General features: G+C 43.8%; 1 protein-coding gene across 1 annotated transcript; it reads left to right on the top strand.

Moving 5' to 3' along the window:
* The first annotated feature begins 40,218 nt into the window (after positions 1 to 40,218).
* Positions 40,219 to 51,818, top strand: LOC149290460 (uncharacterized). Its single transcript, XM_089489337.1, has 3 exons — positions 40,219 to 40,285; positions 43,136 to 43,783; positions 51,802 to 51,818. Exons 1-3 carry the CDS (start codon positions 40,237 to 40,239, stop codon positions 51,816 to 51,818), a joined length of 714 nt encoding a protein of 237 aa, XP_089345463.1. The 5' UTR covers positions 40,219 to 40,236.
* The last annotated feature ends 20,271 nt before the right edge of the window (positions 51,819 to 72,089 follow it).

Raw genomic sequence — 72,089 nt, 5'->3', positions numbered from 1 at the left:
ACATTTCACCCTGTTAGCACACCATGCACATCTTGTATAGCCGCTCCACAGTCAATATCTCTCTCCCCCCCAATTCGCCATCTGAATCATATTCTCCTTGCCCATGCTCATCTTCCTCCAAGTGTCCCACCACAGATCTGTCCAAACACATATGAAATGAAAGTACACAAGGAAAAAGGTACCCTCCAGTTGGCATCGTCTGTCCTCGGATGTGTGAGGGTTGTTCCCAGGGCAGACTGAAGGGACCCTTTAAATGGCACCCACAGCCTCACCCTCCATTCACCACTGCATCCCTGCCACTGGGAGCCAGGGATGTTAAGGGAGAAGGCTGTCTCCTGGCTGGTGTCCTCTGGCCTCGGGGGAATCTACAGTCCTGGCAATGCCCCTCTCACTGCTGCCTTGCCTCTGCTGCCTTCCTTGGCCCCTGGAGGAATTGGGGGAGAGAAAGGGTTGCTTTTGGCTTGGCTCAGCTCTCTGCCTGGCTGGCTGGAGGTGAAGGGAAAGGAAGGAAGGAAGGAAATTGCCAAGGGAAGAGAAGCATAATGGGACTATTGAAGCGAGGTGGGGGTATCTTGGACCAGACTGATGTACCCACCCCCCAGCACCCATTGTAAGAGCTATCACAGCTCACTGTGATGCTTTAAATCAGGGGTCCTCAAACTCCAGCATTCCAGGTGTTTTGGACTTCATCTCCCAGAAGCCTCAGCCAATCACCATCCACATGCAAATTCCCTTCCTACCTCAGTACTCTACAGCCAATCTGAATAGACTTCCAGAGCCCCACAAAGGCTCCTCCTTCCTCTTTGTCCCTCAGCCAATCACCATCCACATGCAAATTTCCTTCCTACCTCATAATGCCCTCCCTGACAGCTTGGGAAATGATTTGAGATTCTGGGAATTGGGGATCGGGGGCAATACGTTGCGGTGGTTCTGGTCCTATCTCTCAGGCAGATTCCAGATGGAGATACTTGAGGACAGTTGCTCCTCTAAAAGGGGGCTTAAATCTGGCGTTCCTCGGGGCGTCATCCTGTCACTAATGCTGTTTTTTCTTAAACCTTAAAAACCAACTTCAAAAATTCAAGGTCACATGGGATGTAAAAGGGCAACATTACATAAAAACAGGGATGGACTCAGAAGACAGAGATACCTTCTTTGCACCAGTTCAGTCATCGAAAGGGAATCCTATTACAAAGGAAGGCCCATTTCTGCTCCAATGTGGTTGAGATCAGATATAAGTGGGGACCATCGTTCTTTAAAAGGCAGAGGAAGATTCCCCCCCGCAACCTTCTAGATTGATCAGTGAGCTTTTCCATAAACCAAAAATCCCAAAATCAAGACCACCAATCAGTCATATTGACCTTTCCAGTTTTCCCAGCCCTGGCAATGTCAATCCTGGCCAATGCCAACAAAAGTGCCACAATGTCTTTATTGTGTAATGTCTTGTTTTCACTAATAAACACTGAAAGCAATAAAAGTTCTGGAGAAGGGACAATCTTTTGATCATTGATTTCTGAAACTAAGTTAACTACTGAATGCCAAAATGCATATACATTTGGACAACCATACCACATGCGCAGGAAGGTACCTCTAGTATTACATCCTCTTAGTAAGGCGTGCAAGTTGTATGGTGTGAGGTACCATCTATGCACAACTTTAAGAATGCTTTCTTTCAGTGCTGTTTAACATCTACATGAAACTGCTGCGAGAGATCATCCAGGCGCATGGGGTGAGATGCTATCAGTATCCTCATGACACCAAGATATATATATCTCAGCATCAACTAAGGAAGGCATCTCCCCTCTGAATGAATGTCTTGGGACAGTAATGGGCTGGATGAGGAAAAACAGACTGAAACTGAATCCAGGTAAAACGGAGGTGCTGATTGTTGGAGGTCTTAATCCAGGTATGGAGGTTTGCCAACTGGTCCTGGAAGCGGTTGCATTTCCCCTAAAGGACTATGTTTGCAGTTTGGGGGTGCTCCTGAATCTGTCACTCCAGATGTCAGCTCAGATAGATGCAATAGCAAGGAGTGACTGTTATCAGCTTTGGTTGATACGCCAACTGCGCCTCTTCCTGGAACCTGAGGACATGAAAACTATGATGCATGCACTGGTAACCTCATGCCTTGACTTCCGCAATGAGCTCTACATAGGGCTACCCTTGCACTTAGTCCGGAAACTTCAACAAATCCAAAATATGGCAGCCAGAGTGGTCACTGGAATATCTAGAGGTGTCCATATCACACCTATAATGCCTGCTCATTAATTTCCTGGGACAGTACAAGGTCTTGGTTATAACCTTTAAAGCCCTCCATGCCTTGGGTCCAGCTTACTTATGGGATCGCCTTCTCCCATACAATCTGCCCCACACTTTGAGGTCCTCTAGTAAAAACTTACTGCAGCCATCAATAACAAGGCTCTCTGCAGTTACACAAAGGACCTTCTCCCAAGTTATGGAACAGCCTCCAGAAGAGATCTGACATATCACCAGTCTTTAAGGCTTTAAAAAGTTCATTAAGACATATCTCTTTCCAGATTAGCATTCCAGCAATCTCTTGTTAATTTAATTGTTCAGCAACTGCTCTATCTGCTTCTGCCCTATTTTTAATAATTGTTTAAGAACTAATTATATTTTATTATGGATGGGAGGAACTGGGAGAGTTTGGGACACAGCAATGACAAGTTGTTATTGTGTTTCACCAGTGCTTTTACTGTTAGCTGCTTTGATCGGTTTTTAGAAGCCTTTAGAAGCCTTTGAGGCACCCTTGTCACGTGTGAGGGTTGCCTGGTAGGGGGAGTGACCACACAGCCAGCAACCCTCGCATGTGACGAGGGCGTCGCAGCTGCAGTGCACCCACCATACACAGCGCATAACGATGAAACTGCAGATGTGCCACCTCCAAATGGGGCGGCACAACTGCAATGTACCTGCACCATCGCTGGTGCTTTGGGGTGGCAGAAGTGCGCCGCAAAAAGGAGACACTTCCGTGCGCTCCTTTTTTGCTCTGCAACAGCGCTGCTCAATTTGGTTGTTGCGGCGCTTCTGCAGAGGAAAGAGTGGCGCCGGGGATGCGCCTCTTTCTGGCGGCCTGTACCACGCCTTAGTATGTTTCACAAGTTTTGTTGCTTGTAAATATTTGTATTTGTCAAGTCTCTTAATTGTATCTGTGTTATTGTTGTTGGTCCTATATGGTTTTTTTTCCTTTTAGCACCAAAGTTAAAAAAAAAAAATGTAGTATCCTGGAATCTAGAAAGCATATCCAGGAGAAGGTGTTTTGGCCACACTGTAAACAATAACATCCAAAATGCACAAAACAGTGGTGCCTTTCTCCTGTTTGATTTTTAACACTTTTGAGCATAGAATTGTAGAGTTGGAAGAGACCGCAAGGGCCATCCAGTCCAACCCCATTCTGCCATGCAGGAACTTTCAATCAAAGCATCCCTGACAGATGGCCATCCAGCCTCTGCTTAAAGACCTCCAAGGAGGAAGACTCACCAAAATCTCTGAGGGAGTTTGTTCCACTGTCGAACAGCCCTTACTGTCAGGAAGTTCCTCCTGATGTTGAGGTGGAATCTCTTTTCCTGTAGCTTGTTTCCATTGCTCCGGGTCCTAGTCTCTGGAGCAGCAGAAAACAAGCTTGCTCCCTCCTCAATATAATAATAATAATAATAATAATAATAATAATAATAGGTTTTATTTATATACCGCCCAATCACTGGGAATCCGAGCGGTTTACAATAGAGGGGATAACAGACAGTTCCCTGCCCACAGGCTTACAATCTAAAAGACACGACACAAAAGGAGAAGGGAATGGTGAGGGGGGAGGGAATCAGGTCCAGCATTCTTCTCTCCCTCTGAGGCCTGGACCAAGGCAGATGGACCGGAGGGAGGGCTCTTCTTCTTCAGGCTAGCCCCTGATGGAACTGGGCCAGCCTTCTCTCTCCCTCAGAGGCTGAAAGATGACAGTTAGGGAGGGAGGAGCCTCTTTCTTCAGGCCAGCCCCTGATGGAACTGGGCCAGCCTTCTCTCTCCCTCAGAGGCCGAAAGATGACAGTTAGGGAGGGAGGAGCCTCTTTCTTCAGGCCAGCCCCTGATGGTACTGGGCCAGCCTTCTCTCTCCCTCAGAGGCCGAAAGATGACAGTTAGGGAGGGAGGAGCCTCTTTCTTCAAGCTAGCCCCTGATGGTACTGGGCCAGCCTTCTCTCTCCCTCAGAGGCCGAAAAATGACAGTTAGGGAGGGAGGAGCCTCTTTCTTCAGGCTAGCCCCTGATAGAACTGGGCCAGCCTTCTCTCTCCCTCAGAGGCTGAAAGATGACAGTTAGGGAGGGAGGAGCCTCTTTCTTCAGGCTAGCCCCTGATGGAACTGGGCCAGCCTTCTCTCTCCCTCAGAGGCCGAAAGATGACAGTTAGGGAGGGAGGGGCCTCTTTCTTCAGGCTAGCCCCTGATGGTACTGGGCCAGCCTTCTCTCTCCCTCAGAGGCCGAAAGATGACAGTTGAGGAGGGAGAAGCCTCTTTCTTCAGGCTAGCCCCTGATGGTACTGGGCCAGCCTTCTCTCTCCCTCAGAGGCCGAAAGATGACAGTTGGGGAGGGAGGAGCCTCTTTTTTCAGGCTAGCCCCTGATGGTACTGGGCCAGCCTTCTCTCTCCCCCAGAGGCCGAAAGATGACAGTTGGGGAGGGAGGAGCCTCTTTCTTCAGGCTAGCCCCTGATGGTACTGGGCCAGCCTTCTCTCTCCCCCAGAGGCCGAAAGATGACAGTTGGGGAGGGAGGAGCCTCTTTCTTCAGGCTAGCCCCTGATGGTACTGGGCCAGCCTTCTCTCTCCCTCAGAGGCCGAAAGATGACAGTTGGGGAGGGAGGAGCCTCTTTCTTCAGGCTAGCCCCTGATGGTACTGGGCCAGCCTTCTCTCTCCCTCAGAGGCCGAAAGATGACAGTTGGGGAGGGAGGAGCCTCTTTCTTCAGGCTAGCCCCTGATGGAACTGGGCCAGCCTTCTCTTTCCCTCAGAGGCCGAAAGATGACAGTTGGGGAGGGAGGAGCCTCTTTCTTCAGGCTAGCCCCTGATGGTACTGGGCCAGCCTTCTCTCTCCCTCAGAGGCCGAAAGATGACAGTTGGGGAGGGAGGAGCCTCTTTCTTCAGGCTAGCCCCTGATGGTACTGGGCCAGCTTTCTCTCTCCCTCAGAGGCCGAAAGATGACAGTTGGGGAGGGAGGAGCCTCTTTCTTCAGGCTAGCCCCTGATGGTACTGGGCCAGCCTTCTCTCTCCCTCAGAGGCCGAAAGATGACAGTTGGGGAGGGAGGAGCCTCTTTCTTCAGGCTAGCCCCTGATGGTACTGGGCCAGCCTTCTCTCTCCCTCAGAGGCCGAAAGATGACAGTTGGGGAGGGAGGAGCCTCTTTCTTCAGGCTAGCCCCTGATGGAACTGGGCCAGCCTTCTCTTTCCCTCAGAGGCCGAAAGATGACAGTTGGGGAGGGAGGAGCCTCTTTCTTCAGGCTAGCCCCTGATGGTACTGGGCCAGCCTTCTCTCTCCCTCAGAGGCCGAAAGATGACAGTTGGGGAGGGAGGAGCCTCTTTCTTCAGGCTAGCCCCTGATGGTACTGGGCCAGCCTTCTCTCTCCCTCAGAGGCCGAAAGATGACAGTTGGGGAGGGAGAAGCCTCTTTCTTCAGGCTAGCCCCTGATGGTACTGGGCCAGCCTTCTCTCTCCCTCAGAGGCCAAACGATGACAGTTGGGGAGGGAGGAGCCTCTGTCTTCAGGCTAGCCCCTGATGGAACTGGGCCAGCCTTCTCTCTCCCTCAGAGGCCGAAAGATGACAGTTGGGGAGGGAGGAGCCTCTGTCTTCAGGCTAGCCCCTGATGGTACTGGGCCAGCTTTCTCTCTCCCTCAGAGGCCGAAAGATGACAGTTGGGGAGGGAGAAGCCTCTTTCTTCAGGCTAGCCCCTGATGGTACTGGGCCAGCCTTCTCTCTCCCTCAGAGGCCGAAAGATGACAGTTGGGGAGGGAGGAGCCTCTTTCTTCAGGCTAGCCCCTGATGGAACTGGGCCAGCCTTCTCTCTCCCTCAGAGGCCGAAAGATGACAGTTGGGGAGGGAGGAGCCTCTTTCTTCAGGCTAGCCCCTGATGGTACTGGGCCAGCCTTCTCTCTCCCTCAGAGGCCAAACGATGACAGTTGGGGAGGGAGGAGCCTCTGTCTTCAGGCTAGCCCCTGATGGTACTGGGCCAGCCTTCTCTCTCCCTCAGAGGCCAAACGATGACAGTTGGGGAGGGAGGAGCCTCTATCTTCAGGACATCCTGAATATGACAATATGACATCCCTTCAAGTATTTAAACAAGGCTATCATATCACCTCTTAATCTTCTCCTCTCCAGATTAAACATCCCCAGCTCCCTAAGGCGTTCCTCATAGGGCATGGTTTCCAGACCCTTGACCATTTTAGTTGCCCTCCTGATAAAAATCTGATAAAGAAGACCCTCTATTTTTTCATGATGATGAGGAGGAGGACGATGATGGACCTCTCTATCTACAGATTTCTTTACCAATGGATTGAACCATCCAAAGCTTCAAAACATAGAAACACAATGTAAATTCCAAGAGCAACTCTTGTTTTTGTCATTTTATATAATAGACATTGCTTTTGTTGTTGTTATTATTGTGTATCTCCAAGTTGTTTTGAATTTATGGTGACCCTAAGGCAGACCTATCACAGGGTTTCCTTGGCAAATGTCTTCAGAATAGTTTTCCCATTGCCTTTCCCTGAGGCTGAGAGAGTGTGACTTGCCCAAAGTCCCCCAATGGGCTTCCATGGCAGAGCTGGGATTCCAAATCTGATCTCCAGAGTCATAGTTCAGCTGTGCTCAAACCACTATGCCACACTGGCTCCTATATTATGAACACCATTTCACTGGGCCATTTCATTTCATGGACTTGGCCCAGCTTTCTCATCCACGGAGGTCATTTTGCAAGCCCCCCCCTCCTCCTCCATTTCCAGGCCCAGCTCCTTCTGCATGTCCTCCAACTCTCCCAGTTTGGCAGGGACCCTCCCCCTGATTCATCCGCTGCCCTCCAATCTTCTCAGCTGCTTTTAAAATGTCCTGGTTTCTTCTTCTGCCTCCTCCTGCTGTCATTTCTCCCCTTCTCTTCAGCTCACTGCCATTGCTGCAAACTGAGTCCAAAGGGCAAAAGGAGTCTGCCCTCCATGAAGACAGCCAAGGAGAAAGGAGAAGAGGGGCCCTTCCCAGAGGCTCAGGCAAAAGCAAAAGGCTGTAACCTCTCCTAGTTTGCCTCTCCTTCCTCAGAAAGAACCTTGCAATCTTGATCATATTCTGAGGTTCCATGGTTTCTCATGGCCCCACAGCGACTCCCAAGAAAGGAGAGGACTAGACACACGAAGAGACACACTTCCTTCCTTTTGGCCCAAGGAGCCAGGCCTCCTTCTCTCTCTGGAGCCTCAGGGAGAGAAAGAGATACCTCTGTTCAACTGGGGCCTCAGAGAAGGTTCTGGAACATTCTCCATAGTCACAAACAGCACAAAATGGCCCCCAGAACACAAAATGGCCACTGGAACACAAAATGGCTGCCTCTGTCTGAGCTCTTGGCAGTTGGAGGCCTTCAGAGGAGAGAGAGAGAGACTGAGGGGAAGAGTGGAAGGGGGTCCTGGAGGGAGGGGGCCTTGGGAGATATTGTCAGAACCTGTTATTGAGATCAGTTATAATGCTGTATATATTCAGTTCCTATATAATCACTTCATGTATGTTTTGAGATATCTGATCTATATTGTTCTGTTAGCTAAGATGTTGGGGGGGGGGGTGGAGAGTATATGGGAAGAATATTAAAGTGGTGTTAGTTTCTAAGTGGGGCCCTATTAACTGCTTTGGAGTGTTGTTTTAGACAACTATTCTTAGCTGGCAATGTTGCAAATGTCTTGAGTGAGGCTGGGTTGTGATGGGGACCTGGCTAAGTGTGTCTGGGGTGGGGAACTAGCAGGGGGGAGAAAGGAGGGGGCGTTTTTGTATGTACAACATTGTGTAAATTTACAGCGCTTTATACATAAAGGTTAATCATCATAATAATTTTAAAAGTGTACATTTTTCTCTGAAGCCTCAGACTCTGCAAAAAAGTGTTACAGATCACTACTGCAATGCTCTTACAATAGACTTTCTACTTTTGGTATACGTTTGGTTGTGGGCCATTGATCAGAGGATTCCAACCCTCACAGATATAGAGCCTTCCTGAGATATTTGGTGTTCGCTTCCTAACAAAGGGGTTTTGGGCCTCATAAGGATTTGGGTCAAAAGAGGAGGGGTCTCTAATAGGAGGGCCACTGAGACGACGGTTGTCCCCCAAAGTACACCAAAAGTATCTCCTTTGGGAGGTTTTAAAATCAAGTGAATGCACATGAACTGAAAAGATATAACCTTACAACTGATCTTAATAACAGGTTCTGACACCTAGTGAGACATCAGAGAGTAGTAGTAGCCTTTTCTCTTGCCAATGGGACTTAAAGTGTATTTCCTGGACTGTATTTCCCAGCATCCACAGGGCCAGAAAGAGGAGGGTCCTGCACTGCATAGGGCTGCCATCTCATGGGTCTTAGGCTCTGGGAATGTGTGCCTTTGGCCAGTGTCCGTGTGGCTGGGGCTCCAGGGTCCCTCAGTCCCTCCTGCCTTGTTCCATATTAACTGCAGGAGGAGCCTGTGAGGGTGGGGCAGGGGGCGGGGCCTTCCAGCTCCTCTGCCCCATTGGCCAGAATGAAGAAGGGGAGGAGCTTCTGCCTCTCTATTTAGCTCTGCGCCCGGAAGAGTGAGTGAGGAGCAGAGAGTGAGAAAGGGACAAGGAGGGAAGGAGTGGAGTGGAGTGGAGTGGAGTGGAGTGGAGTGGAGTGGAGTGGAGAGGAGAGGAGAGGGACAAGGCCTGGAAGCGGTAGGCTTCACTGCTGTGCTGAGGCCTCCAACTACCAAGCGCTAAGGTGGAGGTGGCCATTTTGTGCTGCTTGTGACTGTGGGGAGTAATGTTCCAGAACCTTCTCTGAGGCCTCAGTTGAACAGAGGCTTCTCTTTCTCTCCTGAGGCTCCAGAGTCAGAAGGAGGCCAGACTCATTGGGCCAAAAGGAAGGAAGTGTGTCTGTTTGTGTGCCTTTGTGTCTCTTTTCTGAGAGGGTTTTCTTATTACACAGCTCTGCTCCTTCTGGGGATCATGGGTTTTAAAAGGGATCAGAAATGGGGAGGATAGTTTTAATACAAGCCTTATTCTGATTCTTCACAAACGTTGGGCTTTGGCTTCTAAGAGGAGGCTAGTCCCCCAAAAAGGCCAAAAATGGCTCCTTTGGGAGGCTTTAAAAGTCTCCCCAGTTTCCTTATTGAGAGATTTTCAGGGAAGAAGGAAGGAGACATACCAGAATAACTCATATTACCAAGAATGAAACAAGACATGGGCACTTCTACCCTTTTACAACCGACTCAGGCTGTTTCTGCACTGAAGAAATAATCCAGTTTGAAACCGCTTTAACTCTCCTGCTCCACTTTGTGGAATCCTGGGATTTGTAGTTTGTTGTGGCACCAGAGCTCTCTGGCAGAGAATGTAAAATCCCAGGATTCCATAGCATTGAGCGGTTAAACCGGTGTCAAAGTGCCTTATTTCTATAGTGTGGATGCGGCCTTCTTGGGAAAGGGGCTGATGATGGGGAAAAGCACTGGGGACCTCTGCAGGTTTCAGCAGATGATTTATTTATTTATGATGCACTCATTTCACATCTAACTACGGGGACATAACCAGGACCCTCTCCAATTCCCCTTCCCCTGATCCCCCACCACTCTAATAAGGCATGGAGTATCTGTTGTGTAGGGGAGCTGCAGTGAATCTATCCTAGGTCTGGGAAGGGGATGCCCACCTCTGCATTGGCCCAAATGAGGCATATGTCATCTGCGTGTGTCACCAGCAGGATGCTGTTCTCTGCGTCTTTGAGTGCTGCAGGGTTTCTTGCCAAGCCAATCCTAACCCTTGTCCTTTTTCTCAGGAACTCCATCTCGGCCTCTTTGGACACGGCTTTGGGCCTCTCTTGCTGTAAGTGACCAAGTGCAGGGCCACCAGGACCCCTTGACCACCTGATGGCCGACACAGAGGCCAAGCGGAGGGAGTTGGGCTCCAACAGAAAGAGGCTGCCGAAGTACAACAGCTCTTTGGTGAGTCACTATCCTATTAGCTTCATCTGTGTCACTTCTGGGCCAATTTATGAAAGGAAGCAATTAATATACTGTCCGAGTTTGGCAGAGACAGTCCTGGTTAATCCTCTGTCACCCCACTTATTCAGGGGCTTTTAAACATGTCCCAGTTGGTCTATCCTCCTCCCACTTTCCCCTTTCTCAGCTCACTTCAGTTCCTGAGTGCAATTGAGTTTACAGCCTATCAGCTCAAAAGTGGGGAGAGGAGAGGAAAGAGGGAGACTGGATATGGCCCTTCCCAGGAGGCTGAAGCAAAAGCAAACTACTGAGCATTTCCTAGCTTGTGTGATCTTCCTCATAAACAACTTTGGCCATCTTCACTGCCTTCTGGGTTGCTTGTCCATATGTGTCTTGTTTTTCCCATCAATGAAATGTTGGGGACCATGGGAGAATGTCTCTGGATATAAATTGGGGTTGGGCCCAGTGACCCTTAAGCCCAGAGTGCTCCCCAGAACTGCTTTATAAAAATGACATTTGCCTCCGAAACCTGGCAAGAAATGTCTAAATGCACTATAATTCTTTGGTGGCTAAATGTACTGTATGTGTTGGGATAGTCAGTATCCTAATCCGTCATCAATATCCCAGCCATGGCCTAAATTATATTGTTTATTATATTGTATATTATATTGAAAAGATTTGAGTCAAACTGGATCTCAAAGGCAGTAGCTTTTTTCTTGCTGGCAGAATTTAAAGTTTATTTCCTGGACTGAATTCTAAAGTATTCAAATAATATTTGGAGGCACCATGTGTTTTCCTCCCCTTTTGCTTAGTCACTCTCTGGATGAGGGCTATTTTCTGTTTCAGGTGACCTTTGCTGATGTGGCAGTATATTTCACTGAGGATGAATGGAAACTGTTGTCGAAGAAGCAGAGACTTATGTACAATCATATAATGATGGAGAATTATGAGAACGTGGCCTCTGTGGGTAAGGAACCGGAATCCACTAGCATTATAGAATCATAGAGTTTGAACAGACCACAAGGGCCATCCAGTTCAACCCCCTTCTGCCATGCAGGAATACCCATTCAAAGCACCATCCAGCCTCGGTTTAAAGACCTCCAAAGAAGAGAACTCCACCAAACTCTACGGGAGTATATTCCACTGTCGAAGAGCTCTTACTGTCCCAAAGTTCCTCCTAATGTTTAGGTGGAACCTCTTTCTCTGTCGTTTGCATCCATTGTGGTGTCTCTTTTTCTCTGTAGCAGCAAAAAGCAAGCTTGCTCCATCCTCAATGCCACCCTTTCCAATATTTAAACATGGATATCATATCCGCTGTTAATTTTCTTTTCTCCAGGGTAAACATACCCAGTTCTCTAAGCCGCTCCTCATAGGGCTTGATGGTTTCCAGATCCTTCACCATTTTGGTTGCCCTCCTCTGGGCATGTTCCAACCTGTCAACATCCTTTTTGAATTTCGGAGGCCAGAACTGGACACAGGATTATTCCAAGTAAGGCCTGACCAGAGCTGAATAGAGCGGCACTGTTACTTCCCTTGATCTAGAAACTATACTCGTATTGATGCAGCCTAGAATCACATTGGCCTTTTTAGCTGCCGCATCACACTGTTGGTCCAAGTTCAACTTGTGGTCTACTAGGAGTCCTAGATCCCTTTGAAGCGCAGTTTAATTGTGATAGCAACATCCTGTAGAATATTTGAATTAGTAGTTTAGTGAGGCACTATTGCTCTCCACTTTATAAGGATTCTAAATACTGTATTGTAAACTGCCAATTGTCAGAAGCAGGTTCTGTGGTTCATCCAGAATGGTATTAGGGTTTAGGGGGGATTGTTAGTAGTTTAAATGCTAGTAGTTTTAAGTAGTTGGTAAGTATAATGGGGCCTAGAATGGCTTGGGGAAAGGAAGCAGTTGTGGAGGCTCTTAGCTGACTGGTTTGTGAGTTTTGGGTGGAAGACATGCCCCCAGGTGGAGAGTCGTATGTGAACGGTGAAAGAAAAAGGCAAGCGGTACCTTGGCAGCCAGGCTGGTTAGGGGCTGAAGGGGAGGAAAAGTTAGGAGTGTGAAGGTAGTTAATGACGGAGGGAAAAGGTTTAGACACTTCAGAGACAGCTTAGACTTATTAATGGACCTTTCTGCCTGAGTTTCTCAATAAACCTTTTGGTGGAAGCAAAGGACTTTTTAATTCTGAAACTAAGTTCCGCCCCCAGATATCTCACCAATGCTAGGATTTTGTAGGAAGACAGCATGGAGATTACCAGTAATGCATTTCTCATTGAAATGGTAGCACATCTCTGAGTATGTTTCCTTTTTTGGCCCTCTTCCAGCCTTTTGAGGTTCTGCTTCACTTCCCCAAAGGGATGCAATGGGATACTGAGGCACAAAACTTTATTCCTATTTTAAGGCAATACAATGTGTGGTTGCCCCTGAGATCCCCAGGGGGGCAATGTGACACCCCCAATCCCCAACAGTAGCCCATCCCTGTCTTAGAGATGTCTCAATACTGCTCCCTGGTGCTTGATCCTCACCAAAACAGAAGTCCAGGACCCAGCCCCCTTGCTTTGCCTTTCCCAATGAGTAATTTGCATATGGATTATCCTGCCTTTCTCAACAAATGAGCCTCAAAGTGTCCCTTTTATGCATCACACTCTGTTGGTGTGTGTCTGTGATAGAGAGAAAGAGCGAATGTGAAAAACAGAAAGGCAGGAAAGAGATGGTGAAGGTGAAATACTGAAGCAGTGCAGATGGGCAAGAAGGAAGGTTGGAGAGCGGAGGGAGAAAGGGAAGGGGATCAGGCTTAAGAGGGAGATGAAATGCACAGATATAAGATGGGGGACACCTGGCTGAATGAAACTACGTGTGAAAGGGATCTAGGAGTCCAAGTAAACCACAAGTTGAACATGCGTCAACAGTGTGATGTGGCAGCTAACAAGGCCAATGCGATTTTAGGTTGCATCAATAGAAGTATAGTGTCAGGATCAAGGGAAGTAATAGTGCCATGGTATTCTGCTTTGGTCAGGCCTCACCTGGAATATTGTGTCCAGTTCTGGGCACCACAATTCAAAAAGGATGTGGAGAAACTGGAGCATGTCCAAAGGAGGGCGACTAAAATGGTGCAGGATTTGGAAACTATGAGGAACGACTTGGGTAACTAGGGATGTTTAGCTTGGAGAAGAGAAGGTTAAGAGGTTATATAATAGCCCTGTTTAAATATTTGAAGGAATGTCAAGCTTGTTTTCTGCTGCTCCAGAGACTAGAACACTGAACAACGGATGCAAACTGCAGTAAAAGAGATTCCACTTCAACATTAGAAGGAACTTCCTGACAGTAAGGTCTGTTCGACAATGGAACAAACTCCCTCTGAGATTTTGGTGGAGTCTCCTTTCTTAGAGATCTTCAAACAGAGGCTGGATGGCCATCTGTCAGGGATGCTTTGATTCCTACATGGCAGAATGTGGTTGGACTGGATAGCCCTTGTAGTCTCTTCCATCTCTATGATTCTAGGCCTATGGGGGCCAGGAGGGGGAGGCAGGAGCAAAGCCAGGATCGCCTAGCTCTGTGCTGAGAGAAAGGGACCTCTGGGAAGGACCAGGAGAGGGGCCATGAGGATTGGGAGGCAGCCACCAACCTCACAGATTATACTGATAATAATAATAAGTTTTATTTGTATTTACCCGCCTCTCTCAATGGAGCGAGGCGGTATTACAACCGTAAAATAGCCACAAAACAACAATAGCATCCAATTTACACACAGTAAAACAACAAAACGCTTAAAACTCAATTTGGGACAAATAAAAACATCATTTAAAATGCACAGTTGTGATCAGAAGTGGGATTTTTCCTTAAGTTCTTTAAAGAGGTCAGCTGGGTAAGCCTGCTGGAAGGGATCCATCTTAAGTCCTTTCTTGAAAGCATCCAAGGTGGTGTTAAGATGGATCTCCTCCGGCAAGTTGCTCCATAACTTGGGGGCCATGGCTGTGTATGCTCTGTGAGAAGTTGTTCTTAGCCTGACCTTTGGGTAATCTAATAGATTCTTCCCAGATGTTCTGAGAGTGAGGGGCGGATGGTGTAGGGAGAGGCCTTCCCTCAAGTAGCTCAGGCCCAAGCCATGTAGGGCTTTAAAGGTAATAAGCAACGCTTGGTATTGCGCCCGGAAGCTAATTGGCAGCCAATGTAGGGATACTGGTGTTATATGGTCTGACCTAGATGTTCTGGTGACCAATCTGGCTGCCATGTTTTCAACTCACTGAAGCTTCCAAACTTGGTACAAAGGTAGCCCCATGTAGAACACTGAGTTTAGGAAATGAACTTGAAATCAGGCCCTTGTTTTCATACATATTAAGGGTTCCATTTAGCAATTATGAGCAATGTCTATGAAGAGAGGAAAGGGTATCACAAAAATTCCTCTTTCTCTAATGTTTCTTTTCCAACCTGAGCTTTCTTAGCTCTGTGGTTGATTCCAGAGGCCCTTTGTCACTCGAAATGCTGGAGTCTGGGGAGGAGACCCACAAGTGCTATGCTTTTAGGGGAATTTCATATGTAGCTCAAAGGAGAGATTGAGGCAACAGTGACCTCGGGATTCATCCCAACTATACCAGGCCCAGAAGCACACAGAACTCCAGAGGCGTTTCAAATAGGCTTTTGTGTTTTATTTAGGGGGAAAGCAAAATACATGCATGCACACACACATATACACATATAGGTGTTCACGCACCACATGCAAGAACTAGGTAACAAAGGTGGGAGTGGTGAATAGTGTAAGGCTTTGCTAATGGTAATACATTACCTAGATGGATCTTGATTCCAATTGCTGTGGGTCCAGAATGGGGAGAGAAGTCAGTAACTGCTATAGCAAGTGAGGCTGGTGAGTGTAGTGAGGTGTTTAGCAATGTAAACCAACGGAGTGTAAGTCTGCAACTGGACTGATGCTGAAGAATAGCCAGTTGGGGCTGATATTTATACTGAAATTGTTGCTTGGGGGCAGAAACTGAGCATTCAAAAAGGTTTAAATTGCTTTAGGATGTTTCCTGGGTGGGGATAGAATTGTCTGAAACTGAATTAAATTAAATGGGTGCTTGGTGGAAATACTTCAGCCAAAAAGGATTATCACACCGGCTCTCAGGTCCTTCTTGGCTCTGAATTCTGGTCCCATTCAAAGCCAATGTATAGCACAGTCTGAAGCCGACACTCCCAGAGTTCAATAATAACATAGCAGAGTACAGTAGCAAATCTCCAGAAATAGGCATTGGCAATGCATTAACCACTTTCCACACTTAAAAATAACTCACAGCCACAGTTGATTTCCTCCAAGTCCTTGGAGGTTCTTTAGCTTGACTTGCAATAGAAAACAAATATGTACCAGCTCTCCTCTCTGACTTCCATCAACTTCACAATCTCTTGTACACACAACTCCAACCCACATCAATCCACATGTGAGCTGTATACTGTATTGGTTGTGAGTCATGTCCTGGTGCTTCACAGCATGAAGCATCCTCTGCAGTTAGCTTGCATCATGCCATGTGCTCTGACTCAAGACTCTATGGCAGTCTCACAGGAAATGATGCCACTTTTCAATCAAAGTATTTTTACATATATTTATTGGAATATTTTTCAACTGTCTGACTATCTGCTTCTACTGATTTTCTCATGACAGTTCCCCTTCAATTTCTTCTTTGGTAGCTCTGAGTAAGGATACAGTCATTATATGGATTTGGGGCATCCAGAACAGGGTCATGCTCAGTTCACTCACACCAACATTATTAATTTAATCTCAAATAGGGAGGGATGAACGTGGGGCTAAATCTTGGGGCAACACTTTCCTCTCTTAACACTGAGATTCAGTCTTGTCTGTCATTGTCCTCCTTTACAGAAGAATTTGTCAGCCACGAGAGAGTCCACACAGGAGAGAAGCCATACAAATGCCAGCATTGTGGGAAAGGTTTTTCCTGGAAGTCTGACCTAGTGAAACATCAGAGAGTCCACACAGGAGAGAAGTCACATAAATGCCAGCATTGTGGGAAATATTTTGCTTACAAGTCAATCCTTGTCATGCATCGAAGAGTCCACACCAGAGAGAAGCCATACAAATGCCAGCATTGTGGGAAAGGTTTTTCCTGGAAGTCTGACCTAGTGAAACATCAGAGAGTCCACACAGGAGAGAAGCCATACAAATGCCAGCATTGTGGGAAATGTTTTTCTTCCGAGTCATACCTATTGGCACATCAGAGAGTCCACACAGGAGAGAACCCAAACAAATGCCAGGATTGTGGGAAATGTTTTTCTTCCAAGTCATACCTATTGGCACATCAGAGAGTCCACACAGGAGAGAACCCAAACAAATGCCAGGATTGTGGGAAATGTTTTTCTTCCAAGTCAAACCTAGTGACACATCAGAGAGTCCACACAGGAGAGAGGCCACACAAATGCCAGCATTGTGGGAAATGTTTTTCTTCGAAGTCATACCTATTGGCACATCAGACAGTCCACACAGGAGAGAACCCAAACAAATGCCATCATTGTGAGAAATGTTTTTCTTCCAAGTCATCTCTATTGGCACATCAGAGAGTCCACACAGGAGAGAACCCAAAAAAATGCCAGCATTGTGGGAAATGTCTTTCTTCCAAGTCATATCTATTGGCACATCAGAGAGTCCACACAGGAGAGAACCCAAACATATGCCAGCATTGTGGGAAATGTTTTTCTTCAAAGTCAAACCTATTGGCACATCAGAGAGTCCACACAGGAGAGAAGCCATACAAATGCCAGCGTTGTGGGAAATGTTTTTCTTCCAAGTCATACCTATTGGCACATCAGAGAATCCACACAGGAGAGAAGCCATACAAATGCCAGCGTTGTGGGAAATGTTTTTCTTCCAAGTCATACCTATTGGCACATCAGAGAATCCACACAGGAGAGAAGCCATACAAATGCCAGCATTGTGGGAAATGTTTTTCTTCCAAGTCATACCTATTGGCACATCAGAGAGTCCACACAGGAGAGAAGCCATACAAATGCCAGCGTTGTTGGAAATGTTTTTCTTCCAAGTCATACCTATTGGCACATCAGAGAATCCACACAGGAGAGAAGCCATACAAATGCCAGCATTGTGGGAAATGTTTTTCTTCCAAGTCATACCTATTGGCACATCAGAGAGTCCACACAGGAGAGAAGCCATACAAATGCCAGCGTTGTGGGAAATGTTTTTCTCAGAAGTCAAACCTAGTGAGACATCAGAGAGTCCACACAGGAGAGAAGCCACACAAATTCCAGAAATGAACTAACATTATATTTAACAAGAAGCAAAACAAAGAATATATTTTAAATCTTGTGGTGATAAGAAAAAGCCCTTGTGATTTCGTGTGTTAGGTTTGTGTGTCCATATGCCTGTTTATGTTTTTCAATTATATTTTGTTATTTTGAGGTTTTAATTGCCTTTATTATAGCTTATTGCTTTCGTTTATAAATTTGAGTGGGGATCATGGTGGTGGAATAGGTTAGTTAAACAGAGGGGTGGGATTGGCTGCAGCTGGTTAGAACAGTTATGGGAATGATAGCATTTGGAATTTGTTCGATGTTGGCTGAAGAAAGTTGGGGACAGGTATTAACAGAAAGGGCTAGTTTGTGGGAATGGCAAAGGGGGCCTTGTTATCTGTGGGACATAGACTGTGGGAATTGGAGGTGGGGGCCAGGTTTGGACGAGTGTGATGTTTTAGATTTTGGGGTTTTAATGTTTGCTTTGCAGAGGGCAGCTCTGACTTAAACACTGAATTTCTGATTATGTGTTTGAAATAAAGTTTTTGTTGTTTCAACACACTGGACTCATTGGTGTACAGAAATTCTGCATTTGCACAAAATGTACCCTTTCTTCTCTCCTCAGCCCTCAGCTCCATTCCCAGCCATAAAAACAGAGGCAAACACACATATATACTCAGAGAGACAGAGCTTTATGTACAAAGCAGAGCCTTCCCAGCCTTTCCCTCCTGAGTCCAGCTCCGCAGCTTGGGCTCCATTTCGGAAGGAAGGAAAAAAGGCTGTAGTCCTTCCCTTCTTCCAAAGGCCGACAATGGAATAAACAGCAGCAGCAGCAAAGGCCTTACAATCCCTGCGCATGCTGAGAAGGGGTCTTTGGGGCATCTGAAAGGAATGAAAGTGCCAAGGGAAGAGAAGCATAAAGGGACTGCTGATGTCGGGGGGGGGGGGGGATTTGGGACCTGTTTGAGGCACCTTCCCCCCGGAACCCATTATTAGAGCCTTCCATAACTAAATATGATGCTTTAAATGACTATTTCACAGATAATGTCTCTCAGATAAGAGCCAAATTGGACGTCAGCATTATTGCGGAGGCTATAAGTGAGGTGTCCATGAGTAAGATCATACTGTATCAGTTTGAATCTGAGTACTGAGGAAGTGGACAAGCTCCTTGTAAGTGTGAAGAGGAGAACTTGCCCTCCCGACCCTTGCCCTTTTTATATCACCTGAGATATATCATAGATACATCTCTTAGTTAGGGCTATTTTCCATCATGCTTAAAAGAAGCAGTGTTACGGCCGTTTATGAAAAAGCCCTCCCTAGATCCCTTGGACATGAACAATTACAGACCGGTCTCCTGTCTTCAATTTCTAACCAACATAATTTTGAGGATAGTTGCTCTTCATGTCCAAGCGGTCTTGGATGAGACAGATTATCTGGACCCATTTCAAACTGGCTTCATGATGGGATACGGAGTCGAAACTGTTATGGTTGCCTTAGTAAATGATCTTTGCTTCAAGGGGGGATGTAACTTACCAAACTTTAAGCTGTATTATTATGCAGCTTGTCTCAAATGACTAGAAGAATGATTCAAATTAGAAAACAAGACTTTATTGAATATAGAAAAAGCTAACCTGAATCTTGGTATACATGCATATATGTGGTATACAAAACCAAAAGATGATAATACTTTTAACCATCATGTTATAAGAAGATCATTGCTTAAAGTATGGTATAAAATGAGACATCTATTTTGGGTGTAATTGCAAGAAGCCTATTATAATAGAACAAAGGACAAAGATACTCCATGGCTAAGATATGGAGATTTAATAAAGAAAACACCAGAAGGAAAATACAATATGAAATCTATGGAAGAACTTAATGAAAGAGGAAACATGAAGGACTGGTTTTTATACAACCAATTAAACAGTCGTTTTAAGGCAGACAATAAAGCTCCTGGGTTAACGATGGATAACAATGAAATAGATAAAATTATGATGGACAAAAAAGGTAAACACATATCCAAATATTATAAGTTATTAAAAGAAAGAGATCTAGAAGATGAAATTATTAAACACAGCATGGTAAGATGGGCAGGTGATATAAATAAAACTATAACTATAGAGGAATGGGGAAAATCATGGAAAGGAACAAATAAATTCACTATGTGCCAAAACTATAAATGAAATTATATCAAAATGTTATACAGGTGGTATCTAACCCCCCAGAAACCCACCAGAGATACAAAACTGGCAATACTAAGTGATGGAAATGCGGGGAACCCGAGGGAAGCTTCTTTCATATCGGTGGACATGCATTAAAGCTAAAGGATTCTGGCAAAGGATTCATGGAAGCATCCAAAACATTCTGGATATAAATATTCCCTTTGAACCCAATTTATTTTTACTAAACATGACACACAACATAAAATCAGTAAAATACAATAGAATTGTTTTATATATGGTCTCATGTGCAAGGATCTTATTTGCTCAAGTTTGGAAATCTACAATTAATCCTTCTATGGAAGATTGGTTGATTAAGAAATATGAAGCTAGAAATATGGATGTAGTATCTGCTTTACTAAGAGGGAAATCAAAAGAAGATTTAGAAATGGAATGGAGTTGTCTTAAAACATTTGAAGAAAAGGGTAATAAAATCCCGTTAAATTAATAGTTAATATTTGGTCGATATTTGGTAATTTAAATACTATCATGGGAATATCTCAGTGTAATAAGAAATTTGAAAATAAGAAAAGTAAGGCCCACATCATTGTTGTTGGAAACGCCACACACGGAGTTGTTTAGCCACATTCTTTGCTGCTCCTGGCCTTGCTGCAGTTGAGTGATTGACAGTTCAAGGGTGGCGACACGCTCCAACGCTGCAATGGTAAAAGGAAGTGTTTAGACTTTGCTTGTTGTTTCTTGCTTCCTTCACCCTTAAATATAAGGCCATTCAGACTACATTTTACCCTGGTTCCCAAACCGGTTTAAAAGTTGGAAGTTCACACTCACACCAATTTTAACACAACTCTGTCAGGGGCTTGCACAAGAGATCCAGGGCAAATCCCCCTTAGTGCGTTTTTTCTGAAAGCGGACTATGGACCCTTTCCTTTTGAAAACAACCAGCTCTTCCCTGTTGCTGACAAATATGAACTCAGCCCCGGTCATGATTGGGTCAAGTTCAGGGGGTAGATTACCCTGATTGAGGTAAAGGGTAGTAGGAACTTGTTTCTGGGGAGATTCGTTATGGGGCACCCGGATCTGCCCAGTTCTATCCAGGGCAAATGAGCGAGTGGGAATGGGGCCTTTGTGACCTTCCTGGTGCTGGGCCTCCAGGTGAGCGATGCATTGGGCAAGGAGTCCCTCTCCTCATCGCCTGCAGCCTCTAGTTCCGATGGAGGCAGGGCGTCTTCTCCAGCATCACCTGGAACAACGGACCAGAACAATGGACAACAACAGATGGATGTGTGCATGTGTGTTTGTGCATATTCATATATGTATATATGTGGAGGCATCTCTATCTAAGACCACTCAGACTTATACCTTTATGAACATATATATATATATATATATATATATATTAATAATAAATTTTATTTCTACCCTGCCCTTCCATGGAAATGATCAGGGCGGCTTACAAAATTTATAAAAATATTACAATACAGGATTAAAAATTCAGTATAACAATTAAAACCATTACTACAAAAAACAGGAACAGGAAACAGTAAAATAGGAAAATACACATATCAGGGGCAGAAGAAAAATGCAAAAAAGTTCCATCGATCCAGGGTCAGAAGGGAAAGAAGGGGCAGGAAGAATAGACAAACAAATTAAGGTGGGAAGGCCACCCGGAGTAGATATGTTTTCAGCTGTTTTTTAAAAACAGCTAATGAGGCGGCGGAACAAAGCTCTGCAGGGAGCTTATTCCAAAGTAAAGGGGCAGCAGTAGTAAAAGCCCTCTGTGAGGTCCGGGTAAGGTTAGACCTAGGGAGCTCCAACAATTTAGTCCCGGATGTTCTGAGTGTGCGGGGTGGATTATATGGGGAGAGGCGGTCCTCCAAGTACCCTGGGCCCAAGCCATTTAGGGCTTTATAGGTCAAAACCAACACCTTGTATTGAGCTCGGAAGCGAATAGGCAGCAAGTGAAGGTCTTTTAAAATAGGTGTTATATGGTCCGACCTGGAGCTACCAGCGACCAATCTGGCTGCCATGTTCTGCACCAATTGCAGCTTCCGAGTTTGGTACAAGGGTTGCCCCATGTAGAGCGCATTGCAGAAATCCAATCGAGAGGTTACCAAAGCATGTACAACAGACTCTATGTCCTTTCGGTCCAGGTAGGGACGCAGCTGGCGTATCAGCCGAAGCTGATAACAGGCACTCCTGTCTGTCACATCCACCTGAGAAGTCAGCTGGAGCGACGAATCAAGGAGTACTCCCAAGCTGCGCACCGAGTCCTTCAGGGGGAGCATGACCCCGTTCAGGGCCGGGTGACAGATCTCACCACCAGAAACCGGGGAACTTATCACCAGTACTTCCGTTTTCCCTGGATTCACCCTGAGTTTGTTCTCCCTCATCCGGCCCATTACCGACGCCAAGCAGGCATCTAGAGGAGAGATGCCATCCTTAGTTACTGCATCAGTCGGAGACATAGAGAAAATTATCTGGGTGTCATCAGCGTACTGATAACACCGCGCCCCATGTCTCCGGATGATCTCTCCCAGCGGCTTCATGTAAATGTTGAATAGCATAGGGGACAAAATCGCTCCCTGAGGGACACCGGATGTCAGGGCCCTCCTATCGGAGCGACAGTCCCCCAGCTCCACCATCTGGGATCTGCCCGAGAGGTAGGAACGGAACCACTGCAAAGCGGTGCCCCAATTCCCAACTCCCTCAGGCGTCCCAGAAGGATACCATGGTCGATGGTATCGAAGGCCGCTGAGATGTCCAAGAGCACTAACAGGGACACGCTCCCCCTGTCCATGCCCATATAATGTTTCAAGTCTATAGATCTTGCATACAACATCCATAGATACACCTATACATATCCATAGATACCTGTCTGAACGTGAGCATGTGTATGCGCACGTATTTAAACACACACACACACACACACATATATATATATATATATATATATACACGCACAGAGAGAGAGAGAGAGAGAGAGAGAGATGCAAGCACATGTACACATATATGTTGGATTACATATATATATATATATATATATACACACACACACACGTATATATACACACACACACACATTTATATATACTCTTCTACTTGCGTACAATTTAAACTTAAGCAAACGCATGGAGAAATATGCGGGTACATAAGCATGCACATGGACGCACCTGCACATGTATACACCGCCCACGTTCTGTTCAACATCAGTGTGTATATATAATTATAATTGCATATATGTTTACTTCCAGTCATAACAGCATAACTGCCCTGCGATTACTGTAACTGGAATGTTTATACTTTGTGATGTTTTTATGATATGTAAAGTCGAAGGCTTTCATGGCCGGCATACACAGCTTTTTGTGGGGTTTTCTGGGCTCTGTGGCCATGTTCTGGCAGAGTTTCTTTCTGACGTTTCGCCAGCATCTGTGGCTGGCATCTTCAGAGAATGCATTGCCTCGAAAAATGCTTTGCCTGGAAAAAGGACCAGAGAGACGCTCTCACAGCCGCAGGAGTTTACTGCAAACCATGTTTAATGGAATATGTTTTTCAGCAGTCCTTTGACTCTCTGCTTCCACTGATTCCCTCATCAAAGTTCCCTCAGTCTCTTCTTTGCTAGATCCTATGAGTAAGAATACAAACATTATATAGATTTGGGGGCATCCAGAACAGGGTCATGCTCAGGGCACTCACACCAACTTTATTAATCTAATCTGAAATAGGGAGGGGTGAACGTGGGGTAACATCTTCTTCTCTTAATGCTGAGATTGTCTTGTCTGTCATTTTCCTTGTTTACAGAAGAACTTGTCAGTCATGGGAGAGTCCACACAAGAAAGATGTCACATAAATGTCAGCATTGTGGGGGAAAATTTGCTTACAAGTCAGTCCTTCTCAAGCATCAGAGAGTCCACACAGGAGAGAAGCCAAACAAATGCCAGTAATGAATTAACATTATTTTTGTCAGAGGAGGAGGAAGAAGATGAAGAAGAGGAGGAAAAGGAGGAAGAAGGAAGAGGAAGAAGGGGAGGAAGAAGGGGAGGAGGAGAAGAAGAGATGGAGAAGAAGAGGAGGAGAAAGAAGATGAAGAAGAGGAGGAAAGGGAGGAAGAAGGAAGAGGAAGAAGGGGAGGAAAAAGGGGAGGAAGAGGAGGAGGAGAAGAAGAGATGGAGAAGAAGAGGAGGAGGAAGAAGATGAAGAAGAGGAGGAAAAGGAGGAAGAAGGAAGAGGAAGAAGGGGAGGAAGAAGAGGAGGAGGAGAGGAGGAAGAAGAAGAGGAGGAAAAAGATGAAGAAGAAGGGGAGGAAGAGGAGGAGAAAGAAGAAGAAGAGGAGGAGGAAGAAGGGGAGGAAGAAAAGGAGGCAGAAGAAGAGGAGGAGGAGAAAGAGGAAAGGCTCTTTCCTCTGCCTGGCTGCCTCTGTCGCCAACGGAGGAAGCCAGGCAAGGGAATGGGGCCTCGCTGAAGCTAAGCCCCAAACCCCTGCCTGGCTGCCTCCGTCGCCGTTTTGCCCCCACCCCCGGGAATTCCCCCCCCCCCCCCCCAGAGACAGAGGCAGCCAGGCAGAGGTTTGGGGCTTGGCTTCAGCCGTCCTCCAAGCCCCAGCCAAGCCTGCAGGACTCCGCGATCGTGGAGGAGCCCCCTGGGCATGGCTGGGGCTTGGAAGACAGACGTCCTCCAAGCCCCAGCCAAGCCTGCAGGACTCCGCGATCGCGGAGGAGCCCCCTGGGCATGGCTGGGGCTTGGAAGACAGACGTCCTCCAAGCCCCAGCCAAGCCTGCAGGACTCGCTGGGGGGGGAGGAGTCCCGGGGGCGGGGCCAAACCGGGGTGGGACCGTGTGGACCCGCCCCAAATCGGGAAAGTCCCGCCCCCAGGCGGGATATGGGAAGCCTAGTTATAAAGGATAAAAGCACCCAAGTTGATTTTTTATCCTGGTAAAAATGGTTTTGCTTTTTTAAATAAAAGCAGTTTGCTTTTCTGTCTAATCCTTATTTTTGTTGTTCTTGTTTGTTTGTATGTTTGTTTGTTTCATTCTTGGTAATATGAGTTATTCTGGTCTGCCTCCTTCCTTCTTCCCTGAAAATCTCTTAATAAGGAAACTGGGGAGACTTAAAACCTCCCAAAGGAGCCACTTTTGGCCTTGTTTGGGGGACTAAGCTCCTCTTAGAAGCCAAACCCAATGTTTGTGAATAATAATAATAATAAGGCTTGTATTAAACCTATCATCCCCATTTCTGATCCCTTTTAAAAACCCATCTTCCCCAGAAGGAGCAGAGCTGTGTAATACGAAAACCCTCTCAGAAAAGAGACACAAAAGACACACTTCCTTCCTTTTGGCCCAAGGAGCCTGGCCTCCTTCTGACTCTGGAGCCTCAGGAGAGAAAGAGAGGACTCTGTTTAACTGAGGCTCAGAGAAGCACAAAATGGCAGCCGGAAGGCAAAATGGTTGCTTGAACACAAAATGGCCACTTGACCACAAAATGGCTGCCAGAACACAAAATGGCTGCCTCTGGCTCAGCGTTTGGCAGTTGGCAGTTTGAGGCCTTCAGGGAACCCAAATTGGAGGATGAAAGGGCCCCAAAGTCAGAAGGGACCCCAAACAGCATTTTCAAACCTTAACACCACCTAAAATCTTTCTGATGCTATAATATAGAGACTCACTGAGATGCTCTTTATAAATACATCTTTACATGTCTTGATAAATAAATAAAATTTAATAATACTAATGCTACTACTAATAATAGTAATAATAAGTTACAACCAGGAGATTTCTCCCTGTGGCTTCTCCCCCAGAGGCCTCTGCATATGCTCAGGAGCCCCTTCTTCTTCTCCTCCTTCTTCCTCTGCAGAATCCTCCAGAGGCCTCGCTGCTCCTCCTCCTCCTTAGGCTCTTCCTCTAAGCCTTTCTCCTCCTCCTCCTCCTCCTCCTCCTCCTCCTCCTCCTCCTCAGGTCCTTCTTCTAAGCCTTCCTACTCTTCTCCTCTTCTTCAGGCCCTTCCTGTAAGCCTTCCTCCTCCTCCTTCTCCTCTTCCTCCTCAGGCCCTTCCTGTAAGCCTTCCTCCTCCTCCTCCTCTTCCTCTAAGCCTTCCTCCTCCTCCTCCTCTTCCTCCTCCTCCACCTCAGGACCTTCCTCTAAGCCTTCCTCCTCCTTTTCTTCCCAGACTTTGTGGGGAGAATTGTGTGCCTTCAATTCCTTTCTGGGGATCCTAAGGCAACACTGTCACAGGAGTCCCTTTGTAGGTTTTGTCGAAGGGGGTTTACCATTGCCATCCTTTGAGGCTGAGAGAGTGTGCCTTGGGGGCTGGGGGTGTGCTGCATGCCTTGAACTCGTGTCTAGTGACCCTATTCCCAGGGTTTCCTTGCCTTCAGGTTTGCCTTCCATTTTGCCCTTTGTCTTCCTCTGAGGCTGAGAGAGTGTCTGCTGCCCAAGCTTCCCCAAGTTGGTTTCATGGCCCAGAATGAATGCCATTTTCTTCATGTAGATGTGTGTGTGTGTGTTGTATGCTTTCCAGCTGGCCATTGATCTTCCTCTAAGGGTGAGAGAGTGTGACTTACCCAAGGTCACCCATATTATATAATAGGACTTTAGCACCCATGGATTTTGCTATCCAAACCAAATCCCAAAGGATACGAAGGGCGCACTGTTTTTCCATCTTTTTTTGCAAACAGCAAAGCAGATCTTGCTTGCCTGATCTTTGCATGTTGGTCAAATGCTAAGAGCTGCCTTGTGAGGTTAGGAAGAGGGTCCTGGAATACAGTCCTCTTCCTCTGGACCCACAGACTCAGAAAGACATGGGCCCCCCATTCAATGGGACCCCTTTCTTTGAGGCTACCCTAGGTCCAGGAGGGTCTCTCAGGAGAGATTGGGAAAGTCAGCCTTTGAGACATTCTGGTCCTTAAAGGTTAATATCTCCAGGCTTTGCTGAGAGGGCAATATTTGGGATTTGGGCAGATCCAGGCTGCAGGGCTCTCTCAGATCTGGTTCAGAAACACTGCAGAAATGATGATGATGATGATGATGATGATGATGATGATGATGAATCTTCCCTTCAAACCCACAGAGCCTTGTGGACGCTCAAATAGTAACAGAGGTCAAAAACACATTGCAGAAATAATCCAGTTTGCAGAAATAAACCACTTTAACTGCCCTAGTTCAGTGCTTGGGAATCCTGGGAATTTTAGTACATTATGGCATCTGAGTTGTCTGACAGAGAAGACTAAAGATCTCACAAAACTACACTTCCCAGAATTCCTTAGCATTCAGCCAGACAGTTAAAGCAGCCCTGAACTTGGACCATTGTTAGCGGTTGGCTTGGAGCCTGAATAGGGTTCTAGAAGGTTGGTGGGTTTGGTCATTGGCTGCTTAGGAAGAAGGGTTTCTTCTGGGTTTCCTTGGCAGGAAAGGAAAGGAAAGGTGGGTGCCTCGAGATGCCGATGGGAGACCCCTAAATTTGGTTCCTTTGTGAGAATGCTGACTGAGGGAAAAGAGAAGGGTAATGGATTTGGTCCCCAGGGAGGCCCCAGGGCAGGCAGGGCAGGCCACACAACATTCGCTAACTCCCAAGTCAAATCCTGGTTTCCCTTCTTTTGCCCAGGACCTAAACCTGGACCAGAAAGGATCAGGTTTTATTTGCTTTCTTCTCCTGTAACAGGTGTTTTTCCTTGCCCTTTTTACACGTGGCAGTAAAGATACGATACAGCAGGGCCTGGCATTTAGCTTCCAGTTTTCATGCATGATCTTCAGACAGGAGATGGCTGCCTCTTTTCCATTTTGGAGGGAGCCCAATTCCAGGAAAGAGGAAAGGGCTCTGTGCAAACATCCAGATCAGATGTGAGAGCAGTAGCTTATTATAATTTGCGAGGCTTAGTTCATTGGTTTCTTCTACTAGAAAAATTGCAGGGGTCTATGGATTGGTTTAGTTTCTTGCTTTGTCTCAGTTGTGGTGGTACAAGGGCTGACTACTATACTCTGCATTCACCATCTGGCTAGAAAGAAGGAGGCTAAATTAAATGCCTTTTATCCTTAGTTTTTTGTGGATTTTTGGGGCTATGTGGCCATGTTCTAGAAGAGTTTCTTCCTGACATTTCGTTAGCATCTGTGGCTGCCATCTCTGATGCTGGCCAAACATCAGAACAAACTCTTCTAGAACGTGGCCACATAGCCTGAAAAACCCACAAAAAGCTATGGAAGCCGGCCATGAAAGCCTTCGACTTTACGCATTTTATCCTGTCTCTCCAAGCAAGTGAGAAAGAATAATTCTCTCATTTCCCCTTGATCTGGGAACAGACCTTTAAAAATTTCTCTCTTCATTTCTACACAGGAAAGTATATTGAGTAGATTGGAATGACAAACTATGAACAACTGTGGTTTGTAATTTATGCTTTAGGCTGAATGAGATCTCTAGAGGCCCTGCCCCAGGTCCTAGGTTTTAGCTCACAAACCTCAGGACCTGAATTCACAACCCTATAAAAGAGATGGAGGGACAGCAGAAAGTAGGCAACTAAAGTCCTATACATATTATCCAGTTGTAGCAGTTTGGTGCCATGTTACCGGCTGTGGATCCACCCCAGAGAAACCTGGGAATGGGGTGCTTAGAACTGGATGCTTGGTAGAGAGCCCCAGTGCAGTCCTTCATGAAAGTAGCTATATTATTCTAAGTACTTCATGAAATAAGAAATCCCAGCATTCTGTGGGACAGAGTCCTGGAAGTTTCATGGTGTCAAAGTGCTAGGTTTGGGCAATGGAGATACAACCCAGGTGCCAAAAATGACCCCTAGCAATTCTGGACAGACTCATTCAGTCTCTGTCTCTATTGGTGGAGGGCGATTTACACCAAGAAACCCATGGATCTTCAAGGGATCTCCAGTTTATTTAGTTTATTTATATACATCCATCCTTTCTCCCAATATAGGGACTCAGGGTGGCGAACAGCAAACTTAATACAGTACAAATTCAAAACAATGCAAAGGTATTAAAATTATAACAATTTTTTTAAAAAAAATTTAAATCATTTATACAGTTGGACCTTGAAAATTGTAAATTGCATCAAAAACCACATACAAACCTTGACCTCTGAATTGCAGTTCAAACCGCATCTCTGTTTTGCTTAAGATCCAGCCCTTGAGGCATCAGCATTTCCATAAAGGAGAGAAAGTGGAAGTGCGAAATACTTTTCGTTTGGAGGAAGTGTCTATCCAGATTCTGTCCTGTAAAACTATTAGAGCCCCTTTGATGCTGTCTTTGATTCAGAACATATGATTTTAAGGCATCTTACACTTCTATCTCCATCCAATAAACCTTTGAATTCTCTGAAGCATTCTGTTTTCCTGGCTGCCCATCCCAAGAGTATGAAACATAGCACCAGTCATGGAGATTCAGTCTATTTCTTAGTAAAGATACAGAGCGAGAGCCTCAGGATCCCCACTCCTGGCATAAGACCTGGCCCAGTTCATTGCAGAGATTTGACGTACTTGATGTTAGACTGGGAGGTTTTGGGAGTCCCTGTTCCTCCCAAAGTAACTTTCCCAAGAGCAGTCTAGGTCTCCCTTCCAAAGACCAGCAGTGGATGGAGAAGGAGGCCTTGGGAAGCAGAGGAGAGCTTGGCTTGACCCCCAAGGACTCTCCCTTGAAGGTTTCCATCTCTCTAGGAAACGGAGGAGCCTGGGAGGGAGACTGAGGACTAGGGCATGCTGGGAAAAGCTTCAGGGGAGCTTATGAGAGCTAATGTGGGACTTTGCTTTCTCCCCCCGGTTACCGTCCTGCTCTCTTTTGACAGGCTTGAAGACAACACAAGGTAAGCTCAATGGTGGAAAAGACTGCAAAAGCCATCTTCCCTGTACGTTCCATGCTCACCTCCATGGCACCTTAGGAATAAGCAATCTCCACTGAGGGCAGCACAGTCAAAAAACAACATCCAAAATGGGGAGTGGTCTTTGAGATCCTGATGGTCCTCTGAGAGGAAAATGCCAGCCCCTGAAACCAATCCTGGCCAGCTTTTGGGAAAGTACCCTTAAGGTTTGGTCCAAGTGGCTCTCAGCCCCTCGCAGACTGTCCCTTCCCTGAGTCTTGCTCTCCTGGAGGCTCAGAGGAGATTCTGGGGGGCCTGGGCACCTCCTCTTCTTAGGGACCATGAGCCCCAAGTTCAGCTGACAAACAGCCATTCGCCCATGAGGAGCCTGTTCCCCGCTCTGTCCTGGCACATGCCTTAGGAAACCTCTTCCATGGGAATTTGGGAGCTCCTAATCTTAGTGGAAATGGGAACCTCTGGAAGGCTCCTATTCTTCCCAGCCGGGAAACAAGGTATAGTTCTGAATCTCTTCCAAGGAAAAGAGGGGTTGTTGTTGTTGTTGTAATAACAGGGCTCCAGTCAATGGAGGTCTTCTTCAGGCAGTAAAGGGAGGTTTATGCAAACACAGAATGACATCACTGCTACGGAAGGCTCTCTTGACCAATCAGAGAGCAAGATAAAGGTTCTTCTGGAAGCTTCCGTGAGAAGGAGATATAAGGCCTGAGAGACCAAGAGACAGTTGGGGGAATTGTGTCGGTTGGAGATCGAGAGAGAGAGAGTTAAACAGCGGATCTTGGAAGTTAGTCTCAGAATTGGACGCTTAGGTTTATTTATTTTTTAATAGCTTGTATGAATTGAACATTATATACTTACAAATATTGTACCTGCAAGATTCTTAATATCTTGTATAAGTGATATTTTGCTTATATTTTGTTATTTATAATACATATCTCCTTAGAGTATCTACTACTCGACGCTCCTTTTACACGTGTTTTGGCTTGGTTGAGGATTGTCAGAAACAAGTCTAACAAAGTCTTCATCAACAAAGTCAAATTTCAGAACAGGAGTCTAAACTAAAAACTTTATTGAAAGAAAGAGATTGCATAGAAGGCACCGTTCGTGGCGTTATAGTCAGATCTAGCTAACAATAAAGATTTGACGTTTTATATCCCCAATTAACATCCCACCCCACAACAAGACCTATTGGGTATTTTATTCCTGCTAGAAATATAATTGACAAGTTAATTACCTCACCATCCAAAATCTCCCCCCCCCCCAAAAAAAATATGTTGTTTTGAGAACCATTGAATGGTCAGCAAGTTCCCACCAAACCTCCCCACAACAGTGAGATAATTCCCATCTGCTCCCACCATTTTGCAACCTTAAATTAAACCAAAGTACCTATAAACCCAGTCGAGCAATCTGCCCAAATAACATATATTAAAATTACCTCCAACCAACCCTTTCACCTTCTCAGCTTTCTCATCAGGGGTGGGGGGCAAGGAGGGGGCATGTGGGCGAGTGAGGCTTGGCTGCTTGCTATGGGTCCCATTCCTTTCTCTCCACATTCCTCGCCAACCTTATGTTCACTCCCGGAATTAACCCTTCCGCTATCCAGCTCCACAAACTCAATGAATTAACCTTCCCACCATCCAGTTCCACTAACTTCACTCAACCCCTTTTTCCAAATATATAACACCACTACCATTTTCTATAAACTATATAATTACATTCAGTTCGGATTCTTCCATATTTCTCCAACAACAAATATGGAAGAATCCAATTATACACCAACATTTATGGAAGAATCCAAATTTCACATCCTGGTTCTGACACCTGGTTCAACTGGTTCAAGCAATTGGTGTGAACCAGCTCAAGTCCTTGTTTTCTTACATTTTAAGGAGTTCCATTTAGCAACTGTGACTAATATCTATGAAAGGAAGGAAAGGGGACACTGAAACTACTTTATCTCTCCAGTTTCTTTTCCTAGATGACCTTTGCATAGCTCCATAGTAGATCCCAGCCGTCCCTCCTCTCTTAATGCTGATATGACTCTTCTCTGTCTTTGCCCTTTTTTATAGAAGAACTTGAGACTCATCAGAGAATCAAAACTGAGGAGAAATCAAACAAATGTGCGAAATGCTTTGCTTTTATACCTTTAGAGGTATCCACTAGAGAGAAAGTGTAGAAATGTGAGCAGTTGAAAGTACGTTTTTGATGGTTTATACGTTTATTATTTGGTAAGACTTAATTAAAAATTTTAAATAGGAAATATGTTTTTGGAGAGGCAGCCTTCATACATTTTGTTGTACAGTTGTCACTCCCTTTTTGGGGACTTAGTATCCGCAGCCTCACTCCTCGCAGGAGGGACAGGTGACCATTAATAAAACGGCGTGCTCCTGCGTACACCTCCCCTCCTGGTGCCATGGGTGTGCAGCCCATTATTTTCTATGGGACTCGAATATGTGAGAGTCACCATTTTTGTGAGGGGTCCGGAACGGATCCCCCGCGAATTGGGAGGGCTACTGTATTTTGTAAAGCTCTATTATAATCTTCATTTATGCTACTACTGCTACAAAGTTCTTGGTCTGAAAGTATCTTGTCCTTAGAGAAACATTCAATAAACCTCTGCCCTATTTTGAGCATCCTGTATTCTTCATTGAGCATATAGAGTCTGAAGGACAGTGTCAGTTACGGAAGCATCAGTTTTAGCATAAATGAGGTGTTGCTAGAATTCAACTTGTGACTATGAGAAAGGATGCTGAAGATGAATTTCTGTCTCCTATCTAGCCCTATATCGACACACACAACATGCACTGACTCCAGAGTCAAACTCTGATTTCCCTCCCTGTCCCCAGGATCTAAACCTGGGCTAGAAAGGATCAGGTTTTATTGGGGATCTTCTCCTGTAACATGTGTTTTTCCTTGTCCTTTTTACATGGAGCAGTAGGGGGGCTGTACATCAGGGCTTGGCATTGAGCTTCCAGTTTTCAGGGATCATTTTCAGAAGGGGATGATTGTGCCTCTTTTCCATTTTGGGTGGGGAGGGGGAGGGCAGCTCCAGTCAAGAGGAAAGGGCTCTGCACTAATATCCAGCTCATATGGAAGAGCAGTAGCTTATTAGAATTTGCAAGGTTTAATTCATTGGTTGCTTCAACTGGCAAAGATTGCAGTGGTCTATGGATTGGCTGTGGTGTTACAGGGGCTCACTACTCTGTATACATGTCTCTCTTCACTTCCATACAGAAAAGTATATGGAATATATTTGAATGACAAGATGTGAGCAACTCTAGTTGGTACTTTATGCATTCAACTGAATGCCATCACTAGAGGCCCTGCCCCAGGACCTAGGCTTTAGCTCACAAACCATGGGGCCTAAGACAATCCTGAATTCACAACCTTACTAGAGAGATGGAAGGACACCATAAAGTTGGCAACCAAAGGCCTAGTCATACTTCCCAATCATAGCAGTTTGGTGCCATGTTAACAGCTGTGCTTCCATCCTATATAATCCTAGAGATTGTAGTTTGGTGAATGGGGTGCTTAGAATTGGCTGCTAGGTATAGAGCCCTAGTGCACTTCTAGTGAGAACAAGGTTTGTGAGCTAACTTCTAGTGAGAGTTGTACCTCATGAAACAAGTAATCCCAGGATTGTGTTGGACTGAGACCTGGAAGTTTCATGTTATCAAAGTGCTATGTTTGGCAAAAGAGATGTATCCTCAGGTGCCAAAATTGGCCCATAGCAATTCTGGACAGATTCATCAAGTCTCTGAAGTCTCCGTCTCTGTTGGTGGAGGGGCTATCTCCACCAAGAAACTCTTAGATCTCCAAGGGATCTCCAGTTTATTTCATTTAGTTATTTCTACCCAGCCTTTCTCCCAATATAGAGACTCAAGATGGATAATAACAAATTTTAAACAGTAGAAATTCAAAACAACGCAAAGGTATTAAAATTATATATATAAACCATTTAAAAAGTTGCACCTTGAAAATAATAGTTTATCAAAAAATAAAATAGAAACCTTGACCTTTGAATTATACAGCAGTTCAAACCTCATACCTTGTTTTGCTAAGAATCCAGCCCTTGAGGCATCCGATATCCAGAAAGGAGAGAAAGTGGAAGTGTGAAATACGTTTTGTTTGGAGGGAGAGTCTATCTAGATTCTGTCCTGTCAAACTATTAGAGCCCTCTTTCATGCTGTCTTTGCTAGTTTTTAATAGTAGGTTTTTACCAGAGGACCTCAATGTGTGGGGCGGATTATATGGGAGAAGGCGATCCCGTAAGTAAGCTGGACCAAAGCCATGAAGGGCTTTACAGGTTAGACCTTGTACTTTGCCTTTACTAAGATCTTGTACTTTGCCTGGAAATTAACAGGCAGCCAGTGAAGAGACTTTGGTATAGGTTTAATATGGTCACCTCTAGATCTTCCAGTGACCACTCTATCTGCCATATTTTGAATTAGATGAAGTTTCCGGACTTGGTGCAAGGGCAGTCCTTTGTAGACCGCATTGCAAAAGTCAAGATGTGAGGTTACCAGCGCCTTCAGGTTCCAGGAAGGGACACAGCTGGCGTATCAACCGAAGCTGATAACAGGCACTCCTGGCCATTGCATCTATCTGAGCTGACATCTGGACAGACAGATCAAGGAGCACCTCCAAACTGCGAACACAATCCTTTAGGGGAAGTGTGATCCCATCCAGGACCGGTTGACAAACCTCCATACCCAGATTAGGACTTCCAACAGCAAGCCCCTCTGTTTTACCTGGACTCAGTTTTAATCTGTTTTTCCTCATCCAGCACATTACTGCCCCAAGACATTCATTCAGAGGGGAGATGCCTTCCTTAGTTGACACTGAGGCCTGGCGTATGAAGAGGTATAGTTGAGTATCTGATCAGTGTACTGATAATACCCCACTCCATGCCTCCAGATGATCTCTCCCAGTGGTTTCATGCAGATGTTAAACAGCATTGGTGACATGATGCCGCCCTGAGGAATGCCAGATTTAAACTCCCTTTTAGAGGAACAACTGTCCCCAAGCATCACCATCTGGAATCTGCTTGAAAGAAAGGACTAGAACCACCACAACACATTGCTCCCTATCCTCAATTTCCTCAGACCTTTCTGGATGCCATGGTCGATGGTATCAAAAGTCACTGAGAGATCCAAAAGCACCAGCAGGATCACATTTTCCCTGTCAATATTCAAGAGGAGATCATCTACTAAGGCAACCATAACAGTTTCGACTCTGTATCCCATCCTTAAGCCAGTTTGAAATGGGTCCAGATAATCTGTTTCATCCAAGACCGCTTGGAGTTGAAGAGCAACTTGTTTAGAAATGGGAGATGGGGGACCGGTCTGTAATTGTTCATGTCCAAGGGATCTAGGGAGGGCTTTTCCATAAACGGCCGTAACGCCGCTTCTTTTAAGCAAGATGGAAAATAGCCCCCCTAAGAGATGCATCTATGATATAGCTCAGATGAGTCCTAAGTGCATCTCCTCCTTGCATGACCAGCCATGAAGGGCAAGGGTCCAGAGGGCAAGTTGTCTTCTTTACACTTCCAAGGACCTTAGCCACATCCTTGGTACTCACAGATTCAAATTGACCCAGTATGATCTTATTCATGGAGTCACTGGACACATCACCTATAGCCTCTGCAATAATGCCGGCATCCAATTTGGCTGTTATCTGAGAGATGTTCTCTGTGAAATAGTAATTTAAATTGTCAAAGTGAGCTGTGGAAGGCTCTAATAATGAGTTCGGGGGGGGGGGGGGGGGGGGAAGGTGCCTGAGTCAGGTCCCAGATGCCCCCCCCCCCCCCCCGACTTCAGCACTCCCTTTATGCTTTTCTTTCCTTGGCACTTTCACTCCATACCTTCCTTCTCCTCCTTCAACATACATCCCTTCAAGGGGGTCCAAGGCCCTTTCAGCATGTTCCCAGAACCGGGGGGGGGGGGGGCATTCTATCTGGGGCTGAGGGTCTCTCCGCTGGTTCTCCTCCACAGGGTTGTTTTGAAGGGAAAGGTATGTATGTTGGGGAGTGCCTAATCGGGATCCTGTGGGCCTTTAAGCCTAGTTCCCAGGTTGCCGGGTGGGGAGTGTCGATCTCCCCAGAAGGGGCTTTGGGGTCCCTCTATCTCCCTCCTCTTGGCTTTGGCCTAGATTTGGGTCTTCTCTCCCCCTAGACAGAGCCCCATCCCCCCAGAGACAACTCCACCCCCCGCCCCCCACCCCAAAATAATGTTGTTTCCAATGCTACTGAAGTACCTGGGCCCCAAGGCTATGCCTCTCTCCAAAGATCCCCCCTGCCCTCTTTTCTCATTATAACCCCCCAAGTACCTGGGCTCCAAGGAATCCCCTGAGGAGGGGGCAGTGTTTTGTCCCAAGAGCAACGCTATGTACTTTGGGTGTAGTAAGGCCTCTGGCTCTCAGAAACACAGCCAGAACAAAAGGCTTGTCCACAAATTTCTTACGTTTTCAAAGGCTTTACTGGTTATAACACAAAAACATGAAACTGATCTCTTTTTTCTCAGTAGTCCTTCCTAAATACCTTGCTCTCTCTTCTTGGTGGACTCTTATCTTTCTTCTTCTGAGGACTATCTTTCTTCTTTTGTGGACTTATCTTTTTGTCAAAGGAAAATACTCTCTCCAGGTATGACTTGGCTGAAATCTTACTACACACTGAAACTAACTAGACAGCATAAGACCCTGGGATTTCCCAAAATCCTTGTCATTCTTAAAGCTGTAGATTTCTATTTCCCCTCCTAAACTGATACATAGAAAGCCTAATATAATCTCAACTAAATATATGTCTCCAGAGCATCAAAGATGCTCTGGAGGCATGACAATAATAATAATGTCTCTTGTCCACAAAACCACAGAGCCTTGTGAAAACTGAAAGACTAACAGAGATCCAAAACACACTATCCAGTTTGGGACTGTTTAACTGCTCTGGCTCAATGCTAGGGAGTTCTGGGATCTGTAGTTTTCTGAGACATTTAGCCTTCTCTGTCAAAGAGCCCTGGGGCCACAATAAACAACAATTCCCAGGATTCTCTAGCATTGAACAAAGGCAGTTAAAGCAATCTCAAAGTGGGTTGTTTCCGCCGTGTGACTGGGACCTCTGTTAGTCTTTGAGCTTCCACAAGGCTTTGAGACCACTTTAGCTGCCCTGGCTCAGTTCTAGGGCATTCTGGGAAATGTTGTTTTGTGAGAAAGAGCTCTGGTGCCACAATAAACTACAATTCCCATTCATCTGAGGAAGTACGCTTAAGTCTAGGAAAGCTCACACTGCCAACTTTTCTTTCAGTGAGTCTCAAAGGTGCTACAAGATCTATCTCTCTATTATCATCACTATTATTATTATCATTATTAAATCCAAATGCAGCTGAAGAAATGGATTTAAATTGGCAACACTGATATACTGTACTGTAGACTCTTTCTCTGGGGCTGTGATCTGGAGGCGTGGAGGCAATTCCCTTGTCAAACCAGGGAATCCTGGGAATTGTAGTTTGTTGTGACATGTATGTGTATATATGTGTGTGTTTGACTGTATATATATATATGTGTGTGTGTGTGTGTGTGTGTGTGTAATATATGTATATATTATGTGTGTGTATATGTGTGCACACCTTGAAGTCTGAAGAATAGCCAAGAAAATCCGACAATAAAGAGGGCAAGGTAGGGCCTGAGGAAGAGGAGGGAGGAGAAGAAGGCTTAGAGGAAGGGCCTGAGGAGGAGGAGGAGGAGGAGGAAGAAGTCTTAGAGGAAGGGCTTGAAGAGGAGGAGGAGGAAGACGTCTTAGAGGAAGGGCCTAAGGAGGAGGAGGAGGAGGAGGAGGAGGAGGAGGAGGAGGTCTTAGAGGAAGGGCCTGAGGAGGAAGAGGAGGAGAAGAAGGCTTAGAGGAAGGGCCTGAGGAGGAGGAGGAAGAGGAAGAAGTCTTAGAGGAAGGGCCTGAGGAGGAGGAGGAGGAGGAGGAGGAAGTCTTAGAGGAAGGGCCTGAGGAAGAGGAGGAGGAGGAGGAGGAGGAGGAGGAGGAGGAGGAGGAGGAGGAAGAAGTCTTAGAGGAAGGGCCTGAGGAGGAGGAGGAGGAGGAGGAAGAAGTCTTAGAGGAAGGGCCTGAGGAGGAGGAGGAGGAGGAAGTCTTAGAGGAAGGGCCTGAGGAAGAGGAGGAGGAGAAGGAAGAAGTCTTAGAGGAAGGGCCTGAGGAGGAGGAGGAGGAAGAAGTCTTAGAGGAAGGGCCTCAGGAAGAGAAGGAGGAGGAGGAAGGTTGAAAGGAATAAGGAGAAGAAGAAACAACTCCTGGGCAGAATCCTTTTTGGTTGTTGCTTATTATTATTATTAAATTTAATTTATTTGTTTATAAAGACTTATTTATAAGGATAATCAGGGAGTTTCTATAGCATCACATTAGGAAAACATTTAGATGTTGTTAAGGCCTGGAAATGCTGTTTGGGGTCCCTTCCAACTTTCCAGCCCTTTCAGCCTCCATTTTCGGTTCCCTGAAGCCCTCAAACTGCCAAGTGATCAGGCAGAGGTGGCCATTTTGTGTCCTGGGGGCCATTTTGTGTCCTGGGGGCCATTTTGTGTTCTGGGGGCCATTTTCTGTGCTATTTGTGATAGTGGGGAATAATGTTCCGGAACCTTCTCTGAGGCCTCAGTTGAACAGAGGCTTCTCTTTCTCTCCTGAGGCTCCAGAGTCAGAAGGAGGCCAGGCTCCTTGGGCCAAAAGGAAGGAAGTGTGTCTCTTTGTGTCTCTTTTCTGAGAGGGTTTTCTTATTACAAAGCTCTGCTCCTTCTGAGGAACATGGGTTTTAAAAGGGATCAGAAATGGGGAGGAGAGTTTTAATACAAGCCTTATTATTATTATTATTATTCACAAACATTGGGCTTTGGCTTCTAAGAGGAGGCTAGTCCCCCCAAAAAGGCCAAAAGTGGCTCCCTTGGGAGGTTTTAAAAGTCTCCCCAGTTTCCTTAATAATAGATTTTCAGGCAAGAAGGAAGCTGACATACCAGAATAACTAATATTACCAAGAATGATGTGTACAATCATACAAACAAACAAGAACAACAAAAATAAGGTTTGGAGACTAAAAGAAATTACATATTTTTTTTTAAAGGAAAACCATTATTAGGAGGGTAAAAGCAAGAATTGGGTGCTTCTACCCTTTTACAACCAACTCAGGCTGTATCTGCACTGCAGAAATAATCCAGTTCTAAAGTGTGTTAACTCTCCTGGTTCCATCCTATGGAATCCTGGGATTTGAAGTTTGTTGTGGAATGACAGCTCTCTGGCAGAGAAAGCTAAGTGTCCAAAGGTAAAATCCCAGAATTCCATAGCACTGAGTGGTTAAAGCGGTGTCAAAGTGTCATATTTTTATAGTATGGATGTAGCCTTCTTGGAAAAGGGGCTGATGATGGAGAAAAGCACTAAGAAACTCTGGAGGTTTCAGCAGATGATTTATTTATTTATGATGCACTCATTTCACATCTAGCTATGGGGACATAACCAGGGCCCTCTCCAATTCCCCACCACTCTAAGAAGGCATGGAGTATCTGTTGAGTAGGGGAGCTGAAGTAAATCTATGCTAGGTCCAGGGGGCTTTGTTTGGTGCAGAGGGAGGAAAGGGATGCCCACCTCTGCATTGGCCCAAAGGAGGCATATGTCTTCTGCGTATGTCACCAGGAGGATGCTGTTCTCTGTGTCTTTGAGTGCTGCAGGGTTTCTTGCCAAGCCAATCCTAACCCTGGTCCCTTTTCTCAGGAGCGTCATCTCAGACTCCTTGTACACGTCTTTGGGGCCTGTCTTTCTGGAAGTGACCCAAGTGCAGGACCACCAGGACCTCTGCCCACCTGATGGCCAACACAGAGGCCAACCAGAGGGAGTTGGGCTCCAAGAGAAGGAGGCTGCCGAGGTACAACAACTCTTTGGTGAGTCACTATCCTGTTAGCTTCATCTGTGTCTCTGCTGTCCCAGTTTATGAAAGGAAGCAAATAAAATACTGCCCGAGTTTGGCAGAGACAGTCCTGGTTAATCCTCTGTCACCCCATTATTTTGGGGGCTTTCAAAATGTCCTGGGTTCTTTTGCCTCCTCCCACTTTCCTTCTTCTTCAGCTCACTTCAATTTCTGCATAAGGAGTGCAAAGGGGTTTGCACCACATCAACTCAAAAGTGGGGAGAGAAGAGGAAAGAAGGAGGGTATGGCCCTTCCCAGGAGGCTGAAGCAAAAGCAAACTGCTGTGCACTTCCTAGCATGTGTGATCTTCCTCATAAACAACTTTGGCCATCTTGACCACCTTTTGGTGTTGCTTGTCCACATGTGTCTTGCTTTTCCAATCTGTGTAACGTTGGGGGCTATGGGATAACATCTCTGGATATAAATATGGGGTGGGCCCAGTCGCCCTCAAGCCCACAGTGCTCCCCAGAACAGTTATTAAAAATGATGTTTGCCTCTCAAATGTGGCAAAAAATATCTAAATGCACCACAATTCTTTGGTGGTTAAATATACTGTATGTGTTGGGATAGTCAGTATCCTAATCCATCATCAATATCCCAAAGATGTTCTCAATTATATTGTGTATTATAGTGTATATTATATATTATATTGAAAAGCTTCGAGACAAACTGGATTTCAAAGGCAGTAACTTTTTTCTGGCTGACAGAATTTAAAGTTTATTTCCTGGACTGAATTCTAAAGTGATCAAATAATATTTGGATGCACCATGTGCTTTCCTCCCCTTTTGCTTAGTCACTCTGTGGATGAGGGCTATTTTCTGTTGCAGGTGACCTTTGCGGATGTGGCAGTATATTTCACTGAGGACGAATGGAAACTGTTGTCGAAGAAACAGAGACTGATGTACAATCATATAATGATGGAGAATTATGAGAACGTGGCCTCTGTGGGTAAGGAACCGGAATCCACTAGCATTATAGAATCATAGAGTTGGAATAGACCACAAGGGCCATCCTGTTCAACCCCCTTCTGCCATGCAGGAATACACATTCCAAACACCATCCAGCCTCTGTTTAAAGACCTCCAAAGAAGAGGACTCCACCAAACTCTAAGGGAGTATATTCCACTGTCAAAGAGCTCTTACTGTCCCAAAGTTCCCCCTAATGTTTAGGTGAAATCTCTTTTTCTGTGACTTGCATCCATTGTGGTGTCTCTTTTTCTCTGTAGCAGCAGAAAGCAAGCTTGTTCCATCCTCAATACTACCCTTTCCAATATTTAAACATGGATATCATATCCACTCTTAACTTTCTTTTCTCCATGGTAAACATACCCAGCTCTCTAAGCTGCTCCTCATAAGGCTTGATGGTTTCCAGATCCTTCACCATTTTGGTTGCCTTCCTCTGGGCATGTTCCAACTTGTCAACATCCTTTTTGAATTGTGGAGCCCAGAACTGGACACAGGATTATTCCAAGTGAGGCCTGACCAAAGCTGAATAGAGTGGCACTATTATTTCCCTTGATCTAGAAACTATACTCATATTGATGTAGCCTTTTTAGCTGCCACATCACATTGTTGGCCTATGTTGAACTTGTGGTCTACTAGGAGTCCTAGATCCCTTTCAAGCGTAGTTTAATTGTGATAGAAACATCCTGTAGAATATTTGAAGTTGTAGGTCAGTGAGGCACTATTGCTCTCCACTTTATAAGGATTCTTAATACCGCATTGTAAACTGCCAATTGTCAGAACCAACTTCTGTGGTTCATCCAGAATGGTATTGGGGTTTAGAGGGGAATTGTTAGTAGTTTAAATGCTAGTAGTTTTAAGTAGTTGGTAAGTATAATGGGGCCTAGAACGGCTTGGGGAAAGGAAGCAGTTGTGGAGGCTCTTAACTGACTGGTTTTCCTTAAGTTCTTTACAAGTGGGTAAGCCTGCCAGAAGAGATCCGTCTTAAGTGCTTTCTTGAAAGCATCCAAGGTGGTGATAAGACAGATCTCGTTCAGCAAGCTGTTCCATAACTTGGGGGCCATGGCTGTGTACGCTCTGTGAGAAGTTGTTAAAGGTAATAACCAAAACTTAGTATTGTGCCCGGAAGCTAATTGGCAGCCAATGTAGGAATACTGGTGTTATATGGTCTGACCTAGATGTTCCGGTGACCAATCTGGCTGCCGCGTTTTGAACTAACTGAAGCTTCCGAACTTGGAACAAAGGTAGCCCCATGTAGAGCACTGAACCTAAGAACTGAACTCGAAATCAGGCCCTTGTTTTCATACATATTAAGGGTTCCATTTAGCAATTATGAGCAATGTCTATGAAGAGAGGAAAGGGTGACACAAAAGTTCCTTTTTCTCTAATGTCTCTTTTCCAACCTGAATTTGCTTAGCTACATGGTTGATTCCAGAGGCCCTTTGTCACTCGAAATGCTGGAGTCTGGGGAGGACAAACCCAAATGTTATGCTTTTAGGGGAATTTCATACTTAGCTCAAAGGAGAGATTGAGGCAACAGTGACCTCAGGATTCATCCCAACTATACCAGGCCTGAAAGAACACAGAAGTCCAGAGGCATTTCAAATAGGTTTTTGTGTTTTATTTAGGGGAAAAGCAAAATATATGCATACACACACATATACACATATAAGTGTTCACGCACACACATAAGAACTGGGTAACAAAGGTGGGAGTGGTAAATGGTGTAAAGCTTTGCTAATGGTAATACATTACCTAGATGGATCTTGATCCCAATTGCTGAGGGTCCAGGAAGGGGAGAGAAGTCAGTAACTCCAATGGCAAGTGGGGCTGGTGAGTGTAGTGAGGTGTTTAGCAATGTACACCAATGGACTGTCTGTCTGCAACTGGACTTACGCTGAAGAACAGCCAGTTAGGGCTGATATTTATACTGAAATTGTTGCTTGGGGGCAGAAACAGAGCATTCGAAGAGGTTTAAAATGTTTTAGAATGATTCCTGGGTGGGGAAAGTACTGTCTGAAACTGAAATGAATGTAATGGGTGCTTGGTAGAAATACTTCAACCAAAAAAGATTGTCACACCCGCTCTTAGGTCCTTCATGGCTCTGAATTCTGGTCCCATTCACAAGCCAATGTATAGCACAGTCTGAAGGCAACACTCCCAGAGCTCAACAGTAACAGAGTACAGAAGCAAATCTCCAGATATAGGTATTGGCAATGCACTAACCACTTTCCACACTTAAAAATAACTCAGAGACACAGTTGATTTCCTCCAAGTCCTTGGAGGTTCTTTATCTTGAGTTGCAATAGAAAACAAATATTTACCAGTTTTCCTCTCTGACTTCCATCAACTTCACAATCTCTTGTGCACACAACTCCAACCCACATCAATCCGCATGTGAGCTGTATACTGTATTGGTTGTGAGTCATCTCCTGGTGCCACACAGCATGAAGCATCCTCTGCAGTTAGCTTGCATCATGCCATGTGCTCTGACTCAACACTCTATGGCAGTCTCACAGGAAATGATGCCACTTTTCAATTAAATGGTTTTACATATATTTAATGGTATATATTTCAACTGCCTGACTATCTGCTTCTACTGATTTCCTCATGGCAGTTCCCCTTCAATCTCTTCTTTGGTAGTTCCTATGTGTAAGGATACAATCATTATATGGATTTGGGGCATCCAGAACAGCGTCATGCTCAGGTCACTCTCACCAACTTTATTAAGTTAATCTCAAATAGGGAGGGGTGAATGTGGGGCTAAATCTTGGGACAAGACTTTCCTCTCTTAACACTGAGATTCAGTCTTGTCTGTCATTGTCCTCCTTTACAGAAGAATTTGTCAGTCACGAGAGAATCCACACAGGAGAGAAGCCATACAAATGCCAGCATTGTAGGAAATGTTTTTCTCAGAAGTCAAGCCTAGTGACACATCAGAGAGTCAACACAGGAGAGAAGCCATACAAATGCCAGCGTTGTGGGAAATGTTTTTCTTTGAAGTCACACCTAGTGAGACATCAGAGAGTCCACACAGGAGAGAAGCCATACAAATGTCAGCATTGTGGGAAATGTTTTTCTTCAATGTCAGACCTAGTGAAACATCAGAGAGTCCACACAGGAGAGAAGCCATACAAATGCCAGCGTTGTGGGAAATGTTTTTCTCAGAAGTCAAGCCTAGTGACACATCAGAGAGTCCACACCGGAGAGAAGCCATACAAATGCCAGCGTTGTGGGAAATGTTTTCCTCTGAGGTCACACCTAGTGAGACATCAGAGAGTCCACACAGGAGAGAAGCCATACAAATGCCAGCATTGTGAGAAATGTTTCTCTCAGAAGTCAGACCTAGTGATACATCAGAGAGTCCACACAGGAGAGAAGCCATACAAATGCCAGCATTGTGGGAAATGTTTTTCTCGGCAGTCAAGCCTAATGACACACCAGAGAATCCACACAGGAGAGAAGCCATACAAATGCCAGCGTTGTGGGAAATGTTTTTCTCAGAAGTCAATCCTAATGATACATCAGAGAGTCCACACAGGAGAGAAGCCATACAAATGCCAGCATTGTGGGAAATGTTTTTCTCGGCAGTCAAGCCTAATGACACACCAGAGAATCCACACAGGAGAGAAGCCATACAAATGCCAACGTTGTGGGAAATGTTTTCGTCTAAAGTCAAACCTAGTGATACATCAGAGAATCCACACAGGAGAGAAGCCACACAAATCCCAGAATTGAACTAACATTATATTTGTAAAGAAGCATTACAAAGAATATATTTTTAATCCTGTGGTGATAAGAAAAGGTCCTTGTGATTTTGTGTGTTAGGTTTGTGTGTCCATATGTCTGTTTATGTTTTTCAGTTATATTTTGTTAAGTTGAGGTTTTAATTCTATTAGTATAGATTATTGCTTTAGTTCATAAACTTGACTGGGGATTATGGGTGGTGGAATAGGTTAGCTAGACAGAGGGGTGGGATTTGTTGCAGCTGATTAGAATAGTTTTGGAATGATAGCTTTTGTAATTTGTGGGATGTTGGCTGAAGAAAGTTGGGGGCAGGTATTAACAGAAAGGGCTAGTTTCTGCGAATGACAAAGGGGCCTTGTTATCTGTGGGGCATAGACTGTGGGAATTGGAGGTGGGGGCTAGGTTTGGAAGAGGGTGATGTTTTAGGTTTTGGGGTTTTAATGTATTGTTTAGCTTTGGGAGGGCAGTTCTGATTTAAATGCTGAATTTCTGATTATGTGTTCTGAATAAAGTTCTTTGCTGTTTCAACACATTGGACTCTTTGATGCACAGAAGTTCTGAATTTGCCCAAAACTGACCCTTTCTTCTCTCTTCAGTCCTCAGCTCCATTCCCAGCCATAAAACAGAGGCAAACACACACACACACACACACACACACACACACTCAAAAAGACAGAGCTATATGTACAAAGCAGAGCCTTCCCAGGCTTTCCCTCCGGAGCCCAGCTCCGCAGTTTGGGCTCCATTCCGGAAGGAGGAAAAAAAGGTAATAGTCGTTCCCTTCTTCCAAAGGCCTACAGTGGAATAAACAGCAGCAGCAGCAAGGGCCTTACAATCCCTGCACATACTCAGGAGCGGCCTTTGGGGCATCTGCGCATACACACTCTCAGCCCCTTAAGCTGCTGCCCTCGCAGCCTGCTGTGAGGGAGGGAAGTGGGGAGAGCCCTTGGTCATTTGGAGGAACCCCCCAGTTCGGGGACCATGCTGAAAGGGCCTTGGGCCCCCTTGAAGGGATCTACGTTAAAAGAGAAGAAGGATGGAATAAAGGAGTGAACGTGTCAAGGGAAGAGAAGCATAAAGGGACTGCTGAAGCTTTCTGGGATCTGACCCAGGCACCTTCCCCTCAGAATCCACAGCTCACTATGATGACTATTTCACAGATAATATCTCTCAGATAAGAGCCAAATTGGACATCAGCATTATTGCAGAGGCTATAAGTGAGGCGTCCAGTGACTGTGAGTAAGATCATAGTGGATCAAATTGAATCTGAGTACTAAGGACGTGGACAAGCTCCTTGGAAGTGTGAAGAGGAGAACTTGCCCTCTCGACCCTTTGCCCTTCATATATCGCCTGAGATATATCATAGATACATCTCTTAGTTAGGGCTATTTTCCATCATGCTTAAAAGAAGCAGCGCTACGGCCCTTTATGGAAAAGCCCTCCCTAGATCCCTTGGACATGAACAATTACAGACCGGTCTCCCGTCTTCCATTTCTAACCAACATAATTTTGAGGGCAGTTGCTCTTCATATCCAAGCGGTCTTGGATGAAACAGATTGTCTAGACCCATTTCAAACTGGCTTCAGGATGGGATACGGAGTCGAAACTGTTATGGTTCCCTTAGTAAATGATCTTTGCTTCAAGGGGGGATGTAACTTACCAAACTTTAAGCTGTATTATTATGCAGCTTGTCTCAAATGACTAGAAGAATGATTCAAATTAGAAAACAAGACTTTATTGAATATAGAAAAAGCTAACCTGAATCTTGGTATACATGCATATATGTGGTATACAAAACCATAAGATAATAATGCTTTTAACCATCATGTTATAAGAAGATCATTGCTTAAAGTATGGTATAAAATAAGACATCAGTTTTGAGTGTCATTGCAAGAGGCCTATTACAATAGAACAAAGGACAAAGATACTCCATGGCTAAGATATGGAGATTTAATAAACAAAACACCAAAAGGAAAATACAATATGAAATCTATGGAAGAACTTAATGAAAAAGGAAACATGAAGGATTGGTTTTTATACAACAAATTAAACAATCGTTTTAAGGCAGACAATAAAGCTCCTGGGTTAAGGATGGATAACCATGAAATAGATAAAATTATGATGACAAAAAAGGTAAACACATATCCAAATATTATAAACTATTAAAAGAAAGCGATCTAGAAGATTAAATTATTAAACACAGCATGGCAAGATGGGCACGTGATATAAATAGAACTATAACTATAGAGGAATGGGAAAAATCATGGAAAGGAACAAATAAATTCACTCTGTGCCAAAACTATAAAGAAAATTACATCAAAATGTTATACAGGTGGTATCTGACCCCCCGAAATCCACCAGATATACAAAACTGGTAATACTAAGTGCTGGAAATGCGGGGAACCTGAGGGAAGCTCCTTTCATATTGGTGGACATGCATTAAAGCTAAAGGATTCTGGCAAAGGATTCATGGAAGCATCCAAACCATTTTTGATATAAATATTCCCTTTGAACCAAAGTGATCTTTACTAAACATGACACACAACATAAAGTCAGTAAAATACAATATAATTGTTTTATATATGGTCTCATGTGCAAGGATCTTATTTGCTCAAGTTTGGAAATCTGCAATTAATCCTTCTATCGAAGATTGGTTGATTAAGATACATGACGCTAGAAATATGGATGTAGTATCTGGCTTACTAAGAGGGAAATCAAAAGGATATTTAGAAATGGAATGGAGTTGTCTTAAAACATTTGAAGAAACGGATGATAACCCTCCGTTAAATTAATAGTTAATGTTTGGTCGATATTTGGTAATTTAAATACTATCATGGGAATATCTCAGTGTAATAAACATTTTTGAAAGTCAAAAAAGGAAGACCCACATCATTGTTGTGGGGAGCGCCACACACCGAGTTGTATAGCCACATTCTGTGCTGCTCCTGGCCTTGCTGCAGGTGAGCCATTGACAGTTCAAGGGTGGCGACACGCTCCAACACTGCAATGGTCAAAGAACGTGTTTAGACTTTGCTTGTTGTTTCTTACTCCCTTCACCCTTAAATGTAGGGGCCATTCAGACTACATTTTACCCTGGTTCCCAAACCGGTTTAAAAGTTGGAAGTACACATTCGTGCTGATTATAACACAACTTGATCAGGAGCTTGCGCAAGAGATCTAGGGCAAATCCCCCTTAGCGCGGCTTTTCTGAAAGTGGACTATTGACCCTTTCTTTTTGAAAACAACCGGCTCTTGCCTGCTGCCGGCAAATATGAACTCAGCCCCGGTCATGATCGGGTCAAGTTCAGGGGGTTGATTCCCCTGATTGAGGTCAAGGGTAGTAGGAACTTGTTTCCGGGGAGATTCGATATGGGGCACCTGGATCTGCCCAGTTCTGTCCAGGGCAAATGAGGGAGTGGGAATGGGGCCTTTGTGAAGGTGGGGGGAATGGCCTTCCTGGTGCTGGCCCTCCAGGTGAGCGATGCATTGGGCAAGGAGTCCCTCTCCTCATCGCCTGCAGCCTCTGGTTCCGCTGGAGGCAGGGCCTCTTCTCCAGCATCACCTGGAACAAGGAACCAGAACAATGGACAACAACAGACAAATAAGAGAAAACACAAGATTAGTATTAAACATATTGGAATTCTATGAAAAACACAACGAAAGAGAATTAGGCTTATTATTAGTAGATCTAGAAAAAGCATTTGACACAGTTTGTTGGGAGACACTTTTTGAAATTTTAGGGAAATTGGAATTAGGCACCAAGTGTATAGGATGGATTAGAGAAATATATAAAGACCAAGAAGCAAGAATTATGGTGAACGGCGAAAAATCCAATTTTATCAAAATTAACAGGGGTACACGACAGGGCTGTCCCCTCTCCCCGTTATTATTTATACTTACAATTGAAAGACTGATTAAAATGATCAAGAATAATGACCATATCCAAGGTTTAAAAATAAAAAAAACACGAATACAAAGTGCGGGCTTTCGCCGTTGACCTTGTAATTTTTTTAAATGACCCGTGTAAAAGCGCAATAGAATTAGTAAAAAAAGTTGAAGAATTTGGAGAAATAACAGGTTGTAAGCTAAATAAAGATAAATCCACGATATTAACTAAAAACATGTCTCCAGACAAAGAAAGGAAATTATCAGAAATGTTAAAGATTAAAATAGAAAAAAACACAAAAATATTTAGGAATAACAATATCTAACAATCTGAATGAGCTATTCGACATTAACTATAAAAAAACATGGAAAGAAATTAAATTGAAATTGGAGAAATGGAGAAAATAAAATTTATCATTCATGGGGAAAATAGCAGCAATAAAAATGATGGTTCTTCTGAAAATTTTATATCTATTCCAAACACTCCCAATCGTAATCAAAGACAATTTTTTCAAAATCTGGCAAAGAGATTTAAGTCATTTTATTTGGCAAAAAAAGAGACCTAGAATTAGATTAAAAACAATGCAAGACTCAATAGAGAGAGGTGGATTAAACCTACCAAATTTAAAATTATATTTTGATGCATGCAGTTTAATGTGGATCAAAGAATGGATTTTGCTAAAAGATGAAGAACTATTAGAGATCGAGGGTGACAAAGTAATATTTGGATGGCATGCTTATTTAGGATACGATAAAATAAAAGCAAATAAAGATTTTAATTTACATTACATTAGAAGGTCACTACTCAAAACATGGAATAAATATAAATTTAGAATTATGGCAAAATGTCCTACTTGGCTTTCCCCCCAGGAAGCTATTCAAAAATCAGAAACGAGACAAAAAACAGAATGGCTAACATATTCAAAACTATTTAAAAAAGACAAAAAGGAAAGTGTAGAATTCAAAACACAAAAGGAACTCTTTGAGGAAGGGATAGAATTAGATTGGTTTAGATACTGGCAGATAAGAGAAAGATTCAAAGTGGATTCCAAAATAGCAAATTTTGAGGCCGAATTTGGGAAAATAATAGAAAAAGAAAACCCAAAATGGATATCAGAATTTTACAAATTATTGCTTAGTTGGCAGCAAGAAGAAGAAGAAGTAATAAAAGAAAATATGATACAATGGGCAAAAAATATTGGTTATCCTCTAAATTTAGATAGATGGGAAGCGGTGTGGAAAAAGAGATTAAAATATTCGGCCTCACATAATTTGAGAGAAAGCTATTATAAAACCTATTTCCGGTGGTACTTAACGCCAGAAAAGATATCCAAGATTTATAAATCAACAAACAATTTATGCTGGAAATGCCAAAAAGAACCTGGAACTTTATATCATTGCCTCTGGTCATGTAAATTAGTAAAGAATTTCTGGAAAAAGGTATACGAGACGATAAACCTGACTCTACCAACAAAAATCAAATTTCTCCCTGAAACTTTCCTATTAAATATGTGGGAAGAGGATGTAGACAGAAGACATGGGAAGGTTTTGTATTATCTAATATCAATGGCGAGACTGGCTCTAACGCAAAAATGGAAAGGGAAAAAGTTTCCAAGCAAAAAAGACTGGCTAATGAAAGTTTACGATGCAATAGAAATGGATAAAATGACACAATTGCTCAGAAATCAATCTCTAGAGGAAGTAAATGAAGAATGGGCGAAAGTTTTGGAAAGTTTGAACAAGGAATGGGGAAAGATAGCAACAATTAGCTTTTGTAAGTAATAGTAATAAATAAAATAGTAGAGTACACATATCATTTCTAGTAGATTATAAGAGTTGGAGAGTTAAGACGAAACAAAAAATCTCGACGACCTAAAATAATAAAAGATATTAGATGGGTTTAAAATGAATTACGTATAGGATCAATAAATAGATAGCAGTAAGATCAAGAATAAGCGGAAAGGGAAGATTTAGAAATCATACCATCGCTGTGGATGGACCTTTGAAAGGAAAATAATAACGATATCATAAATCTGAAGTAAGTTCAAAAGGGTGGAAAACAAAAACAACTATACCCAATAGGATCAGAGAGAGAAGTCTGGTAAGAATGGGATGAGAGATGGTGGAAGAGTGGAAGAGGGAAGAGAATGAATGAATGAAGGTAAAGTAGGTGTTGGAAGGTGAGTGTATGTAGTAAAGATAGGAGAGGAGAGGAGTGGTGAAGGTAATTAGACGGGAGGAAGAGAAGAAGGGATCTAAGGAGAGGATGGAAGAAGTAGAAGGTAACAGTAGGAAGGAGTTCAACTAAAACAGAAGGAACAAGGAGGGATGTAACGGAAGACAAGAGGTAAAGGGGAAACAAAAACACTAAAGAAAGAAGATAAGATACAACATCTAAACTTTATGGGAATAGAGAAAGACTCACTTCTCCAACACGTAAATATATATATGTATATATATCTGTACATGTATATCTTCCCCCTTGGGTTACGTAATCCTTTCTAGATCTCTGCTCTGTCCAATTTCCTCTTGATGTACAACTCGATATAAAGACTAGTGAGTCTGTACCGAGATACATTTGTTATTGTTGTTGTGTGTTTTTAATTTTCAATAAAAAATTTAATAATAATAAAAAATAGAATCATATTGTACAGACAATCACAGAGGAATAAGCACAACATTAAATCCAATAACAATAGTAAATGCAACATAGAAATGCCTATAGATCTATATTCTTGCATTTCCTCATGGTTTGTTGTTAACTTTCTGAAAGCTTAATTTTTAAAAATTTCTTCAAATATCCTTTATTTATGAGAAATTACAATCATTGATATCTACAGATCCTTTTCAAAAACAGATAATAAAACATACCCATCCTAAATTACTTCTGATATATACATTATGTACATCTTTGAATACTACTATATTATCTAATTCTACCTATCTCTTCCTAAGGCTAATTACCATTATCCTCCATTACCTCCTAAACTACATCCACTAGCTCCTATCTTTTTTCTTTTATGACTTTCCATAGAATCCTTTTCCTATTAATATGGAATCCTAAACTTCCTTCAATTACCCCTTTAGAGTGTTACCCCCTGGAACTAATTTCTCCTTTATATACTGTTCGCTTATACTTCAAGCCCCGTCTGTATGGTAACCGCTTTTTCTCTCTGTAAGTATTCCTTCCGAGGTTTCCATACTTGGTAAAATTTATTCAAGGTGCCTTTCCTGAGTAGTGTAGTCAGTTTGTCCATCTCTAAATAATCCATGACTTTCAGTCTCCATTCATCTATCCTCGGACTTTCCTCCACTTTCCAATATTTGGCGAATGATACTCTTGCCGCCACGATCAGAAAGAAAAGCAATTTTTCATTTTCTTTATCCAAATCTAAAGTGTCTGTCAAGTTTAAGAGATACAGCTTTTTCTCTAATCTTAATTATTTTTCCAATCTCTTTCTGTATCTTCCTCCAATATTTTTCTGAATTACTACAGCCCCACCAACAGTGTAAGTATGTTCCTACTTTTGTTTTGCATTTCCAACACATTTTTGATATTTTATATGGTGTTAAATACCACCTATACATTGTTTTGTATACATTTTCTTTTAACATTACACGTTGTGTATATTTAATTTTTGTCTGCCACAAATTTTCCCAATGTTCCAATTGAATCTGTTCCTTCAAATCTTGTGCCCCCTTCATCATAAATTCCTTGACTGTTTCTTGTTCTAATTCATACTTTCTAATTAAATTGTATAATTTGGAAATTTGTTTTGTGGGGTCTTCTATTATTTTTTCTGATTCTCTCTCGACCAAACCAATTCCACCTTAATATCCGTTAGAAATCTCTCCCTCAACTGTCTGTAGGTGAACCAGTTGCATGAGAAGCCTTCTTCAATCAACTCTTCCTGAGTTTTCATAACTCTCTCCCATTCTTGAAGTTTAGAGATATCCTTGTATGTCACCCAGGGATTTTTTTTTCAATTCCTCTCTCTTAAATAGTGCCTCATTAGACGAGGTCCAAAGTGGTAATTGGGGACACCATCTATTCCTGTATTTATTCCAAATTCTTAAAAGGATTCTCCTGATTATGTGATTATTAAAATTTGCATCTATCTTAATTTTGTTGTAGAATAAGTATCCGTGAATCCCAAATTTTAAATCCATTTTTTCCAAATGTATTATTCTTTCATTTTGAAGTTTAACCCAGTCCAATACCCAATCCAACACACAGGCATGGTAATACCATTTTAAATTCGGGAGGGCAAGACCCCCTCGAACCACTGAGTCTTGTAGTACTTTTGTTTTTATTCTTGCTTTTTTCCTATCCCAAATGAATTTAGAAATTTCTTTTTCCCATTTCTTAAAAGTCAAGTCATTGCCAATTATTGGGAGAGTTTGAAATAAAAATAAAAATTTGGGAAGCACCGCCATCTTAATTATTGCTATCTTACCCATCCACGAAATATGTAATTTAGCCCATTTTTCCAAATCTAATTTGATACCTTTCCACATCGTTTCATAGTTGTTCTTAAATAATTCTATATTTTTGATATTAATATTACCCCTAAATATTTTACTGATTTAACTATATTGAAACTTGATTTTTCTTGTAGGGACTTCCTTTCTTCTTTATTCAGATTCATCGTCAAAATGCTTGTTTTTTCTATATTTACATGATAACCTGCTACTTTTCCAAATTTCTTTAATATTTTTAAAATATGTTTAATGCTCTCTTCTGAATTTGAAATAGTCAGGACCAAATCGTCTGCATACGCACCTAATTTATACTCTTCCCCCTTCAGTTTAAATCCTTCAATTGATTAATCTTCTCTTATTTTGTTTAACAGTACCTCCAGGAAAATTATAAATAGCAGTGGAAAGCTTAATAAATTGTTATTATTACATTTTTGAGACTCCATTATAAACATTTTCCCCGATTTGATTTCTTTCCAGTCAGTTCCACCTGTAATGGTTGAATCTCATTTCATCTAGAAATAGTATAATGTGTAATATCTTCCCTATACACAAGTTGAGAGGTTCAAGTATCGAAGAGAAGCTCTTCAACGGGTCTATTTTGAGTCTGGCTAAAAAAAAATCAAACCAGGAGTACTTTTTTGGGCTATGTGGCCATGTTCTAGAAGAGTTTATTCCTGACGTTTCGCTGATATCTGTGGCTGCCATCTTTAGAGAATGCTGACCTGGAAGAGAATGGGTGTATACACACACACACACACACACAAACACACACACACACACACACACACACAGAGTGTGATCCTGGGTAAGGAGAAGTGATTCCCATGTTAATCTGTGTATTGCTCTGTTATTGATGGCCTGGCTTCAGGGTTGGGGGATATCACCAGTGTGTGCATTAGTTTTCAGTTCTTCAGGTTCCAGGAAGGGGTGCAGTTAGCGTATCAACTGAAGCTAATAACAGGCATTCATGGCCATCGTATCTATCTGAGCCAACGTCTGGAGCGATGGATCCAGGAGCACCCCTAAACTGCAAACACAGTCCTTTAGGGGAAGTGTGACCCCATCCACAGATGGATTGCAGGTGACAAACCTCCATATCTGGATTAGGATCTCCAACAGCGAGCAGCTCCGTCTCATCTGGATTCAGCTTCATTCTGTTTTTCCTCATCTAGACCTTTACTTTCTCAAGACATTCATTCAGAGGGTAGATGCCTTCCTTTGTTGACACTAAGGCAGCCAGGCTGGTCGCCGGAAAAAATAGGAGTGACCGAATAACACCCATCCTAAAATCTCTACACTGGCTGCCTATTCGTTTCCAGGCACAGTACAAGGTGTTGGTTACTCAACTACAAGGCTGACTCAACTGCCCCCTCCCCTGAACCCTATTTTAGAACCATCGATAGCCTGCTGTGATGAATTTAACAACTTCTTCGCGGATAAAATCTCTCAGCTGAGGGCTGATCTCGACGCCAGTATTTTGCCAGAACCTATAAGAGAGGTATCCAGAGACTTTGTGGACTCTATTAAATTGGATCACTTTGAGTTTGTGAGTACCGAGGAAGTGGACAAGATTCTTCAAAGCGTAAGGAAGACGACTTGCTCTCTCGATCCCTGTACTTCATGGTTGGCAGCCCAAGGAGGAACGGCAGTTACTTCCATGCTCCGCTGTATAATTAATTCATTCTTCAGGGAGGGACAATTTCCATCAAGTCTAAAGACAGCAACAGTAAAACCATTACTAAAAAAGCCCTCCCTGGACCCCCTATCCCCGAATAACTATCGACCGGTATCACTGCTGCCTTTCCTGGGGAAGGTGATCGAGAGAGCGGTTGCTCTCCAGCTTCATGGGATCTTGGAAGAAACAGATTTTCTAGACCCATTTTAAACCGGCTTCTGGGCGGGCTATGGAGTTGAGATGGCCATGGTTGCCTTAGTCGATGACCTCCGTCTGGGCATGGACAGGGGAAGCGTGTCCCTGTTAGTGCTTTTGGACATCTCAGCGGCTTTCGATACCATCGACCATGGTATCTTTCTGGAACGCTTGGGGGAGTTGGGAATCGGAGGCACTGCACTCCAGTGGTTCCGTTCCTACCTCTCGGGTATATTCCAGATGGTGCAGCTGGGGGACGTGTGCTCCAACAGGAGGGCACTTATATCTGGTGTCCCTCAGGGAGACATTCTGTCCCCCATGCTATGTAACATCTACATGAAACCGCTGGGTGAGATCATCTGGAGACACGGGGCGTGGTGTTATCAGTATGCTGATGACACCCAAATATGTTTTTCTGTGTCTCCGACTGATGCAGTGACTAGGGTTGGCATCTCTCCTCTAAATGCTTGTCTGGAGTTGGTAATGGGCTGGATGAGGGAAAACAAACTCAGTCTGAATCCAGAGAAAATGGAAGTACTTGTGATAGGCTCTCCTGGTCGGGGTGAGGTAATTTTCCACTTGTCCTGAATGGGGTCACGCTTCCCCTGAAGGACACAGTCCGCAGTCTGGGGGTGCTCCTGGATTCGTCGCTCCACTTGACTTCTCAGGTGGATGCGACGGTCAGGGGCACCTGTTATCAGCTTCGACTGATACGCCAGCTGCGACCCTACCTCAACCGGGGGGACCTTGAAACTGTGGTACATGCTCTGGTAACCTCTCGATTGGATTTCTGCAATGCGCTCTAAATGGGGCAACCCTTGTACCAAACTCGGAAGCTTCAAATAGTTCAAAATATGGCAGCCAGGTTGGTCTCTGGATGTTCCAGGGCCAACCACATAACACTGATTCTGAAAGACCTTCATTGGCTGCCTGTTCGGTTCCGGGCACAATACAAGGTGTTGGTTATGACCTATAAAGCCCTAAATGGCTTGGGCCCAGGGTACTTGGAGGACCGCCTCTCCCCATATAATCCGCCCCGCACTCTCAGGTCATCTGGTAAGGATCTGCTGAAAATCCCTTCCTCCAGATATAAGTCAACCTCACAGAGAGCTTTTTCCATCTCGGCACCTGGGATCTAGAACACCCTTCCAGAGGATCTCCGTGCCACCTCCACTTTAGATCTCTTTAAAAAGAGATTGAAAACTTTTCTATTTCATCAAGCTTTCCCCGAAGTCCCATGTTAACGCGATCGTTCCCTATAATTGTGTGATAACTTCAAATATTTCAGCTGGCGTGATTGTGTTTTATCGGTTTTAATATGGAATGTGTATTTTGTAATGGTTTATTAGCCTTTGTATGAATTGAGTATTGATCATTGCATTTTTATCTTGTATTGCATATTGAATGTTTTGTACACCGCTGTGATCTAATTTTGGAATAGCGATATAGAAATAAAACTTATTATTAACATTATTATTTTTATAACCTTTAAAGCCCTGCATGGCTTGGGTCCAACCTATTTGAGGGATCGCCTGCTCCCACATAATCTGCCCCGCACCCTCAGGTCCTCTGGGAGGAATCTATTGCAGCCTTTAAAAACCAGGGCCTTCTCTGCAATTGCTCCCAAACTATGGAACGGTCTGTGAGACGAGATCCGTCAAATTGCCAGCTTAGACAACTTTAAAGAAGCTGTCAAGACGGATCTCTTCCGGCAGGCCTTTCCTGAATAAAAGTGCCGGCCACAGAATGACTGCTCCCCACATCATGTATTAGCCCACTGCTTTGTCCTCGCTGTATTTTTTATTGTGTTTTTAATAGATATTTTAACATGTTTAATCCTGTTTTAAGGGGGGGAATTTGGGACATAATTTTGTAAATGTGGATTTTAATGTGTTGTGAGCCGCTTTGATTGTCTTATCACAGAAAAGTGGGATACAAATAAAAGATTTATTTATTTATTTATTATTTATACCCCCTTCCCCAAGTACCTGGGTCCCAAGGAAACCCCCAAAGAGGAGCTGGGAAGGAAAGAAGAACAGGAGGCCTGATAGGCCCCCTGCCTTTCTTTGGGGGAAGAAGAGGGGCTTCCTGCCTTCTTACAACACCCCAACTCTCGCCCAGAAGACCCTCCAGCCATTCCTCTGAATGGACGAGGGCTATCCCCACTTCACTCCCTCCCTCTGAACAGACTGTGAGGGCAGTAATGGCTTCAGGGGCTCAGACTGTGCATGCATAGATGCCTCAAAGGCCCCTCCTCAGCATGCGCAGGGATCGAAAGGCCCTTGCTGCTGCTGCTGCTTTTTCCACTGTCGGCCTTTGGAAGAAGGGAAAGAGTACGCCCTCCCTTCCTTCCTTTCTTCCTTCCGGAAAGGAGCCCGAGCTACAGAGCTGGACTCAGGAGGGAAAGGCTGGGAAGGCTCTGCTTGGTACATATAGCTCTTTCTCTCACTCTCTCTCTCTCTCTCTCTCTCTCTCTGTGTGTATACATTTATGTGTGTTTGCCTCTGTTTTTGTGGCTAGGAAAGGATCTAAGGCCTGAGGAAAGAAGAAAGTGTCAATTTTGTGCAAATGCAGAACTTCTGTGCATCAATGAGTACAGTGTGTTGAAACAACAAAGAACTTTATTAAGAACGCATAGTCAGAAATTCAGCATTTAAGTCAGAACTGCCCACCTCAAGCCAAAGAATACATTTAAACCCCAAAACCTAAAACTCCACCCTCTTTCAAATCTAGCCCCCACCTCCAATACCCACAGTCTATGCCCCACAGGTGACAAGGCCCCTTTTGCCATTCCCATAGACTAGCCCTTTCTGTTAATACTGGCCTCTAACTTTCATCAACCAACATCCCACAAATTCCAAAAGCTATCATTGCCATAACTATACTAGCCAGCTGCAACAAATCCCACCCCTCTATTCAGCTAACCTATACCACGACCAATAATCCCCAGTCAATCTTATAAACTAAAGCAATGATATATACTAATAGCAATTAGAACCTAAACCTAACAAAATAAAATTTAAAAACATAAACAGACATACGGACAGACACACCTAACACAAAACATCACAATTCCTGACAAAAATAATGTTAGTTCACTTCTGGGATTTGTGTGGCTTTTCTCCTGTGTGTAACTAGTTGTGACTTCCAAGAAAAACATTTCCCACAATGCTGGCATTTGTATGGCTTCTCTCCTGTGTGGATTCTCTGATGTCTCACTAGGTGTGACTGCCGAGAAAAACATTTCCCACAATGCTGGCATTTGTATGGCTTCTCTCCTGTGTGGACTCTCTGATGTGTCACTATGTTTGACTTCAAAGAAAAACATTTCCCACAATGCTGGCATTTGTATGGCTTCTCTCCTGTGTGGACTCTCCCATGCATGACTAGGACTGACTTGTAAGCAAAATTTTTCCCACAGTGATGGCATTTATGTAACTTCTTTGTTGTGTGGATTCGCTCACGACTGACAAGTTCTTCTGTAAAGGAGAACAATGACAGAGAAGACTGAATCTCAGCGTTAAGAGAGGAAGGTGTTACTCCAAGATTTAGCCCTACATTCACCCCTCCCTATTTCAGGTTAAATTAATAAAGTTGGTGTGAGTGCCCCCAAATCCATATAATGGTTGTATCCTTACTTATAGGAGCTTGCAAAGAAGAGATTGTAGGGAAACTGCCATAAGGAAATCAGTGGAAGCAGAAAATCAGGCAGTTGAAAAAATTCCATTAAATATATGTAAAAATATTTTGATTGAAAAGTGGCATGGTATCTTGTGAGACGGCCATAGAGTCCTGATCCAGACCCTAAGGCATGATGCAAGCTAACTGCAGAAGACGCTTCATGCTGTGTGACACAAGGAGATGCCTCACAACCAATACAGTATACAGCTCACATGCGGACTGATGTGAGTTGGAGTTGGGTGTAGAAGAGATTGTGAAGTTGATGGAAGTCAGTGAGGAGAGCTGGTACATATTAGTTTTCTATTCCAACTCAAGATAAAGAACCTCCAAGGACTTGGAGGAAATCAACTGTGTCTATGAGTTATTTTTAAGTGTGGCAAATAATCAGTGCATTGCCAATACCTATATCTGGAGATTTTCTTCTGTTCTCTGCTATGTTATTGTTGATCTCTGGGAGTGTCGCCTTCAGATTGTGCTATACATTGGCTTGTGAATGGGACCCAAATTCAGAGCCAAGAAGGGCCTGAGAGCCAGTGTGATGATCCTTTTTGGCTGAAGAATTTCCACCAAGGACCCACTGCATTTAATTCAGTTTAAGACAATTCTTTCCCCACCCAGGAAACATTCTAAAGCAATTTAAACCTTTTCGAATGTTTTGTTTCTGCCCCCAAGCAACAATTTCAGTATAAATATCAGCCCCAACTGACTAGTCTTCAGCATCAGTCCAGTTGCAGAGAGACACTCCATTGGTTTACATTGCTAAACACCTCACTACACTCGCCAGCCTCACTTGTCATGGGAGTTACTGACTTCTCTCCCCATTCTGGACCCTCAGCAATTGCAATCAAGTTCCATCTAGGTAATGTATTACCATTAGCAAAGCCTTGCACTATTCACCACGACCACCTTTGTTACCTAGTTCTTGTGTATGTTCATGAACACTTAGATGTATGTGTGTGTGTGTTTTGCTTTCCCCTTAAATGAAACACAGAAACCTATTTGAAATGCCTTTGGAGTCTGTGTGCTTTGGGGCCTGATATAGTTGGGATGAATCCCGAGATCACTGTTGCCTCAATCTCTCCTTTGAGCTAAGCATGAAATTCCCCTAAAAGCATAGCACTTGCGGGTGTCCTCCCCAGACTCCAGCATTTCGGGTAACAAAGCACTTCTGGAAGCTCAGGTTGGAAAAGAAACATTAGAGAAAAAGGAAATTTTTTGTGTCCCTCTTTCCTGTTTTCATAGACATTGCTCATAATTGCTAAATATGTTAGAAAACAAGGGCCTGAACCAGTTCTCACCAGTTCAGGTCTTAAAATCTGTCGAGTTGGTGGCTGCCTCCCAATCCCCAAGGCCCCTCTCCTGGCCCTTCCTAGAGATCCCTTCCTGTCTGCACAGAGCTAGGCAATCCTGGCTTTGCTCCTGCCTTCCCCTCCTGGCTCCCAGAGGCCTGATCCCCTTCCCTTTCTCTCTCTGCTCTCCAGCCTTCACTCTTGCCCATCTGCACTGCTTCAGCATTTCACCTTCACCATCTCTTTCCTGCTTTTCTGTTTTTCACATTCCCTCCATCTCTCTATCACAGACACACACCCACAGAGTGTGATGCACAAAAGGGACACTTTGAGACTCATTTCTTGAGAAAGGCAGGACAATCAATTTACAAATAATGCATTAGGAAAAGCAGAATAAAGGGGCTGGGACCTGGATTCCAATTTTGGTGAGGTTCAAGGAGAGCCTTAAAACAGCTTTAAGACAACTCCAAGACAGGGATAGACTACTGTTGGGGATTGGGGAGAGTCACATTGGCTGCCACAGGATCTTGAGGCAACCCCACATTGTGTCGCCTAAAAATATGGCATAATATTTTGCCCCTCAATATCCCACAGCATCCCTTTGGGGAAGTGGAGCCCATTTGGCACTGCTGGGCCTTCTCTGGGCCATTGCAGGGCCAAGGGAGGCCTTTTTCCCACAAAGCCTCTCCAGAGCCTGGAAAAGGGGAAACAAAAGCCAGGAAACTTGTTCAGGAATGGGCTGAGGACCATTTAGGGGCAAAAAGCATTAATATCCGGCTCCTTCCCACAAAATTCCAGAATTAGCAGTTTAGGGTTGGATAGCCTTACAAAGTGGAGAACAATAGTGCCTCACTAAAACTAAAAATTCCAAGATTCCACAGGAATATGTTTTGACAATTAAATAATGTGTGAAAGGGAACTAGGAATGGTAGTAGAGCACAAGTTGAACATGTGTCAACAGTGTGATGCAGCAGCTGAAAAGGCCAATGTGGTCCTAGGCTGTATCAATAGGAGTATAGTGTCAAGATCAAGGAAAATAATAATGCTACTCTATTCTGTTTTGGTAGGGCTCACTTGCAATAATCCTGTGTCCAGTTCTGGGCACCACAATTCAAACAAATGCTGAGAAGCTGGAGCATGTCCAGAGAAGGAAAACCAAAATGGTGAATGGTCTGAAAACCATGCTCTCTGAGGAACAACTTAGGGAGCTGGGTATGTTTAGCTTAGAGAAGAGAAGGTTAAGAGGGGACATGACAGCCCTATTGAAATATTTGTAGAGATGTCATATTCAAGATGGAGCAGGCTTGCTTTCTGCTACTCCAGAAAAAGAACATGGAACAATGGATGCAAGCCACAGGGACAAGAGATTCCACTTAAACTTTAGGAGGGTCTTCCTGACAGTAAGAGCTCTTCAACAGTGGAATATAGGCCCAGTACTGACCATGGAAAAGGGGTGGTCTGCAGCTGCCCCTTTCCGCGGAGGATTTGGGCCAGGGCAGCGATACTGGCAGCCAAGAGGCCCCAATCCAGCACAATTCCAGGCCATGGAGAAGCGGCAAAATGTTGCTTCCCTGTGGCCTGGAAATGGATGTCCTCGGGGCTTCATGCCCCTGGACACCATGGGAGCTAGAGCTATGGCAGAAAGGGGCCTCTCTCCCTGCCATCATTCTTGCAGCTGTTTGGTGGCTGTGAGAATGAGGTGCGTGCCCAGAAGGAGCTCTTTCAGATTTAGACATGGTGCGTGCGTGACATCATAATAGCAGTGCCCATGTATACAGGGCGCTGGCATTATGGCGCTGCTGGTATGTATTACAGTTAGGGAGCATGTACATGATGCGCTCTTCCCAACCCTAATACCGGTGCTGGTACGCCGCTTGTTGACGGTCTGTACTGCACCATATTCCCTCAGAGTTTGGTGCTCTTTCTTTGCAGGTTTTTTGACAGAGACGGGATGGCCATCTCTCGGAGATGGTTTGAATGTCTATTCCTGCATGGCAGAGGATTGAACCGGATGGTCCTTGCAGTCTGTTTCAACTCTTTGATTCAATAATTCTAAAGTGGAATTATAGCGTTCTGACATTGAATTATGAAAGGGCCCTCAGTCTCCACAGGAAGGGCAATGGATTCAGCTTCCTTACCCACAGAGGCCACATTTTCATAATTCTCCATCATCACAGAACTGTACATAAGTTTCTGCTTCTTTGTCAACAGTTTCCATTCCTCCTCGGTGAAGTATATCGCCACATCCGCAAAGGTCACCTGCAATAGAAAATAGCCCTCATCCAGAGAATGACCAATAAAAGGGGGGGGGGAGTACATGGTGCATTGCAAATATTATTTCAACACTTCAGAATTCAGTCCAGCAAATAAACTTTAAAGTCTGCAAGCAAGCAAAAAGCTACAGCCTCTGAGATCCAGATTGTCTTGAACCCTTTCAATATAATATACAATATAATAAAGAATATAATTTAGGCCATTTCTGGGATATTATTGATTGATTAAGATACTGACTATCCAGACATGTATAGTACATTTAGTCACCAATAAATTATAGTGCATTTAGCCATATCTCACCTAATTTCAGAGGCAAATTTCATTTTTAAAAACCAGTTCTGGGGAGTACTCTGGCCTTGAGGGCCAGTGGGTCTACCCTCAATTTAGCTCCAGATATATTCTTCCATATCCCTCAGCATTTCAGAGATGGGGAAAGAAAGACACATCTGGATAAGCAACACCAAAAGGGGGTCAAGATGGCCAAAGTTGTTAATGATGAAGATCACAAAAGTGAGGAAGGGTACAGCAGTTTGATTTGGCCCCCAACTCCTAGCAAGGGCAAGACCCTGCCCCTTCTCTCCGCCCTTCTCCTCTTTTGAGTTGTTGAGCTGCCCACATCTTTTGAACTTGGAACACATTTTGCAGCAACTGAACTGAAGGGACAAAGTGCGAGGAGGAGAGAGAACTAGGACATTTTCAAAGCCCCTGAAAAAATGAGGTGACAGAGGATTATCCAGGACTCTCTCTGCCAAACTGGGACAGTATGTTCTTCCCTTGCTTTCATGAGGTGGCCCAGCAGGGACACAAATGAAACTAATAGTCAGAAAATTCTTCTCTATGCTATAATAGCAGCAAGGTCAGTGTTTGCAAAACAATGGAAAAAAGAAGAATGTCCTACAATTGAAGAATGGGGATTGAAAATGTTAAGATTTTTTCGAAATGAATAAATTGACTTACTTTGTAAATAATAAATCATTAGATAATTTCTATAAAGAGTGGAATGTTTGGAAGGAATATATTAAGTAATGGAATTTTTTGGGATGAGTCCTGTAGAATATGCCAAAAGAGTTGAAATGATACTGGAAAATATGAAATATAGAACATATGAAGGTAAATATATGAAGAAAAATAAATAAACAACACAGTGGTGATATTGATAAAATAGTATATGGTATAAGGTGGAATGAAAAAAGTATAGAAAAGTAACGTGATAACGGGTATTCAAGCCTTTATTCAGAAGTATTAAGAAGCCGTTGGTAAATAGTTGGTAAAGAGATAAGAGTTCAGTTAAAATAAAATGGTTTTTATTTTTGGAGAGATCTGGAGAACCAGGAAGTTTATTTAAAGAAATCTACATAAGTCTAATAGATAAAAGGGTTTGCTTCATAATGTAATTGGATTGTCATATGTCTTTTTGTCATTTGTAATTTTTAATATTTTCAATAAAAACTTTTAAAAAAGAAATTAATAGTCAGGGTGGCAACTTACAAAAGAGTTGTTGTACCTCGGCAACCTCTTTCTCTTGGAGCCCAACTCCCTCCGCTTGGCCCCTGTGTCGGCCATTAGGTAGAGAGGTCTTGGTGGCCTTGCACTTGGATTACGTCCAGCAAAAGATACCCCAAAGCAGTGTACAAGGGGGCCAAGATGAAGTTCCTGAGAAAAGAGACCAGGGTTAGGCTTGGTTTGGCAAGAAACCCTGCAGCACTCAAAGTCACAAAGATTGTCATCCTGCTGGTGACATATGCAGGTCACATATGCTTTCCTTCTGGCTACCAAAACACAGCTGGATCCTTCTCTAATACCTCACACTCAACTCTCCCACCATGGTGGACCCTCATTCTCCCAGTGGCCAAACCAGTTGCACTCCATTGACCAGTGAAGCCCCTGGCCAGGCAGGGCAGGAAAGGAGCTCTCTCTTCTCAGGTTTCTTCCCTTCCATGGTAACCAGCCCTCCTCCCAGGATCAAGGGGCATCAGAGGATTGAGCTGATGGGAAGGGAGACCCAATTCCCATGGCAGCCTTCTGCATGCAAAAAAGTCACAATTCGGAGAGTGTCTCTTCCCATGTGGAGAGTGCCCACTTTCCAAACTGTTGCCTGGCCATCTTGGCTTGGGAGTATCCTGTTCTAGGCATATGCTGGCCTAAATCCTAGTCTGTATCCTATGCTTAGTCCTGATCAGAGTAGAATCACTGAATTGGTTGGATTTATCTATATGTGGACATCAGCAGTCACTTATGGGTTGAGTGAGTCTACACTCAAGGGTTAACCAACAGGATTCAGGACTCCTCAGATTTTTAAATGCAGGAATGCAAATTTTTCAGGCTGTGTCATCATCACTGATGAGAATTTGACTTCTCATTCACACAGAGGAAGAGGAGGAGGACCTGCTTTATGTCCCAGGTGGAGAAGCTCTAGCTCCTGGGCTGGATAAGACCTGCATTACCTTAAGGATCTGATCCATGGCCTCCCCTCATCATGGCCCCTCCTCATTTACACACTGGTGAAAATAATTATTTTATTTATGCAAATGAGACCATTTATCTGAGCTTAACTGCTGTGTTTATATTTCGGTCAGAGATGGAGCATGAGGTGTGCATCACCTCTCTTTGTTTCCTGAAGGCACACAGAAATTGATGCATGTACATTTGTGTGCACTGTTTCTGAATGAACCTATTGTCAAAATCACATTCACTTCACTTTACCTTGCATGTTTTTAAAAAGTCTGCACAATGCTGAATGTGGTGCATTTGAAAAAACAAAAGTCTATAAATGTATAGGTCTTTGATGGAACATTGCACCCTGGACTGTGGTCATTTTTAAGAAGTGAAATCATATGTAAATTCCATGAAACAAATATCTCACAAAGCTCTAGTAAACAACACGTACACACACAGTCCCCACACAAAGGACTTACTGTGTGTCTGGGTCTGGAAATCTCACTTCCATCTTCTGGGAAGACAGTGCTGCCAGAGACTGAATCTGGGACTTAATGCCTGCAAATCATGGGCTCAGTCTCTCAGCTGCAACCTTTCCATATCATTCTGGACTGAAACATTTAAACAAATGTCCTCTTTCAGCTCCAGGAATAGAGACCTACCTTCAGTACAAAGACCCTGATTCCTGCAGCCCCAGAAAGGTCTCTTCTGCAGTCCTTTATGGCCGGAGCTTCCCTGGGTCAGAGGCCGTCTCCTCAGCCGTAGGGAAGGGTTGCTCTGAGTGCGAAGGAGGAGGAGGTCCAAGGGCTGAGGGAGGGAAGGCAATGGGGAAAGGTCAGTGCCAATGGCCATGGAGGGCAGAAGGTGACAATGCCTAGGAAACTCCTCTGAGTCCCAGCCCTAGGAATGAGTGGCAGGAGTGAGTCCAGGGGGCTGAGGGGGTCTCCTTTCCCAAAGGGTGAGGCAAGGACCGCTGGACTCTCCCCAGCTAGGGCCCAAAGGGAGGGTCTCTTTCCCCACCTCTCTCTCCCAACCCCCAAAGCCCAGCCTCCCCACTGGCCCTGGGTCCCTGCCTCCCTTGCTCAGACTCCCACAGACCCCTTCCTTCCTTCCTTCCTTCCTTCCTTCCTTCCTTCCTTCCTTCCTTCCCTCCAAAATGGAGGGCCAGAGGCACAAAGGGACACACTTCCTTCCTTTTGGCCCAAGAAGCCTGGCCTCCTTCTGACTCTGGAGCCTCAGGAGAGAAAGAGGAGCCTCGGTTCAACTGAGGCCTCAGAGAAGGTTCTGGAACATTATTTCCCACAGTCACCAGCAGCACAAAATGGCTGCCTGCACCCAAAATGGCCTCCTGAGTCTCAGTGCTTGGCAGTTGGCAGTTTGAGGCCTTCAGGGAACCCAAAATGGAGGATGAAAAGGACCCAAAGTCGGAAGGGACCCCAAACAGGATTTCTGAACCTAAACAACACAGAAACATTTTCATGATGGCACCCGATGGCTGTGAGAACAAAAAATGTCCCTAAACAGGATTTCCAAACCTTAACAACATCTAAACATTTTCCTGAAGCTATTGAAAGGAGGAACCTGATCCCCTCCTTAACTTCAATCCATAGTGAAAGATATTACTATTAAAAATAACAGTGCCCATCATCCACAACCCAGCTCAGGTCTTGACCGTTCAGAGAGGCCAATCCAGCTGCAGGTGGCTCTTTGTTTGTCCGTCCGTCCGTCCTTCTGTCCATCCATCCTCCTTTCCTTCTGCATTCCTCCTCTTTTCCCCAGCATCAGCCCCTTTCCCAAGAAGGCTGCATCCGCACTATAGAAATAAGGCACTTTGACACCGCTTTAACCACTCAGTGCTATGGAATCCTGGGATTGTACCTTTGGGACACTTAGCCTTCTCTGCCAGAGAGCTCTCATGCCACAACAAACTACAAATCCCAGGATTCCATAGGATGGAAACAGAAGAGTTAAAGCGGTTTTGAGCTGGATTATTTCTGTAGTGCAGATACAGCCTGAGTCGATTGGGAAATGATAGAATCACCCAAATCGAATTTTTATCCCGTTTAAAATGGTTTTGCTTTTTTAAAATATAAGAAGTTTGTTTGTCTGTATAATTCTTATTCTTTTTCTTGTTGTTTGTTTGTATGTTTGTATGTATCATTATTGGTAACATGAGATGATTTGGTCTGCCACCTTCCTTCTTCCCTGAAAATCTATTAATAAGAAAACTGGGGAGACTTTTAAAACCTCCCAAAGGAGCCACTTCTGGCCTTTTTTGGGGGACTAGCCTCCTCTTAGAAGCCCAATGTTTGTGAAGAATAAGAATAAGGCTTGTATTAAAACTGTCCTCCCGATTTCTGATCCCTTTTAAAACCCATGTTCGCCAGAAGGAGCAGAGATGTGTAATAAGAAAACCCTCTCAGAAAAGAGACACACTTCCTTCCTTTTGGCCCAAGGAGCCTGGCCTCCTTCTGACTCTGGAGCCTCAGGAGAGAAAGAGAGGCCTCTGTTCAACTGAGGCTCAGAGAAGGTTCTGGAACAATATTCCCCACAGTCACAAGCAGCACAAAATGGCCACTAGAACACAAAATGGCTGCTGGAACACAAAATGTACAGAGGAACACAAAATGGCCACCAGAAAACAAAATGGCCACTTGGACACAAAATGGCTTTCAGAGCACAAAATGGCTGCTTCTGTCTCAGCGCTTGGCAGTTGTCAGTTTGAGGCCTTCAGGGGAGAGAGAGAAACTGAAGGGAAGAGTGGAAGGGGGTCCTGGAGGGAGGGGGCCTTGGGAGATATAGGGCCTTCCTGAGATATTCGGGGTTCGCTTCCTAACAAAGGGGTTTCTGGCCTCATAAAGGATTTGGGGCAAAGTGGGTCTGAAAGGCAGTAGTAGACTTTTCTCTTGTCACTGGGATTTACAGTGTATTCCCTGGACTAGATCTCCCAGCATCCACATGGCCAGAAAGGGGAGGGGTCCTGCCCTGCAGTAAGGCCCCTCCAATCCCTCTGAACTGAGGACAACAACTCCCACATTTTCCTGACCAGACACATAGTCAATATCTTTCTCTCTCTCTCTCTCTCTCTCTCTCTCTCTCTGTCTGGCTTGTGAGGTGTGATTAACCCCTGTTAGTAGTGTTACTGCTCTTGTTGTCATCTTCTGCCTCCAAGTTGTTTCTGACTTATGGCAACCATAAGGGAAGCCGTTTGCAGGCTTTTTTTTTTTAGCAAGATTTGTTCAGAAGTGGTTTTGCAAGTGCCTCCCTCTGAGGCTGAGAGAGTGTGACTTGCCTACGGTCACTCAGTGGGTTTCTGTGGCCATGAGGGCATTCAAACCCTGGGCTCCAGGGTCATAGTCCAATGCTCCAGCGACTGAACCATGCTGTCTCTTTCTTGAGGCTTTGTAGTTTTTTGTGGTGTGGCTCCAAGTCATTGCTGACTTCTGGGGAGCCTCTCCTGGGATTTTCTTGGCAAGAGTTGTTCAGAGGAGGTTTGCCATTGCCTTCCCTGAGGCTGAGAGAGTGTGGCTTCTTGCCCAAGGGACCCAGCTGGTTTCATGGAGGAGTGGGGCACTGGACCCAGGCCTCCAGAGTTGTAACCCAAAACTCAAACCACTGCACCACACTGCCTCCCATTCCCAAGTGCAACCTGAGAAATAGCACATTTTTCTCCTCTTCATGTGTGTCTTCAAGTCGTTTCCAACTTATGGCAACCCTAAGGCAACCTTATCATGGGGTTTTCTTGGCAGGTTTCTTCAGAGAGGGGTTGCTATTGCCATCCTCTGAGGCTGAGAGACTGTGACTTGCCAAGGGTCACCTAAGTCCCAAACACACTGCACCAATAATCCAATCTGAGACTGCTTTAACTGCCCTGGCTCAGTGCTAGGGAATTCTGGGAAATGTAGTTTTGTGAGACATTGATCCTTCTCTGTCAGAGAGCTCTGATGCCAGAATAAACTCCAGTTCCCAGGATTCCCTAGCACTGGGCCAGGGCAGTTATAAATAATCAAATATACCTGAAATATAAGTCACACAAGGTATTAAGAATCTTGCAGGTACAATATTTGTAAGTATATAATATTCAATTCATACAAGCTATTAAAACAAATAAATAAACCTAAGCGTCCAATTCTGAGACTAACTTCCAAGATCCGCTCTTTAACTCTCTCTCTCGATCTCCAACCGACACAATTCCCCCAACTGTCTCTTGGTCTCTCAGGCCTTATATCTCCTTCTCACGGAAGCTTCCAGAAGAACCTTCATCTTGCTCTCTGATTGGTCAAGAGAGCCTTCCGTAGCAGTGATGTCACTCTGCATTTGCATAAACCTCCCTTTTCTGCCTGAAGAAGACCTCCATTGACTGGAGCCCAGTCATTACACTTTCCCAAGGCAAGGCTTGCACCTATTTCCCAATGTTGTTCTTGGGGTCTGCCTTCCAGTTGTTTCCAGGTCTTATGGTGACCTTATGGGAGTCTCTGAAGGGGTTTTCTTGGCAGGTTCCTTCAGAGTGGGTTTCCCATGGCCATCCTCTGAGGCTGAGAGAGTGCGACTTGCCCAAGGCTTCAGTTGTTTTGGAAGCCTTTTTGCTTTACCTTCTAGAAGGAAGCTGAGGTGTTGCTTCTTGCATTGAAGAATGAGAGGAACCTTGTGGCATCCAAAAGGCTAACATTCTCTGGAGTTATGTCTGATAATATGAATATATAGGATTGTGTTACCTGTTCATTTATTAAAAGGTTTCATATCATAGAATCTCATAGCTATGCCCCTTAATAGCAGTTAACCAAATTAAAGAGTATATAAAACAAAAACATGAAACAGGCTAGACAAGGTAATTGTAACATAGATTTCTAATTGGTTGACTGGCCGAACTGAAAGGTTGCTCAACAAAGGCTCCTTTTCATCTTGGAGAGAAGTGACCAGTGGGGTGTCCAGTGGGGTTCTCTCCTGGGCCCAGTGCTATTCAACATCTTTACCAAGGACTTGGATAGTTATCCTATTAGAAGATGACACCAAATTAGGAGCAGTAGCTAATACCCCAGAGGACAGGATCAAAATTCAAAATGACCTGAATAGACTAGAAAGCTGGTCCAAAGGTAACAAAATCCATCTGGGAGAGGCAGGAAAATATAAATAAATTTTATTATTATTATTAAAATATTCTTCAACACGGAGAAATGTAAGGTACTGCACTTAGGGTGGTAAAATTAAATGCACAGATATAGGATGGGGGACAGCTGGCTGAATGAAACTACGTGTGAAAGGGATCTAGGATTCCAAGTAGACCACAAGTTAAACATGAGTCAACAGTACTTTTCGGCAACTAAAAAGGCCAATGTGATTTTAGGATGCATCAATAGAAGTATAGTGTCTAAAACAAGAGAAGTAATAGTGCCACTCTATTCTGCTTTGTTCAGGCCCCACCTAGAATAATGTGTCCTGTTCTGGGCCCCACAATTCAAAAAGGATCAAACTAATCTAGTTGGGGACTAAAGTCTAATGAAGTTACCCCAATCAGTGGCATCTGATTAATGGCACTTTGTAGTTTAACTCTTACTTGGATAGGGGTTATGATTGTGATTTTGAACTAATATGTCATCAATGTCGTGCTCTATTACATAATATGATAGAGTTGTTTGCGAGGTGATAGCAGCCTACTCATTGTTGTGTGTTTGCCTGATCGTGCAGTCCTATCCTTGCTTTTTATCCTTACTTTTTATAGACTGTCATTTGTTTATATTCTCCAATCTGCCTATGAACCTATGTTGTGTTTTAAATTGGAATTTTGTAATTGTTCTGGCCAAATGGCCGTAATAAAGTTATTATTATTATAAAAGGATGTGGAGAAACTGGAGCGTGTCCAAAGGAGGGCAACTAAAATGGTGAAGGGTCTGGAAACCATGCGCTATGAGGAATGACTTAGAGAGCTGGGGATGCTTAGCCTGGAGAAAAGAAGGTTAAGAGGTGATATGATAGCCCTGTTTAAATATTTGAAAGGATGTCATATTGGGGAGGGAGCAAGCTTGTTTTCTGCTTCTACAGAGACTAGGACCCAGAGCAATGGAAGTAAGCTATAGGAAAAGAGATTCCAGCTCAACTTAGGAGGAACTTCCTAACAGTAAGGTCTATTCTTTTTTCCAACTTTTTTTAAAATAAGTTTTATTGATTTTAAAACCACAAACATTACACAAACAAATACACAATAAAACATATAACCACATATATCAGAAGCATTACATACCAATGCATATGCATGTAGCGTTAATAAAACATAAAAACTTCCTGCTATCACAGTCCAACCTGTTTACTATCTCATTCTTAGGAAATTGTTAAGTCCTCAAATGCATTTCCCCTGTTCTTAGTTTCGGTTTTTTATATCAAGATATCGTCAGTTTTTATTTAAATCTCATTTTGCTGAGCAGGGGGATCCAATTTTCCTTTTGAGTTTCACCTAGCTACTGTAAGGCTCTTTAATATCTGAAAAGCAAAATAATAGGTTGACCAATGTTAAAATTAAATCATACTTCTCCTTCTTTGTCTGTACCGTTTATCTTGTTATCTTTACATCTATGACTTATCGAATCTTCTACCATACAACTATTCGTTTCTTTCATTTTTATTTCTTTACCAGTCTTTTAATATGCTAGTTGCCTGCTTTCCCAAATTGTTTTCTATATATTCAAATACCTGTTTCCACTTATCCAAAAAATTAGCCATTTTTTCATTTCTCAATTTTCTTGGCAGTTTGTCTAACTCTATTATTTCCTGCAATTTCAATATCCATTCTTCCACTTTTGGAACAATTCTACTTTTCCAAGCTTTTGCATATATCATTCTTGCAACACATAGTATCATATAGAATAACACACAACCATATTTCTTTTCCAATTCATCATTAAGCATATTTAACAAATAAATTTCAGGTTTATTCTCTAAGTTTATATTTAATATTTTGTTAATTGTTTTACAAATGGTTCTCCAGACTCTTTTTGCTTTTTGACACCCCCACCAAAAGTGAAATAGTGTCCCTCTCTTTTTCCCACACTTCCAGCATTTGCTATCATGTTTTCCATAAATTTTACACAATTTCACAGGTGCGAGGTACCATCTATAATACAATTCATAACAATTTTCTCTTATATCTTGGCACAGGATATATTTCATTCTTTTAGTCCAAGATCTTTCCCATTGCTCCAGGTTCAATGGTCTCCCAATATCTTGTGCCCATGCAATCATATCTGTTTTCACTAATTCGCTTTCAGTATAGTATTTCAAAAGGCATCTATATAACGCTGATGTTGTTGCTCCTTTTTTTGCCCAGATCATTTCCTCCAAATCTGATTTTTTATTTATTCCCCCCTGTTTTTAAGGTCTTTTTAAAAAACTGTTCATTTAGTTGAAAATACATAAACCAGTTGTTTATCTTCCCCTCTTTCATTAGTTCCTCTAGCGATTTCATTTCCCATGTTGCTTGCTTTAGAGGTTTCAACAGATCTGTATATTTCAGCCAGTTTTCATTTCTTAATGGATCTGTTTTTAAGAGAGCCTCATGCGGAGAACACCATATTGCAATTTTATTACAAATCAGCTTCTTGTATTTCATCCAGATTCTATAAATGGCTTTTCTAATAAGATGGTTTCTAAAATCCTTATTTGCTTTAAGTTTATCGTAACACAAGAAAGCATGCCACCCAAATCTTAAGTTTGAACCTTCTAATTTTAACAAGGGGTTGTTTTTCAACTCTAGCCAATCTTTTAGCCAGATCATTCCACTGGCCTCATAGTACAGATTTAGATTTGGAAGTGCAAAACCTCCTCTGTCTACCGAGCCCTGCATATATTTTAATCTTATGCGTGGTTTCTTCCCTTCCCACACAAAAGAATTTATATCTTTCTGCCATTTAGAGAAAACCGAATTGTTTTGGAAAATTGGGATACACTGGAAAAGAAATAATAATTTAGGGAGGATTGTCATTTTAACTGCCGCTATCCTTCCCAATAGCGATAGTTTGATGTTCGTCCAACTTTTCATTTCCTTTTTAATATTTGTCCAAGTTTTGTTATAACTAAATTTGAATAAATCTGTATTCTTTTTTGACAGTTCTATACCCAAATACTTCACCTTTTCA

The sequence above is a fragment of the Sceloporus occidentalis genome, unplaced genomic scaffold (genome assembly GCF_023333645.1).
Source record: "Sceloporus occidentalis isolate IW3139 unplaced genomic scaffold, rSceOcc1.0.p SCAF_39, whole genome shotgun sequence".
Lineage (NCBI taxonomy): Eukaryota > Metazoa > Chordata > Lepidosauria > Squamata > Phrynosomatidae > Sceloporus > Sceloporus occidentalis.
The sequence above is the reverse complement of the archived record's forward strand: the minus strand, read 5'-3'. Positions and strand labels throughout refer to the sequence as shown.

Coding starts and splice junctions, on each gene's coding strand:
- LOC149290460 (XM_089489337.1), top strand. CDS start 40,237: ATGTACAATCATATAATGATGGAGAATTATGAGAACGTGGCCTCTGTG. Junction 40,286..43,135: donor TGAGAACGTGGCCTCTGTGG/GTAAGGAACCGG, acceptor CCTCCTTTACAG/AAGAATTTGTCAGTCACGAG.